At 39.1% G+C, this 72089-nt stretch overlaps 3 protein-coding genes and 2 pseudogenes across 6 annotated transcripts; 3 read left to right on the plus strand and 2 right to left on the minus strand.

Annotated features, from left to right (window-relative positions):
• Positions 1–14071: 14071 nt before the first annotated feature.
• Positions 14072–15001, plus strand: LOC127665970 (olfactory receptor 187-like). Its single transcript, XM_052158602.1, has one exon. It carries the CDS (start codon positions 14072–14074, stop codon positions 14999–15001), a length of 930 nt encoding a protein of 309 aa, XP_052014562.1.
• Positions 15002–17433: 2432 nt separating this feature from the next.
• On the minus strand, positions 17434–18632 carry LOC127666329 (tripartite motif-containing protein 59-like; annotated as a pseudogene).
• Positions 18633–29836: 11204 nt separating this feature from the next.
• On the plus strand, positions 29837–36881 carry LOC127665971 (olfactory receptor 187-like). 3 transcript variants are annotated; one of them, XM_052158605.1, is made up of 2 exons: positions 29837–29845; positions 35967–36881. In XM_052158605.1, the coding sequence occupies exons 1-2, from the start codon at positions 29837–29839 to the stop codon at positions 36879–36881; spliced, it is 924 nt and encodes a 307-aa protein (XP_052014565.1). The 3 variants fall into 3 exon arrangements, with proteins under 3 accessions (XP_052014565.1, XP_052014564.1, XP_052014563.1); XM_052158604.1 differs by lacking the exon at positions 29837–29845 and adding an exon at positions 31307–31318; XM_052158603.1 differs by lacking the exon at positions 29837–29845 and having other exon boundaries at positions 35955–36881.
• A 3021-nt stretch (positions 36882–39902) lies between these two features.
• On the minus strand, positions 39903–41105 carry LOC127666325 (tripartite motif-containing protein 59-like; annotated as a pseudogene).
• Positions 41106–59736: 18631 nt separating this feature from the next.
• LOC127665931 (olfactory receptor 187-like) lies at positions 59737–60892 on the plus strand. 2 transcript variants are annotated; one of them, XM_052158562.1, is made up of 2 exons: positions 59737–59748; positions 59978–60892. In XM_052158562.1, the coding sequence occupies exons 1-2, from the start codon at positions 59737–59739 to the stop codon at positions 60890–60892; spliced, it is 927 nt and encodes a 308-aa protein (XP_052014522.1). The 2 variants fall into 2 exon arrangements, with proteins under 2 accessions (XP_052014522.1, XP_052014521.1); XM_052158561.1 differs by lacking the exon at positions 59737–59748 and having other exon boundaries at positions 59966–60892.
• The last annotated feature ends 11197 nt before the right edge of the window (positions 60893–72089 follow it).

Consider the following 72089-nt stretch of genomic DNA (forward strand, 5'->3'; position numbering starts at 1 on the left):
CAGTCAAGTGGACACAGAAAATTACCTGGTTTTCCTACCACACTGCTACTCCCTGAGGACTCCACAATTTGGCGCACATTTACTTCCCTTAGCTCTTTGCCACAGACCCTCTCAGCTTTTCTTCTTAGACCATCTACATTTTCCCCCTTGGATATTTTATTTATCTACATTTCAAATGTTATCCCCTTGCCTAGTTTTACCTCCAGAAATCGCCTATCCCATTCACTTCCCCCACCTCCACTTCTATGAGGATGCTTGCCCACCAGCCCACACACTGTCTGCATTCTTTTACAACTTTAATTGATGCCAGAAACACTATCTACCTGGGTCAACAATAGTCCCACACTTGCCTAGGACACATGGAGGGCTACAACTGAAGAAGAAGAAAATAGTCACCCAACAAAGACAAGACCAGATATTAATACCAGGAAATCCCTAAAACATCATAGTAGATGCTTAGATACTAGAACAAAAACACAAATGTGAATATTCAAGACAACATGCCTCAATGAGAACCCAGAAGCCCTACTACATAAGCTATGAGAAATACACTAAAGTTGAAGGACTAGATATCAGCTTCAAACTTACAATTACGCTTAAGAACCTCGATGATGTTGTGAATAAATAAATCACTTAATGAAGACCCTGAAAACACAAAGAAGCATGTGAATGAAATAATGAAAAGGGTTAAAGATATGAAAGTACTAATAGACTCACTAAAGAAAACCCAAACTGGAACAAAAACTGGAAATGAAAAATTTTAAAAGTCAATCAACAAGGCTTATCAGCGGCAAGCCTTACCAACCTATACGAGAGGTCAAGTAGAAAATCTCAGGTTTTCAAGAAAAGATAGAAGATCTGGATATTTCAGTCAAAGAAAATATGAAAACAACAAGAACAACAACAAGAACAACAACAACAACAAGAACAACAAAAACCAGACTCAAAACTTCTGGGAAATCAGGTACATCATGAAAAGACCAAATTTACAAAGAAGAATAGGGATAGAGGAAGTTTGCAAGTCAAAGGCACAGAAAATATTAACATAGTTGTTAAAGAAAATATTTTCTAATTTGAAGAAGAAAGTGTCTATTAAGGTAAAAGAAGTAGAACATCAAATAGCCAGAAGAATAGAATTTTCCATGACACACAACAAGGAAAACAGCAAATGTACAGAATAAATAAAGGATATTAAAAACTGCATGGAAAAAACACTAAGTCACATATAAAGGCAAAACTATTAACATAATAGCTGACCTTTCTTTTTTTCTTTCTTTTTTCTTTCTTTTTTTTTTTTTACAATTATTGTTGCTATGTTTCTGTGAGGCATCTGTTGTTTCTTTTCTTTTTTTTAAAATATTTTTATTTTCTATATTCCTTGTTTATATTACAAATGATTTCCCCTTTCCCCGATCCCCCCCTCCCCATATGTCCCATAAACCTTCTCTCCATCCCTTCTCCAATCACCTCCATCCTTTTTCTCTGTCCTTATATTCCCCTCCAATGCTAGATTAATCCTTTCCAGGATCAGGACCCTCTCCATACTTCTTCATGGGAATAATTTGTTATGCGATTTGTGCCTTGGGTATTCAGGGCTTCTGGGCTAATTAATAGCCACTTATCAGAGATTGCATTCCATGTGTATTCTTTTGTGATTGGGTTACCTCACTTAGGATGATATTTTCCAGATCAAACCATTTGCCTAAAAATTTTGTGAATTCATTGTTTCTAATTGCTGAGTAGTATTCCATTGTGTAAATATACCGCATTTTCTGAATCCATTCCTCCGTTGAGGGGCATCTGGGTTCTTTCCAGATTCTGGCTATTATAAATAAGGCTGCTATGAACATAATGGAGCATGTGTCTTTATTGCATGCTGGGGAATCCTTTGGGTATATGCCCAGGAGTGGTATAGCAGGGTCCTCCGGAAGTGTCATGTCCAGTTTTCTGAGGAACCTCCAGACTGATTTCCACAGTGGTTGTACCATCTTACAGCCCCACCAGCAGTGGAGGAGTGTTCCTCTTTCTCCACATCCTCGCCAACACCTGCTGTCTCCTGAGTTTTTGACCTTAGCCATTCTGACTGGTGTGAGGTGAAATCTCAGGGTTGTTTTGATCTGCATTTCCCTAATGACTAATGATGTTGAACACTTCTCTTATTTTATTTTATTTTTTATTTACATTGCAAATGATTTCCCCTTTTCTGGGTCCCCACTCCCCGAAGGTCCCATAAGCCCTCTTCCGTCCCCCTATCCTTTCATCCACCCCTTCCCACTTCCCTGTTCTGGAATTCCCCTATACTCTTGCACTGAGTCTTTCCAGAACCAGGGACCACTCCTCCATTCTTTTTGGACATCATTTAATTTGTGGATTATGTCCTGGGTATTCAAAGTTTCTAGGCTAATATCCACTTATCAGTGAGTACATACCATGATTGATCTTTTGATACTGGGTTACCTGACTTAGTATGATGTTCTCCAGCTCCATCCATTTGTCTAAGAATTTCATGAATTCATTGTTTCTAATGGCTGAATAGTACTCCATTGTGTAAATATACCCCATTTTTTGTATCCATTCCTCCGTTGAAGGACATCTAGGTTCTTTCCAGCTTCTGGCTACTACAAATAGGGTTGCTATGAACACAGTGGAACATGTGTACTTATTGCATGCTGAAGAATCCTCTGGATATATGCCCAGTAGTGGCATAAAAGGGTCCTCAGGAAGTGACATTCCCAGTTTTCTGAGGAACCGCCAGACTGATTTCCAGAGTGGTTGCACCATCTTGCAATCCCATCAGCAGTGGAGGAGTGTTCCTCTTTCTCCACATCCTCACCAACACCTGCTGTCTCCTGAGTTTTTGACCTTAGCCATTCTGACTGGTGTGAGGTGAAATCTCAGGGTTGTTTTGATTTGCATTTCCCTAATGGTTAATGATGTTGAACATTTCTTAAGGTGTTTCTCAGCTCTCCGAAGTTCATGTGAAAATTCTTTGTTTAGCTCCTTACCCCACTTTTTAATGGGGTTATTTGGATCTCTGGGTTCTACTTTCTTGAGTTCTTTGTATATATTAGATATTAGCCCTCGGTCGAATTTAGGGTTGGTGAAGATTCTTTCCCAGTCTGTTGGTTGATGTTTTGTCCTTTTGACAGTATCCTTTGCCTTACAGAAACTTTGTAGTTTTATGAGGTCCCATTTGTCAATTCTTGATTTTAGAGCATAAGCTATTGGTGTTCTATTCAGGAACTTTTCCCCTGTGCCCATGTCCTCCAGGGTCTTCCCCAGTTTTTTTTCAATTAGTTTCAGTGTGTCAGGTTTTATGTGGAGGTCCTTAATCCATTTGGAGTTGAGCTTGGTACAAGGAGATAAGAATGGATCGATGCGCATTCTTCTGCATGCTGACCTCCAATTGAACCAGCACCATTTGTTGAAAAGACTATCTTTTTTCCACTGGATGCTTTCAGCCCCTTTGTCGAAGACCAAGTGACCATAGGTGTGTTGGTTCATTTCTGGGTCTTCAATCCTATTCCATTGATCCGCTTGCCTGATATTGTACCAATACCATGCAGTTTTTTTTATCACTATTGCTCTGTAGTAGAGTTTAAAGTCTGGGATACTGAATCCCCCTGAAGTTCTTTTACTGTTGAGAATAGATTTAGCTATCCTGGGTTTTTTGTTATTCCAGATGAATTTGAAAATTGCTCTTTCTAGCTCCATGAAGAACTGGGTTGGGACTTATATGGAAATAAAAATATATTGAATCTGTAGATTGCCTTTGGCAAGATGGCCATTTTAACTATATTAATCCTGCCAATCCACGAGCATGGAAGGTTTTTCCATTTTCTGAGATCTTCTTCGATTTCCTCCTTCAGAGATCTGAAGTTCTTTTCATATAGGTCTTTCACTTGTTTGGTTAGAGTCACCCAAGATACTTTATGTTGTTTGAGGCTATTGTGAAGGGGGTCATTTCCATAATTTCTTTCTCAGTCTGCTTATCCTTTGAATATATAAAGGCTACTGATTTGCTCGTGTTGATTTTGTAGCCAGCTACTTTGCTGAAGTTGTTTATCAGCTGTAGAAGTTCTCTAGTAGAGTTTTTAGGGTCACTTAAGTATACGATCATATCATCTGCAAATAGTGATAATTTGACTTCTTCCTTTCCAATTTGTATCCCTTTGACTTCCTCCTGTTCTCTAATTGCTCTAGCTAGGACTTCAAGAATTATATTGAAAAGATATGGAGAGAGGGGGCAGCCTTGTCTAGTCCCTGATTTTAGTGGGATTGCTTCAAGTTTCTCTCCATTTAGTTTGATGTTGGCTACCGGTTTGCTGTATATTGCTTTTACTATGTTTAGATATGGGCCTTGAATTCCTGTCCTTTCCAAGACTTTTAGCATGAAAGGATGTTGAATTTTGTCAAATGCTTTTTCAGCATCTAATGAAATGATCATGTGTTTTTTTTTTCTTTGAGTTTGTTTATGTAGTGGATAGCATTTATGGATTTCTGTATATTGAACCATCCCTGCATCCCTAGGATGAAGCCTACTTGATCATGGTGGATGATCGTTTTGATGTGTTCTTGGATTCAGTGGGCAAGAATTTTATTTAGTATTTTTGCATCGATATTCATAAGGGAAATTGGCCTGAAATTCTGTTTCTTAGTTGGATCTTTGTGTGGTTTTGGTATCAGCGTAATAGTGGCTTCGAAGAATGAGTTGGGTAGTGTTCCTTCTGTTTCTATTTGGTGGAAGAGTTTGAAGAGTAGTGGTGTTAAGTCTTCTTTGAAGGTCTGATAGAATTCTGCACTGAAACCATCTGGTCCTGTGCTTTTTTTGGTTGGAAGCCTATCTATGACCCCTTCTATTTCTTTAGCGGTTATGGATCTGTTTAGATGGTCTATTTGATCCTGGTTTAATTTTGGTAATTGGTATCTGTCTAAGAAAATGTCCATTTCCTCCAGATTCTCCAGTTGTGTTGAGTACAAGTTTTTGTAGTAGGATCTGATGATCTTTTGAATTTTCTTGGTTTCTGTTGTGGTATCTCCATATTCCTTTCTAATTTTGTTAATTTGGATACTTTCTCTGTGCCCTTTGCTTAGTCTGGCTAAGGGTTTATCTATCTTTTTGATTTTTTTCAAAGAACCAGCTTTTGGTCTTGTTGATTGTTTGTATGGTTCTCTTGGTTTCTACTTGATTGATTTCAGCCCTGAGTTTGATGATTTCCTGTCTTCTCCTCCTCCTGGGTGAATTAGCTTCTTCTTGTTTCAGGGTTTTCAGTTGTTCTGTTAATCTTCTAGTGTAAGCTCTCTCGAATTTCTTTTTGGAGGCACTCAAAGCTATGAGTTTTCCTCTTAGCACCACTTTCATTGTGTCCCATAGATTTGTGTATGTTGTGTCTTCATTTTCATTTAATTCTATGAAATCTTTGATTTCTTTCTTTATTTCTTCCTTGACCAAGGTATCATTGAGTAGAGTATTATTCAGTTTCCATGTGTATGTGGGCTTTCTGTTGTTTTTACTGTTACTAAAGACCACTTTTACTCCATAGTGATCTGATAGGAGGCATGGGATTATTTCAGTCTTCTTATATTTGTTGAGGTCTGTCTTGTGACCAACTATATGATCTATTTTGGAGAAGGTACCATGAGGTGCTGAGAAAAATGTATATTCTTTTGTTTTGGCATGAAAAGTTCTATATATATCTGTTAAATCCAATTGGTTCAAAGCTTCAATTAGTGTCATTGTCTCCCTGTTTAGTTTCTGTTTTCCTGATCGGTCCATTGGTGAAAGTGGAGTGTTGAAGTCACCCACAATTATTGTGTTAGGTGCAATGTGCACTTTGAGCTTTAGTAAAGTTTCTTTTATGAATGAGGGAGCCCTTGTATTTGGGGCATATATGTTCAGGATTGAGAGTTTTTCTTGTTGGATTTTTCCCTTGACCAGCAAGTAGTGACCTTCCATGTCTCTTTTGATGACATTAGGTTGAAAGTCAATTTTATCTGAAATTAGAATGGCAACTCCGGCTTGTTTCCTGGGACCATTTGCTTGTAGAATTGTCTTCCAGCCTTTTACTCTAAGGTAGTTTTTGTCTTTGACACTGAGGTGTGTTTCCTGTAAGCAGCAAAATGTAGGGTCCTGTTTATGTAACCAGTCTTTTAGTATATGTCTTTTTATTGGGGAATTGAGTCCATTGATGTTAAGAGATATCAATGAGTAGTGGTTATTGCTTCCTAACATTTTTTATTTTAATTTTATAAGTGTGTGGTTATCCTCTTTGGGTTTGATGAAAGAAGCTTAATATCCTGCTCTTGCCAGGGTATAGTTTCCCTTGTTGTATTGGTGCTTTCCCCCTATTAACCTTTCTAGGGCTGGGTTTGTAGAAAGATATTGTGTAAATTTGGTTTTGTCGTGGAATTTCTTGGTTTCTCCATCTATAGTAATTGAGAGTTTCGCTGGGTATAGTAGTCTCGGCTGGCATTTGTTTTCTCTTAGAGTCTGCATGAGCTCCGCCCAGGATCTTCTAGCTTTCATGATCTCTGGTGAGAAATCTGGTGTAATTCTGATAGGTCTTCCTTTATATGTTACTTGCCCTTTTTCTCTTACTGCCCTAAGTATTCTTTCTTTGTTTAGTACATTTGGGGTTTTGATTATTATGTGACGGGAGGTATTTCTGTTCTGGTCCAGTCTGTTTGGAGTTCTGTAGGCTTCTTGTATATTCATGGGCATCTCTCTCTCTTTAGGTTAGGGAAGTTTTCTTCCATAATTTTGTTGAAGATATTTGCTGGCCCTTTAAGTTGTATATCTTCACTCTCATCAATACCTATGATCCTTAGATTTGGCTTTCTCATTGTGTCCTGGATTTCCTGGATATTTTGGGTTACAAGCTTTTTGCATTTTGCATTTTCTTTAACTGTTGAGTCCATGGTTTCTATGGTATCTTCAGCATCTGAGATTCTTTCTTCTATCTCTTGTATTCTGTTGTTGATATTTGCATCTATGGTCCCTGATTTCTTCCCAAGGTTTTCTATCTCCAAAGTTGTCTCCCTTTGTGCTTTCTTAGTTGTTTCTACTTCTGTTTTTAGATCCTGGAAATTTTTGCTCAGTTCTGTCATTTGCTTGCTTGTGTTTTCCTCTAATTCTTTAAGCGATTTTTTGTGTTTCCTCTTTCATGACTTCTGCCTGTTGATCAAGGTTCTCCTGTATTTCTTTAAGTGATTTTTGTGTTTCCTCCTTATTGGCTTTTTTATTCTCCTGAATTTCTTTCAATGATTTTTGTGTTTTCCTTGTAAGGGCTTCTAATTTTTGATCCATTTTCTCCTGAATTTCCTTAAGTATGTCCTTCATGTGTTCCTGTACTAGCATCATGGCCAGTGATTTTAAATCCAAATCTTGTTTTTCTGGTGTGTTGGGGTATCCAGGACTTGCTAATTTTGGAGAATTGGGTTCAGATGCTGCCATAATGCCTTGGTTTCTGTTAGTAACGTTCCTACATTTGCCTTTAGCCATCTGGTTCTCCCAGGAGTTAGATGGTCTTATTGTCACTGGCTAGAGCTTCAACCTACTGTGGATCTTTAAGGTTATTTCTGCAACACTGGATGACTGGGTTTCTTCTGGCACAGATTACTGATATGCTGGCTTCCTCTTTTGTGCCTTTGAAGACCTTCTCAATCTTGCCTCAAGCAATGCTATACTTAGGTTGTCAAGGTCAACCAGGTGTTCTCTGTCTGCTCTATTATGGAGGGAAGAAGTTGTGGTGGGGGTCACTCCCTCTGTTGATTCTCACATAGGACACAGGTCCTATGATGGACTGGCTTGCAGATGAACTGCCTATGTGCTCAGTTCCTGAGTGCAGGCAGACCCCTGGCAGTTTGCACCACCAGAAATCTAAGGCTCAGGGTGTTACAGTACCTAGTGATCCTTTTGTGTCCCTGCAGACAGCAAATATGGCTGCGGGGTTTCTCTCCTTCTACAGCTTCCTAGGCAGGACACGGGCCCTGAGCCTGGTGGGCTGGCAGACAAATGTCGCCTATGTGCTCAGTTCCTGAGTGCAGGCAGACCCCTGGCAGTTTGCACCACCAGAAATCTATTTCTCAGGGTGTTACAGTACCTAGAGATCCTTTTGTGTCCCTGCAGACAGCGAGTTTGGCCGCGGGGCTTCTCTCCTTCTACAGCTTCCGATGTTGAGCACTTCTTAAGGTGCTTCTCGGCCATCCTAATTTCTTCAGATGAAAATTCTTTGTTTAGATCTGTACCGCATTTTTTAATAGGGTTATTTGGTTCCCTGGGGTCTAACTTCTTGAGTTCTTTGTATATATTGGATATTAGCCCTCTATCAGATGTAGAGTTGGTGAATATCCTTTCCCAATTTGATGGTTGCTGTTTTGTCCTTTTAACAGTGTCCTTTACCTTACAGAAACTTTGTAATTTGATGAGGTCCCATTTGTCAATTCTTGATCTTAGAGCATAAGCTATTGGTGATCTGTTCAGGAATTCCCCCCCCCCCCCCCCCCCCGTGCCCATGTCCTCAAGGTTCTTCCCCAGTTTCTTTTCTATTAGTTTCAGTGTGTCTGGTTTTACATGGAGGTCCTTGATCCACTTGGAATGAAGTTTAGTACATGGAGATAAGAATGGATCAATTCCCATTCTTCTGTATGCTGACCTCCAATTGATCCAGCACCATTTGTTGAAAAGGCTATCTTTTTTCCACTGGATGTTTTTGGCTCCTTTGTCGAAGATCAAGTGACCATAGGTGTGTGGATTCATTTCTGGATTTTCAATTCTATTCCATTGGTCCACTTGTCTGTCACTGTGCCAATACCATGCAGTTTTTAACACTATTGCTCTGTAGCATTGCTTGAAGTCAGGGATACTGATTCCCCCAAAAGTTCTTTTGTTGTTGAGAATAGTTTTAGCTATCCTGGGTTTTTTGTTATTCCAGATGAATTTGAGAATTGCTTTTTCTAACTCTGTAAAGAACTGAGTTTGGATTTTGATGGGGATTGCATTGAATCTGTAGATTCCTTTTGGCAAGATGGCCATTTTAACTATATTAATCCTGTTGATCCATGAATAGCTGACCTTTCAGTTGGGGGTTTAAAAGCCAGAAGGGGATGTGTGGATGTTTTAAAACACCAAGAGATCATGGTTGCCCATATAGACTATTATACCCAGAAAAACTATCAGTAACAATCTACAAAGAAAGTAAAAATTTAAAGATAAAATCAAATTTATGCAATATCTAGCTTCTAACCCAGTTCTAAACAAGAAAATAAAAGAAATAATCTCACAAAATAAAAGAAATAACACAAAAAAAGAATGGGGTATTGAAAATAAAACAAATAATCAAAGAGGGGGAGAAGACCCACATCATAACAACGAGGTAGTAGAAATCAATAAACACTGCACATTGATATTAATGGTATCAACCAACTGTCCAATAAAATGACACAAATAGATTAGATTAGAAAAATATCCATATTTCTTCTGCATTCAAAAAACACACCTTACCACAAGGAATGTATGTTTACATCAGGGTAAAAGGATAGAAAAATATTTCAAGAAAATGGACTCAAGTAACAAGCAGGTGTAGAAATTTTAATATTTGATTAAGTAGAGCTTAAACAGAAATTATACAGAGGGGATAGGAAAGGACAATACCTATTCATTAAAAGAAAAAACATGCTGTAAGTGATATTGCAATCATAAACATTTATGCACTAGACACCAGGACATATATATTTATAAATGAAATATTACTAAAACTTAAATCCTATGATAATCATCACACAGAGACAGTGGGTACTGGGAGACTTCAATACCCCATTCTGGGTTTTTTTTTTTTTTGTTTTTTGTTTTTGTTTTTTGTTTTTTGTTTTTCAAGACAGGGTTTCTCTGTATAGTCCTGGCTGTCCTGGAACTCACTCTGTAGACCAGGCTGGCCTCGAACTCAGAAATCTGCCTGCCTCTGCCTCTCAAGTGCTAGGATTATAGGTGTGCGCCACTACACCCGGCTCAATACCCCATTCTTGTCAATAGACTGGTCATTCAGACAAAAATTAAACAGAAATTCCAGTTAAATAATGCCATAGATAAACTAGACCTGGGAGCTATCTATAGAATATTTCACTCAAACATGAAACAACATACTTTCTCCTCAGCATGTCATAAAATGTTATCTAATATTGACAAGAAATTTGGACACCAAGTAAGTCTCAACAGATATAAGAACATTGAAATCCTATTTGAATCCACCTTGTATCTTATCTGACCAACACACATCAAAGCTACATATCAACTTGTGGAAACCATACTCACTACTGAATTAAAAATGGATCAGAAAAGAAATCAAGGAGAATATTAAAAACAATTTTTGTAATTGAATGAAAATGAAGATACAACATGCCCAAACCTATGGGCCCAACAAATGCTATTGTGATCATTTGAATAGGTGGTCCCCATATATTCCTATGTTTGAATATTTGACCAACGAGAGTAGTACTATTAGGCAATGTGGCCTTGTTGGAGGAAGTGTGCTGCAATGGAGGTGGCTTTTAGGTCATATATATTCAAGCTATGACCAGTGGCATACAGCCTCCTTCTGTTGCCTGCACATCAATTTGAAGAACTCTCAGCCTCTCCCATAGCACCATGTCTGCCTGCACATCACCATGTCCCACTATGATGGTAATGGACTAAACCTCTGAAACTGTAAGTCATTCCCAATTAAATCTCTTCCTTTGTAAGAGTTGCTGTTGTCCTGGTGTTTCTTGAAAGCAATAGAAACCCTAAGACAGTGGTTCTAAGAGGCAAGTTTACAGCATTAAGAGCTTATATAAAATAAAGGATCAATCTCATATTAGTAACACAAGGGACCAGAGGATGGTGGCAGGTACAGTGTGACTGGGATAGACATTGGAGAAGGTTATGTAGTCCATGGCTAGATGTAGCTGTTGGATACAGAGAAGTGACCTGATGCCATGGCAGATATACTATGTCAAGTCTTAATACTGGAGAAAGTTGTGAGATTTCTGACTGGATAGAGAGGTGGGATATAGAGAAGAAGAAACTTGTGAGTTGTGGTAAGTAGGTCAGGCCCACAACAGACCCTTTGGGGTGCAGGGCGAGTGGCCAGACTAAGTTGGACCACTGGATGTGGACTCCAGATGGATGTGTGGGCGTGCAAGAAGCATGGAAATGGAGGTAAAGAAGAATCACTCTTACATGCTTAGTCCTTTGAGAGTGAAATTTCAATAGTTAATATTCAAGACACTTAAAACCTTATACATTTATAATATTAAAGTTTGTGATACTCTGTGGGACCAATTTGGACATTTCATTGGGGTCCAAATCCATGGTGCCCAAGCAGAGAACCCTTACTTTCTTCTCTAGAGGACAGTTAAACCAAATGGGAATTTTCATTCTCTAATACATCCTCTTCTGTGAAAAGCAAGGGTACAATTTGATTATTGTGTTGAAGGATGGAGTTCATATAAACAGAATATTATGTTTGTGCTATTTGTGTGGTAGTTACATTTCCAAAATGCCTCACTGTGAAAAGAATTGCTACAAACATGATTGCCTTCCTGTGATGTTGTGTTCTTTTCTGATTTAGAAAGGCCAACACATTTTAATGATCTCAGTGTTTTCCTTCAAGATATGCGTAAGTGAGAAATGAGTTCTATAATATCCATCATGCTTTCTGTAAATATTCAACAATCCTTTTTATTCCATTATAGTTATTTTAGCTTTGGATTCCTACAGCTAGATTTAAATAAAAACAACAAAGCATTATTGGCATATTTTAACATTATTATTAAATTTGAGTCAATTGTATGTAAAATATCTAAAGAATGTCAGTGGAGTAAATATTTATTTACAACTGGCCTTTCCCATTTTAGTTTTTGAAAACATGCGAGACTATGCAGGGACATCATAATAAGTTTGTTAAATTTGAATAATCAAAATAACTTCAATTATTCTCTTTAATGGTGCTTTAATAATGTTTTAAGTTTTAGCATCGTGATGTCTAAGATCTCATACAGTTAGTATTTAATTGATTTCTCCATGGTATGTGACTTAGGTATGTGATTTATGCAAAATAGGATCTTGTTATGAGGTTCTGCAGGGTAGCCAAGAGTAACAGGTATAGGCTTTGATGCTAGGTTAAGGTGGAATGGGAGGGTCTTCTTAGTGGCAAACAAGCAAAAGAGAAGTAACCTTTCACAGTACTATAGTTTTTATTTGCTGGTTTAAGGTGTCTGGTTAGGATTTTGTGCTCTCTTTACTGCAGGGTAATTACATTAAATTTCCTTTTCTATATGTATGTATATATGCATGTATGTATGCATATATATATGCATATATGTGTGTATGTATGTATTCAATTTTGCTTATCTTCCTTGTTCTTATCCTCACCATAGTGTTCTCTTCTTGTAATCTGACTTGTTTATCCTTAGTTGAAAGCTCTCTACAGCCTTGACATATTTGTTATTGACAAATGATAACTGTCCTCCACATTTCTTAGACTATTTTTACCATTCTTTTACCCCATTTTCTTCATATTTTCTCGTATTTCTTCTCTTTTCCAACATCGGTTCTATCATGTGCAGAAAACTTTTCACCAAAGCCATTAAAAATCCTTACATGTCAACATGCAGGGATCTGTAGTCTATTGCACTTAAGCTTTTTACTCCTGTTACCTTTTCTTCCTTAAAGATTAAAACCTTAGCGATCCATTTATGTTCTGCCCAGGGCATATTTGTGTATTTTCACTGGAATAACATAGGTTCTTTCTTACAACAAGAAATATTTCATAAGAAATAAAATTGGTTCTAACATAGAAATTCTGGGGGGAATGGAGTGATTCACTGCACAAGAGGGAGGAACCAGGTCACATGTTATTCTGCTTTTTCTTTTTCTTTTTTTTTAAATATATTTTCTTTATTAACATTTTAAATGTTTTCACCTTTCCTGGCTTCCTCTCAGAACCCCCCACCCATCACATCACTCCTCCCCCTGCTCACCAATCCACCCACTTCTGCTTCCTAGTCCTGGCATTCTCCTACGTTGGGGCATGGAACTTTCTCAGGATCAAGGGCTTCTCCTTCCTTTGATGTCCAACAAGGCCAAACTTTGCATGATATTTTCAAGCTTTAGTAGACCAACTCTACTTTTGATGGTAAAAATGGCAGACTAATGCACCTAATTACTCAAGCTTAAGTTTAAAAGACTCAATACTAAGATCACAGATATTTATTTTTTACTTTTTCAGTGAACATCTAGTTATCATAACATACATCACTGCCTAGTAGTAGGTCTATATTGTGAATATTTTATGATTTACCATTCTTCCGTCTAATTACCAGGAGTGTCCTAACACATATATCTTCAATTTTTTACAATTTAAAGCCATTTGGGGATGTTTTTTAAAGGTAGACTCTTAGGCCCTGTTTATACTAATGCATCAATTTCTAAATTACGTTTCACACAAATATTCCCAGAGATCCTGATATATACTCTGCTTGGATGTCTCTGAGTACAGTATGGATTTCTAATACAGTTGCTTCAAGTTTCCCTTCCCAGAAACCTGTTTTGATGTACTATTGTATAATAACTTTAGAACGAATTTTGAAGCATTTTTCAGGGACTAATTAATCTTAATATTCACCTGCAAGTTAGTCACTATAATTTCAGTTGGTTGAGAATATACATTTCTGTCTACACTATAATTCAGGTAAATAAAACATCTTTTCTTCAGACTGATAACATTCAACTTAGATATGAAATTTTCAATCCAGACAAATGAGACTTCCACATATTTTACACATGTTGGATGACATATTTTCATATGAATCTGTTGGTATATTCACAGTTAGAATTTGGATCATGAACCTATATCATTTATCAATCTCAAGTATAGTTTCCATTGAGAATCATACCACTAGATAAAACAAAAGGACATTCTTATAATTATACGACTACATTTAAATTACACAATTGAGAAATTCACCTTCTAAACACAGAGTGAATGATGTGTGACTTTCACTGCCTTTCATTTCAGGGACATCCAGTGAGGACATGGGAATAGAGAATACAACGCTGCTGACAGAATTTGTTCTCACAGGACTCCGTCATCTGCCCCAGTGGAAAATCCCCCTGTTCCTGTTCTTCCTGCTCATCTATCTCATCACCATTGTGGGCAACCTGGGTCTGATCACTCTCATCTGGAATGACCCCCACCTTCACATCCCTATGTACTTATTTCTTGGGAGTTTAGCTTTTGTGGATACTTGTTTATCATCCACAGTGACACCTAGGATGCTGCTAGACTTTTTTGCCAAGGGTAAACTGATCTCTTTCTCTGAATGCATGATACAGTTTTTTTCATTTGGAATCAGTGCAACCACAGAATGTTTTCTCTTGGCAGCAATGGCCTATGATCGCTATGTAGCCATATGCAAACCTTTACTCTACCCAGTGATCATGACAAATAGACTCTGTGTGCGTCTTTTGACATTGTCCTTTTTAGGTGGATTCATTCATGTTTTGCTCCATGAATGTTTTTTATTCAGACTAACTTTCTGTGATTCTAACATAATAAATCACTTTTATTGTGATATTATGCCATTGTTAAAGATTTCCTGTAATGACACTTCTCTCAATTACTTGATGCTTTTTATTTTCTCTGGCTCCATTCAGGTATTCAGTATTTTGACTATTCTTATCTCTTACACACTTGTTCTACTTTCAATCCTAAAGCAGAAGTCTATCAAAAGCATAAAGAAAGCCTTCTCTACCTGTGGAGCCCATCTCCTCTCTGTGTCTTTGTACTATGGCTCTCTTCTCTTCATGTATGTGCGTCCTGCATCTCCACAAGTAGATGATCAGGATATGATGGACTCTGTATTTTACACTGTCATAATTCCTGTACTCAACCCAATTATCTACAGTTTGAGGAATAAGCAAGTAAAAAATTCACTGGAGAAATTCTTAAAGAGAAACACTTAGGTCTCATATTATTATTAGTTATATTGTTATTGAAATACCACAAAATTTATGTGGCTCTATGTATCTAAATTGTGTGTACTTGCTAAAATAATTGAATTGACTTTTCCTAGAATGTTTTTGTTTCTGGCTTGTGTGTATATGAATGTAAGAAGTATTTGGGCAGAACATTTGTATACTTAGGTACATAGTTACATTTGAGCATGCACACACATGGAAAGCCTCAGACATCCTGCTCTAATACCTTATTTTCTTTAAAGAGACATTTTTCCAGAGATAAGTTCACCTTCTGCTAACCACTGTTATCCTCCCTTCTATATCCTCAACACCAATGATTCTATAGGCATATGTGTGGGCATCATTTTATCAACAGTGAAATCTGAAGTCTTTTTTTCAGTAAAATATCATTTATTAAAATATGTTGTTATGCATTAAGCCCAGAATTTCCAAATATATCTACTTTTAAGTTGTATAAACTCAACTTCCTGGCAAAAAAATAAAACTGTACATCAGAAGACAAAAATATTTGTATACTTAAAATTATCAAGCCTACAAGGTAACACTGGGCATATGTTTTCTTAGATTGAAATAAAAGTTTCAGTTAGTTACATCAATTAGCCTATTTAAGTTTTTTTAAGCATAACAATGAGCTCTCCCACCTGCTGACACTGGCAAGTCATTTGTTTCCTAGTCTCTATAAAGAGGTTAGTAACCCATTGACAAATGTCTTCACTAATGTTCTTCATTTCCTAATATTTATATTAAAACATAGCACTCACAAAATGACATGTATCTCTTAGAAACTGAACATTATTTCACTTCACCTTTGTTAATTACATCTTCAAAATGGCCTCATTTTGTTACTGTGCTAGATAAAATCTGAGCCTGGTAAGTGGACCTAATGACTTAGTGATAATCCTTGTCAGAATTTATCTGACTTTAAACAGAGCTTTTATTTGAAATAAGGTCCCCAGAGGTGGTGATTCAAGAGCACCTTATTTGGGGTTTCTGGAAAACATTGTGTTGGAGGTTTCAATGGCATTGAACCAAAGTTCTACTCCATGCATTATGGTAGTCAATGACAAGGGAGCAAAATTAAAGGTTCTGACTTAATAACCTCTTTCAAAACTTAACAGATACAGAAGCAGCTCATACTTGTAATCCCAGTACTTGTGCTACAGGGTGAGACCATTTTATGAGGAATATAGCTTAGATGATACCAAATCTATTAAATGAATCATATCAATACAATTGTCTTAATGTACATGTTTCATATAGTTTTCCTTTAAAATCAACACTAAAACACTACAAAATCAAAATATGTACTTGGTTTGCTTTGTGCTGCTAGAGTCAGCAGTCCAGGCAGAGACCAGGCACTAGAACCTTTTGATTGGTGGGGTTTTAGACCTCCCTGATATCAAGGCTGAATTAAACTCAGTTTACTAGAAAGAGTTGATTTATCCAAAAGTAGCCTGCAGTACTACTTGGGATGAATGCTTCTAAATCTATTAATAAGATTGACCAAATGTGGTATATCTACACAATGGAGTACTATTCATCCATTAAAAACAATGAATTCATGAAATTCTTAGGCAAATGGATGGAGCTAGAGAACATCATAATAAGTGAGGTAACCCAGACTCAAAAGGTGAATCATGGTATGCACTCACTTATAAGTGGATATTAACCTGGAATACCCAAAACATAATCCACACATCAAATGAGGTACAAGAAGAATGGAGGAGTGGCCCCTTGTTCTGAAAAGACTCAGTGAAGCAGTATAGAGCAAAATCAGAACAGGGAACTGGGAAGGGTTGGGTGGGAAAACAGGGGGAGGGAAGGGGACTGATGGGACTTTCGGGGAGTGGGGGTCCAGAAAAGGGGAAATCATTTGAAATATAAATAAATATATCAATAAATTAAAAAAAAAGATTGACCAAAATGATGTTTTTAAACAATCCTTGCCTGGATTTTTAAATCAACTTATATATTATCTCCATCTATATATTGAAAATCTTCAAGTTATATCAAAATAGGCTCATGGACCTCAAGGATCTTGTCATCTTAAAAAAATCTTATATCTATATATACAAAGAACTGCAAAGTTAACTACTGTAGCATATAACAGCTAAAAAAATGCATGTTAATCAGAATAAAATATTGCCTAACAAGCCAATAAAAATGGGGTAAAGTATTATTAATATTTGACCCAAAAGTTGTCATTTTCTAATTTGATTTTACTCATCTTTCAGATAATGTCTCTTTTATGACAGCATTCTACCCGTCCATGGGAAGTTTATCATACTACTCTGTATCTGTTGTAACAGATGTAAAGTTTATGTGCTCTTATGCCACCCTGACTTTTCCATCTAGCGATCAATGGTTAGCCTTTGCTGTTCAGAATAAGCCGACACAAGCCTGGAAATTTTAGGTTTTCAATGAGAAACTGTTTTCCACATAAATTACTTTAACAAATATAAAGAGTAACACACTGTCTTTTTAAAGTCATATAAGTTCTTAGGTAAACTTTGGTAAAAAGAAAGACTTCAGAGAAACATATTGAAGTGTTTTCATTTAATAAGGTTTTTATATGATGGTTGAAAAAGAGTATCAACATTAGTATCACTGAAATGAGTGAAATTATATCAATGTTTAACATTTTTATATTTTCATGCTTATCAGACCAAGAACATGGTGTTCTTTTTGAAGAAATTCTCCTTTTTGGAATGACAGCTTTCTTAATATGTCCAATTTCTGTTCTGCTCCACTCTTAATACATTGCTTACTTGATAAGTTTCAACAGGCTGGGTCTTAGGAAGTAGTCTCTGTTTCAATAACTGCACAGATGGGTAGACAATCATCAATTTTTCAAGAAATTTAAGTGGAGATTCATTTTGTAAATATGTTGTCATGGTCATTAACTCAAGCTGTTGTTCCCTTATCTCTTTCATTCTTTCAAACTGTGGAGTGCATTCTTGATTAATCATCTTTCCATCTTGATTAATAATCTTTTCCAAAGAGCTGCCACAAAATATTTTTTTCTGTTCTAATCTATCAGTAAGCTCATTACAATACTGAAGAACAACTTCCTTATTCCCTTGAACTATTTTCTCAGAATGACATTTCTGTTCTTCAAGCTTTTCAATAAGGCAAGTGATATCTATCCAGTGTGTGTCAGTTAAGTGTTTAAACAGCTTCTGAGGTATATTCTTTTCTTTAAGATAGGCACTTTGAAGGTCTACTATAGGATGGCCATGATGTTGGCTTACAGAAAGACAATGGCCACAAACCAATTTTTTATGTAGTAGACAATTAACATTTAATGGTTGCCTATAATGTTCAGGGCAGGTGACAACATCTGAGTGGTCTTCTTGCTGGTACTTTTCAATAATTGTTCTTAATGCAAAATTTACAGGTAAGGATTCTATGCCAGTCGAAGCAATTTCAATAATACTTCTGAAGTTAGTACACTTGAGTGGAATTTGCAGAGGTGTGCATATATAAAAGTTTCAGATTCCTGGAGAATATTTTCTAAACAGTTCCTACAAAATGTATGAGAGCATGGTAGTTCACAGGGATCTTCAAAGATACTGGAACAAATGGGACACATTTACTCATCCTCAAAATTGCGCATTTCCTAGTCTGTCAATCTCCTGATCTGGATATTGAATATATCTTCTCCAACTTTTCCAGGATCTTTTGTTATTTGTGAGGCAGGAGACAATGCCCAAGGAGATGGCTCTGGGGCAGCCTAGTGAGGACACTGTGAGGCACTTGCACAAGTCTTCTGGTGCCTGGCAGGGGAGGAGCCTGCAGTGCCACCCTGAAGTCTTTTTCTTTCTTTTTTCTTTCTTTTCTTTAATTTCATTTGATATATATTTTATTTACATTTCAAATGATTTCCCCTTTTCTGGTCCCCTACTCCCTGAAAGTCACATAAGCCCCCTTCCCTCCCCCTATTCTCCCACCCACCCCTTCTCACTTCCTTGTTTTGGTTTTGCCTCATACTGCTACACTGAGTCTTTCCAGAACCAGGGGCCACACCTCCTTTCTTCTTGTACCTCATTTGATGTGTGGATTATGTTTTGGGTATTCCAGTTTTCCAGGCTAATATCCACTTATTAGTGAGTGCATACCATGATTGATCTTTTGAGACTGGGTTACCTCACTTAGTATGATGTTCTCCACTCCATCCATTTGCCTAAGAATTTCGTGAATTCATTGTTTCTAATGGCTGAATAGTACTCCATTGTGTATATATACATTTTTTGCATCCATTCTTCTGTTGAGGGATACCTGGGTTCTTTCCAGCTTCTGGCTATTAAAAATAGGGCTGCTATGAACATAGTGGAGCATATATCCTTATTATATGCTGGGGAATCCTCTGGGTATATGCCCAGGAGTGGTATAGCATGATCTTTTGGAAATGAAGTGCCCAGTTTTCTGAGAAACTGCCAGACTGATTTCCAGAGTGGTTGTACCAATTTCCAACCGCACCAGCAGTGGAGGAGTGTTCCTCTTTCTCCACATCCTCACCAACACCTGCTGTCTCCTGAGTTTTTAATCTTAGCCATTCTGACTGGTGTAAGGTGAAATCTCAGAGTTGTTTTGATTAGCATTTCCCTGATGACTTATGAAGTTGAGCATTTTTTAAGATGTTTCTCTGCCATCCGAAGTTCTTCAGGTGAGAATTCTTTGTTTAACTCTGTACCCCATTTTTTAATAGGGTTATTTGGTTTTCTGGGGGGTCTAACTTCTTGAGTTCTTTGTATATATTGGATATTAGCCCTCTATCTGATGTAGGGTTGGTGAAGATCTTTTCCCAATTTGATGATTGTTGATTTGTCCTTTTGATGGTGTCCTTTGCCTTACAGAAACTTTGTAATTTTATAAGGTCCCATTTGTCAATTCTTGATCTTAGAGCATACGCTATTGGTGTTCTGTTCAGAAACTTTCCCCCTGTACCGATGTCCTCAAGGGTCTTCCCCAGTTTCTTTCTATTAGCTTCAGAGTGTCTGGCTTTATGTGTAGGTCCTTGATCCATTTGGAGTTGAGCTTAGTACAAGGAGACAAGGATGGATAAATTTGCATTCTTCTGCATGCTGACCTCCAGTTGAATCAGCACCATTTGTTGAAAAGGCTATCTTTTTTCCATTGGATATTTTCAGCCCGTTGTCGAGGATCAAGTGGCCATAGGTGTGTGGGTTCATTTCTGGATCTTTAATCCTGTTGCATTGATCTACCTGTCTGTCACTGTACCAATACCATGCAGTTTTTAACACTATTGCTCTGTAGTATTGCTTGAGGTCAGGGATACTGATTCCTCCCAAATTTTTTTGTTGTTGTTGAGAATAGTTTTAGCTATCCTGGGTTTTTAGTTATTCCAGATGAATTTGAGAATTGCTCTTTCTAACTCTATGAAGAATTGAGTTGGGATTTTGATGGGTATTGCGTTGAATTTCTATATTGGTTTTGGCAAAATGGCTATTTTAACTATATTAATCCTGCCGATCCATGAGCATGGGAGGTTTTTCCATTTTTTGAGGTCTTCTTCCATTTCCTTCTTCAGACTCTTGAAGTTCTTGTCATACAGATCTTTCACAGGTTTGGTAAGAGTCACCCCAAGGTACTTTATACTGTTTGTGGCTATTGTGAAGGGTGTCAGTTCCCTAATTTCTTTCTCAGCCTGCTTATCCTTTGAATATAGGAAGGCTACTAATTTGCTTGAGTTGATTATATAACTAGCCACTTTGCTGAAGTTCTTTATCAGCTGTAAAATTTCTCTCGCCGAGTTTTTTGGGTCACTTAGGTAGACTATCATATCATCTGCAAATAATGATAGTTTGACTTCTTCCTTTCCAATTTGCATCCCTTTGACCTCCTTATGTTCTCGAATTGCCCGAGCTAGTACCTCATGTACAATATTGAAAAGATAAGGAGAAAGGGTGCAGCCATGTCTAGTCCCTGATTTTAGTGGGATTGCTTCAAGTTTCTCTCCATTTAGTTTGATGCTGGCTACCGGTTTGCTGTATATTGCTTTTAGTATGTTTATGTATGGGCCTTGAATTCCTGTTCTTTCCAAGACTTTAAGCATAAAAGGATCCTGAATTTTGTCAAATGCCTTTTCAGCATCCAATGAAATGACCATGTGGTTTTTTTCTTTGAGTTTGTTTATGTAGTGGATTGCATTGATGGATTTCCATATATTGAACCAATCCTGCATTCCCAGGATAAAGCCTACTTGATCATGGTGAATGATCGTTTTGATGTGTTCTTGGATTCGGTTGGCAAGAATTTTATTGAATATTTTTGCATCAATGTTCATAAGGGAAACTGGTCTGAAGTTCTCTTTCTTTGTTGTATCTTTGTGTGGTTTTGGTATCAGCATAATTGTGGCTTCATAGAAGGAATTGGGTAGTGTTCCTTCTGTTTCTATTTTGTTGAATAGTTTGAAGAGTATTGGTGTTAGGTCTTCTTTGAAGGTCTGATAGAATTCTGCACTGAAGCCGTCTGGTCCTGTGCTTATTTGGTTGGAAGGTTTTCTATGACCCCTTCTATTTCTTTAGGGGTTATGGGACTGTTTAGATGATCTATTTGGTCCTGATTTAATTTTGGTATTTGGTATCTGTCAAGGAAATTGTCCATTTCCTCCAGATTCTCCAGTTGTGTTGAGTAAAGTCTTTTGTAGTAGGATCTGATGATTTTTTGAATTTCCTCAGTTTTTGTTGTTGTATCTCCCTTTTCATTTCTAATTTTGTTAATTTGGATACTTTCTCTGTGCCCTTTGGTCAGTCTGGCTAAGGGTTTATCTATCTTGTTGATTTTCTCAAATGACCAGCTCCTGGATTCATTGATTCTTTGTATGGTTCTCTTTGTTTCCACTTGACTGATTTCAGCCCTGGGTTTGATGATTCCCTGTTTTCTACTCCTCCTGAGTGAATTGGCTTCTTTTTGTTCCAAGGGCTTTCAGGTATGTTGTTAAGTTGCTAGTGTATGCACTCTCCATTTTCTTTTTGGAGGCACTCAGGGCTATGAGTTTTCCTCTTAGCACTGCTTTCATTGTGTCCCAAAGATTTGGGTATGTTGTGCCTTCATTTTCATTAAATTCTAAAAGTCTCTGATTTCTTTCTTTATTTCTTCTTTGGCCAAGGTGTCATTGAGTAGATTATTGTTCAGCCTCCATGTGTATGTGGGCTTTCTGTCGTTTTTTTGCCATTGAACACCACTCTTACATCATAGTGACCCGATAGGAGGCATGTATTTGTTCGATCTTTTTATATTTGTTGGGGTCTGTCTTGTGCTCAATTACATGGTCGATTTTGGAGAAGGTACCATGAGGTGCTGAGAAAACAGTATATTCTTTTGTTTTAAGGTGAAATGTTGTATAAATATCAGTCAAGTCCAATTGGTCCAAAGCTTCAATTAGTTTTATTGTGTCCCTGTTTAGTTTCTGTTTTCCTGCTCAGTCCATTGAGGAGAGTGGAGTGTTGAAGTCACCAACAATTATTGTGTTAGGTGCAATGTGTGCTTTGAGCTTTAGTAAAGTTTCCTTCACAAATGAGGGTGCCCTTGCATTTGGTGCATAGATTTTCAGACTTGAAAGTTCTTCTTTGTGGATTTTTCCTTTGACGAGCAAGAAGTGTCCTTCTGTATCTCTTTTGATGACTTTAGGTTGAAAGTCAATTTTATCTTATATTAGAATGGCTACTCCAGCTCATTTCCTGAGACCATTGGCTTGTAAAATTGTCTTCCAGACTTTTACTCTAAGGTAGTTTTTGTCTTTGACATTGAGGTGTGTTTCCTGTATGCAGCAAAATGTAGGGTCCTGTTTCCTTATCCAGTCTGTTAGTCTATGTCTTCTTATTGGGGAGTTGAGTCCATTGACGTGAAGAGATATTAAGGAATAGTGATTATTACTTCCTGTCATTTTCAATGTTATTTTTATATTTGAGTAGTTATCTTCTTTCGGGTTTGATGAAAGAAGGTAACTATCTTGCTTTTTCCAGGGTGTTGTTTCCCTCCTTGTATTGGAGTTTTCCTCCTATTATTCTTTGCAGAGCTGGGTTTGTAGAAAGATATTGTGTAAATTTGGTTTTGTCATGGAATATTTTGTTTTCTCCATCTATTGTGATTGAGAGTTTTGCTGGGTATAGTAGTCTTGGCTGACATTTGTGTTCTCTTAGAGTCTGCATGAGATCTGCCCAGGATCTTCTGGCTTTCATGGTCTCTGGTGAGAAGTCTGGTGTGATTCTGATAAGTCTTCCTTTATATGTTACTTGGCTTTTTTCCTTTGCTGCCTTTAATATTCTTTCTTTGTTTAGTACATTTGTGGTTTTGATTATTATGTGATGAGAGGTAAGTCCAGTCTGTTTGGAGTTCTGTAGACTTCTTGTATATTTATGGGCATCTCTCTCTTTAAGTTGGGAATGTTTTCTTCCACAATTGTGTTGAAGATATTTGCTGGCCCTTTCAGTTGTAAATCTTCACTCTCATCTGTACCTATAATCCTTTGGTTTGGTCTTATTGTGTCCTGGATTTCCTGATGTTCTGGGATACAAGCTTTTTGCATTTTGCATTTTCTTTGACTGTTGAGTCAATGGTTTCTATGGTATCTTTGGCATCTGAGATTATTTCTTCCATCTTTTGTATTCTGTTGTTGATATTTGCCTCTATGGCCCCTGATTTCTTCCCAAGGTTTTCTATCTCCAAAGTTATCTCCCTTTGTGATTTCTTAGTTGTTTCTACTTCTGATTTTAGATCCTGGATGGTTTTGCTTAGCTCCTTCACTTGCATGTTTGTGTTTTCCTGTAATTCTTTAAGAGAATTTTTGGTTTCCTCTTTCATTACTTCTGCTGTTTGACTCACTTTCTCCTGCATTTCTTTAAGGTTTGTATGTGTGTGTGTGTGTGTGTGTGTGTGTGTGTGTGTGTTTCTTCTTTCTTGGCTTCTATCTCTTGAGGCTTATTCTCCTGAATTCCTTTAAGTGATTTTTGTGTTTTCATTTTACAGGTTACTAGCTTATTCATGTTCCCCCGTATTTCTTTTTTCTTTTTATTCTTTTTTTTGCCCTTAGTTTTCTTTTTTTTTAATTTATTGATATATTTATTTAAATTTCAAATGATTTCCCCTTTTCTGGACCACCAATCACTGAAAGTCCCATCAGTCCCCTTCCCTCCCCCTGTTTCCCCACCCAACCCTTCCCACTTCCCTGTTCTGATTTTGCTCTATACTGCTTCACTGAGTCTTTCCAGAACAAGGTGCCACTCCTCCTTTCTTCTTGTACCTCATTTGATGTGTGGATTATGTTTTGGGTATTCCAGTTTTCTAGGTTAATATCCACTTATTAGTGAGTGCATACCATGATTCACCTTTTGAGTCTGGGTTACCTCACGTAGTATGATGATCTCCACCTCCATCCATTTGCCTAAGAATTTCATGAATTCATTGTTTCTAATGGCTGAATAGTACTCCGTTGTGTATATATACCACATTTTTTGCATCCACTCTTCTGTTGAGGCATACCTGCGTTCTTTCCAACTTCTGGCAATTATAAATAGGGCTGCTATGAACATAGTGGAACATGTATACTTATTACATGCTGGGGAATCTTTTGAGTATATGCCCAGGAGTGGTATAGCAGGATCTTCTGGAAGTGAAGTGCCCAGTTTTCGGAGGAACCGCCAGACTGATTTCCAGAGTGGTTGTACCAATTTGCAACCCCACCAGCAGTGGAGGAGTGTTCCTCTTTCTCCACATCCTTGTCAACACCTGCTGTCTCCTGAATTTTTAATCTTAGCCATTCTGACTGGTGTAAGGTGAAATCTCAGGGTTGTTTGATTTACATTTCCCTAATGACTAATAAAGTTGAGCATTTTTAAAGATGTTTCTACATCATCCAAAGTTCTTCAGGTGAGAATTCTTTGTTTAACTCTGTACCCCATTTTTTAATAAGGTTGTTTGGTTTTCTGGAGTCTAACTTCTTGAGTTCTTTATATATATTGGATATTAGCTCTCTATCTGATGTAGGCTTGGTGAAGATCTTTTCCCAATTTGTTGGTTGCTGATTTGTCCTTTTGATGGTGTCCTTTGCCTTACAGAAACTTTGTAATTTTATGAGGTCTCATTTGTCAATTCTTGATCTTAGAGCATATGCTATTGGTGTTCTGTTCAGAAACTTTCTCCCTGTACCGATGTCCTCAAGGGTCTTCCCCAGTTTCTTTTCTATTAGCTTCAGAGTGTCTGGCTTTATGTGGAGGTCCTTGATCCATTTGGAGTTGAGCTTAGTACAAGGAGTCAAGGATGGATCAATTCGCATTCTTCTGCATGTTGACCTCCAGTTGAACCAGCACCATTTGTTGAAAAGGCTATCTTTTTTCCATAGGATGTTTTCAGCCCCTTTGTCGAGGATCAAGTGGGCATAGGTGTGTGGGTTCATTTCTGGATCTTCAATCCTGTTCCATTGATCGGCCTGCCTGTCACTGTACCAATACCATGCAGTTTTTACAACTATTGCTCTGTAGTATTGCCTGAGGTCAGGGATACTGATTCCCCCAGAATTTCTTTTGTTGCTGAGAATAGTTTTAGCTATCCTGGGTTTTTTGTTATTCCAGATGAATTTGATAATTGCTCTTTCTAACTCTGGGAAGAATTGAGTTGGGATTTTGATGGGTATTGCATTGAATCTGTATATTGCTTTTGGCAAAATGGCCATTTTAACTATATTGATCCTGCCGATCCATGAGCATGGGACGTTTTTTCATTTTTTGAGGTCTTCTTCCATTTCCTTCTTCAGAGTCTTGAAGTTCTTGTCATACAGATCTTTCACAGGTTTGGTAAGAGCCACCCCAAGGTACTTTATTACTGTTTGTGGCTATTGTGAAGGGTGTCAGTTCCCTAATTTCTTTCTCAGCCTGCTTATCCTTTGAGTATAGGAAGGCCACTGATTTCCTTGAGTTGATTTTATAACCTGCTACTTTGCTGAAGTTGTTTATCAGCTGTAGGAGTGAGTTCTCTAGTGGAGTTTTTTGGGTCACTTAGGTAGATTATCATGTCATCTGCAAATAATGATAGTTTGACTTCTTCCTTTCTAATTTATATCCCTTTGACCTCCTTATGTTCTCGAATTGCCCGAGCTAGGACCTCAAGTACAATATTGAAAAGATAAGGAGAAAGGGGGCAGCCCTGTCTAGTCCCTGATTTTAGTAGGATTGCTTCAAGTTTCTCTCCATTTAGTCTGATGCTGGCTACCGGTTTGCTGTATATTGCTTTTACTATGTTTAGGTATGGGCCTTGAATTCCTGTTCTTTCCAAGACTTTAAGCATGAAAGGATGCTGAATTTTGTCAAATGCTTTTTCAGCATCCAATGAAATGACCATGTGGTTTTTTTCTTTGAGTTTGATTATGTAGTGGATTGCATTGATAAATTTCCGTATATTAAACCTACCCTGCATCCCTGGGATAAAGCCTACTTGATCATGGTGGATTAACATTTTGATGTGTTCTTGGATTCTGTTGGCAAGAATTTTATTGAGTATTTTTGCATCGATGTTCATAAGGGAGATTGGTCTGAAGTTTTCTTTCTTTTTTGGATCTTTGTGTGGTTTTGGTATCAGCGTAATTGTGGCTTCATAGAAGGAATTTGGTAGGGTTCCTTCTGTTTCTGTTTTGTGGAGTAGTTTGAAGAGTATTGGTGTTAACTCTTCTTTGAAGGTCTGATAGAATTCTGCACTGAAACCATCTGGTCCTGTGATTTTTTTGATTGGAATACTTTCTATGACCCCTTCTATTTCTTTAGGGGTTATGGGACTGTTTAGATGATCTATTTGGTCCTGATTTAATTTTGGTATATGATATCTGTCTAGGAAATTGTCCATTTCCTCCAGATTCTCCAGTTGTGTTGAGTATAGGCTTTTGTAGTAGGATCTTATGATTTTTTGGATTTCCTCAGTTTCTGTTGTAATATCTCCCTTTTCATTTCTAATTTTGTTAATTTGGATACTTTCTCTGTGCCCTTTGGTCAGTCTGGCTAAGGGTTTATCTATCTTGTTGATTTTCTCAAAGAACCAGCTCCTGGACTCGTTGATTCTTTGTATGGTTCTCTTTGTTTCCACTTGATTGATTTCAGCCCTGAGTTTGATGATTTCCTGTCTTCTACTCCTCCTGGGTGAAATAGCTTCTTTTTGTTCCAGGGCTTTCAGGTGTGTCGTTAAGCTGCTAGTGTATGCTCTCTCCATTTTCGTTTTGGAGGCACTCAGGGCTATGAGTTTTCCTCTTAGCACTGCTTTCATTGTGTCCCAAAGATTTGGGTATGTTGTGCCTCCATTTTCATTAAATTCTAAAAAGTCTCTGATTTCTTTCTTTATTTCTTCTTTGGCCAAGGTGTCATTGAGTAGAGTATTGTTCAGCCTTCATGTGTGTGTGATTTCTGTTGTTTTTGTTGCTATTGAAAACCACTCTTACACCATAGTGATCTGTTAGGAGGCATGGGATTAGTTCGATCTTGTATTTGTTGAGGTCTGTCTTGTGACCAATTATATGGTCGATTTTGGAGAAGGTACCATGAGGTGCTGAGAAAAAGGTATATTCTTTTGCTTTAGGGTGAAATGTATAAATATCAATCAAATCCAATTGGTCCAAAGCTTCAATTAGATTTACTGTGTCCCTGTTTAGTTTCTGTTTTCCTGATAGGTCCATTGAGGAGAGTGGAGTGTTGAAGTCTCCCACAATTATTGTGTTAAGTGCAATGTGTGCTTTGAGCTTTAGTAAAGTTTCTTTTACGAATGAGGGTGCCCTTGCATTTGGAGCATAGATGTTCAGAATTGAAAGTTCTTCTTGGTGGATTTTTCCTTTGGCCAGCAAGAAGTGTCCCTCAGTGTCTCTTTTGATGACTTTAGGTTGAAAGTCAATTTTATCTGATATTAGAATGGCTACTCCAGCTGGTTTCCCGAGACCATTGGCTTGTAAAATTGTCTTCCAGCCTTTTACTCTAAGGTAGTTTTTGTCTTTGACATTTACGTGTGTTTCCTGTATGCAGCAAAATGTAAGGTCCTGTTTCCTTATCCAGTCTGTTAGTCTATGTCTTTTTATTGGGTAATTGAGTCCATTGATGTTAAGAGATATTAAGGAATAGAGATTATTACTTCCTGTCATTTTTGATGTTATTTTTATATTTTCGTGATTATCTTCTTTTGGGTTTGATGAAGGAAGGTTACTATCTTACTTTTTCCAGGGTGTAGTTTCCCTCCTTGTATTGGAGTTTTCCTCCTATTATTCTTTGCAGAGCTGGGTTTGTAGAAAGATATTGTGTAAATTTGGTTTTGTCATGGAATGTCTTGGTTTCTCCATCTATTGTGATTGAGAGTTTTGCTGGGTATAGTAGTCTTGGCTGACATTTGTGTTCTCTTAGAGTCTGCATGAGATCTGCCCAGGATCTTCTAGCTTTCATGGTCTCTGGTGAGAAGTCTGGTGTGATTCTGATAGGTCTTCCTTTATATGTTACTTGGCTTTTTTCCTTTGCTGCCTTTAATATTCTTTCTTTGTTTAGTGCATTTGGGGTTTTAATTATTATGTGGTGAGTGGTATTTCTGCTCAGATCCAGTCTGTTTGGAGTTCTGTAGGCTTCTTGTATATTCATAGGCATCTCTCTCTTTAAGTTGGGAATGTTTTCTTCCATAATTTTGCTAAAGATATTTGCTGGCCCGTTCAGTTGTAAATCTTCACTCTCATCTATACCTATAATCCTTAGGTTTGGTCTTCTCATTGTATCCTGGATTTCCTGGATGTTCTGGGATACAAGCTTTTTGCATTTTGCATTTTCTTTGACTGTTGATTCAATGGTTTCTATGGTATCTTCGGCATCTGAAATTCTTTCTTCCATCTCTTGTATTCTGTTGTTTATATTTGCATCTAAGGCCCCTGATTTCTTCTCAAGGTTTTCTATCTCCAAAGTTGTCTCCTTTTGTGATTTCTTAGTTGTTTCTACTTCTGTTTTCAGATCCAGGATGGTTTTGCTCAGTTCCATCATTTGTTTGTGTTTTCGTGTAATTCTTTAAGAGATTTTTGTGTTTCCTCTTTCATGACTTCTGCCTCTTGACTCAAGTTCTCCTGCATTTCTTTAAGTTTTTTTTGCGTTTCTTCTTTATTGGCTTCTATTTCTTGAGCCTTATTCTCCTGCATTTCTTTAAGTGATTTTTCTTTTTCCATTATACGGGTTTCTAGCTTATTCGTGTTCCCCTGTATTTCTTTAAGAGATTCATTTATGTCCTTTTTGTGTTCTTCTAGCAGCATCATGATAAGTGATTTTAAATCCAAATCTTGTTTCACTGGTGTGTTGGCATAACCAGGACTTGCTGATGTTGGAGAGTTTGGTTTAGATGCTGCCATATTGCCTAGATTTCTGTTAGTAGTGTTCCTGCATTTGCCCTTTGGCATCTTGTTCTCTGGAGTTAGTTGGTCTTGTCCCTGGCTGGTGTTTGGGCCTCCTGAGGGTCTCTGGGGCTATTACTGCAACACTATATGGCTGGGTTTCCCCTGTAGCAGATTGCTGATGTGCTGTCCTACTCTTGGGTGCCCTTGCAGCTCTAGTGTGCTTTGCCCCAGATTGTGTCTGTGAACCAGATGGAGCCCGTTTGCACCTTCAGGGAGTGCTGATCGTGTATGCTGCTGGGACCTTTTCTGCATGCTGATCACTCTGCTGGGCAGCCAATCTCCCAACCGGGTTGGTGCACACAAGGCTAGCCTTGCTGCTCAGGCCCTCTGGGTAAAAGCCTGGGAGGCCAAGGTCTGAGCAAAGTTCCCCTTGAACTATGACTGTTAATTGGGTCTGTCAGGTGGCCAGGATGGAGGGCGTGTGTGCTCGCGCTCCCTGAAAGTGTCGGGAGAGTCTGCTGGGCTAACAACCTCCTGGGCAGGTTGACATACAGATGGCCCACCAAGCCGCACAGTTCTTGGGGTCAGTCCAGGGCCTGTTGGGGCCTAGACCCCCGCTTTGTTAGCCTCAGGCTATGCCTGTTAGCTGGCTTTGCCTGCTAGAGCTCTCTGGCGTCCTGTAGGCAAAATGGAGGCACGAGAACTGGCCTGGGCAAAAAAACCTCCTGGCTGGGTTGGCACCCCGATGGCCCCCGAACAACCCAGGGCCTGGGTGCAGGCCAAAGCCCCTCGGGCTTAGACCCCCGTGATGTTGGCCTCGGGTTATGTTTGTGTACCTCAGTCTGTCTGATCTCTCTGGAGTCAGAGAACCAAGATGGAGGCGAGTCTCTAGTGACTGGCGGGATGCAGAGTTCTGAAGTGGCTTCTGTGTGGTGAAAGGCATTGTAAATCCGCAGCTGCTTGCAGCCCGGCTGGCCAGCGAAGGTCAGTGGTCGTGGGCGCAGGGCCTAACTGGACCCTGTGTCGCCTTGGTTCCACTGCTAATGGCCCTTCAGCTGGACCAGCCACTGCTGCACGGCCGCCACCTCCGCCGCCACCTTTTCCCCCAGTATTTCTTTAAGAGATTCATTTATGTCCTTTTTGTGTTCTTCTAGCAGCATCATGAATAGTGATTTTAAATCCAAATCTTGTTTTTCTGGTGGGTTTGTAATCAGGACTAGCTGATGTTGGAGAGTTTGGTTCAGATGCTGACATATTGTCTAGATTTCTGTTAGTAGCGTTCCTGTTTTTGCCCTTTGCCATCTTGTTATTTCTGGCATTAGTTGGTCTTGTCTCTGGCTGGTATTTGTCCCTCTTGTGAGGCTATAGGGCTATTTCTGCCACACTGGATGGCTGGGTTTCCCCTGTTACTGATTGATAATGTGCTGCCCTCCTCTTGGGTGCCATTGTAGCCCTAGTGTGCCTTGCCCCAGGTTGTCTGTGTGAACCAGGCAGTGCCCGTTTGCTTCTTCAGTGAGTGCTGATGGTCTATGCTACTGCGGGACCTTTTCTGAGTGCTGGTCACTTTGCTGGGCATCTGAGCTCCCAAGCGGGTTGGTGCACACAAGGCTAGCCTAGCTGCTGAGGCCCTGAGTATAGTCAAAACCTGACACCCTGAATGCAGGTTAAGGGCTGAGCAAAGTTCCCCTCGGGCTATGACTGTTAATTGGCTCTGTCAGGAGGCCAGAATGGAGGAGTGTGCTCAAGCTCCCTGAAAGTGCCAGAGAGTCTGCTAGGCTAATAACCTCCTGGCTGGGTTGGCACACAGATGGCCCACCGAGCAGCCCAGGGCCTGGGGTCTGTCCAAGGCCTATCGGTCTTAGACCCCTGCTATGTTAGCTTCGGGCTATGATTCTTAGCTGAGTTTGCCTGCTAGAACTCTCTGGCGTCCAGTAGTCAAAATGGCACAGGGAGTGTGCTGGACTGGGCAAACAACCTCCTGGCCGGGTTTGCACACCAATGCCCCCCCCAACAGCCCTGGGCCTGGGTGCAGGCCAATGCCCATCATGCGTAGACCCCCATGATGTTGGTCTTGGGTTATATTTGCGTACCTCAGTCTGTCTGATTTCTCTGGTGCCCGAGATCAAAGATGGCGGAGAGACTCTTGTAACTGACTGGCGGGAGGCAAAGTTCTGATGTAGTTTCTGTGGGGGTGAAAGGCACTGTAAATCTGCCACTGCTTGCAGCCTGGCTGGCCAGTGAAGGTCAGTGGTAGCGGGCGCAAGGCCTGCCTGAACCCTGTCACCTTGGTTCCACTGCTGATGGCCCTTCTGCTGGATCAGCTGCCGCTGCTGCTCCTAAAGTCTTTTTCTACTGGGATTTTTATGCTGTGCTGCTGGGGATGTAAACAGTTATTCACATTCATCTTGTGCAGCAAATGCTCTGACCTTCTGAACATATCCCTGTTCTCAAGAGCTGGCATTTAAATGAACTCTTGTCTATGTCCATTATTTTAAAATATTTAAAATAAGCTTTAAATTATACTTTGGTGGTTTGAATATGCTTGCCCGATAGGAAGTAATACTATTAGGAGGTGTTGTCTCATTGGAAGAGGTGTGCCACTCTGTAGGAAGACTTTTATCCGGGGCCAAGGATAATTGAGACTCATGGTCTTCCTATATAGGAAGACCATATCAACACCCTCCTCAGCATCTTTCAGGTTTTCCCTAATTCAACCACAGGGGTCACCAGCTTCTGTCCATTGGTTAGGTGTAAATATCTGCATCTGACTCTTTCAATTGCTTATTGTGTCTTGCTGAGGGCAGTCATGACAGGTCCCTTTTTGTGAGCACACCATAGCCTCAGTAATAGTGTCTGGCTTTAGGGCCTCCCTTTGAGCTGGATCTCAATTTAGGTCTGTCCCTGGGCCTCCTGTTTTGTCCCTCCAGTTCTCTGAGATAGGAATAGCTATGCATCATAGTTTTTGACTGTGGGATGACAACCCCATCCCTGTCTTTCTGCTGGAGCTGGGCTCTACAAGTTCCCTCTCCCTACTGTAGGGCATTTCATCGAAGGTCTCTCCTTTTGAATCCTGGAGAGTCTCATAAACAGGTCTGTAGTATATCCTAGAGGGTCCACCCTACCTTCTACCTCACAAGATGGCCCGTTTCCATTCTTTCTGCTGGCCCTCATGGCTTCAGTCCTGTTCCTTCTACTCAATTCATGAAAAGAAAAATTTGCTGTAAGAGATATTGTAATCCTAAACATTTATGCAACAAACATCAGGGCATACAAATTCATAAAAGGAACAGTACCAAAACTTAAATCACATAATAATAATCACACAGATACAGTGGGTACTGGGAGACTTCAATGCCCTATTCTTGTCAGTAGCCTGGTCATTCAGACAAAAATTAAACAGAAAAGTTAGTTAAATAATATCATAGATAAAATGGACCTGAGAGATATGTCTAGAACATTTCACCCAGACATAAAACAATATAATTTCTCCTTAGCAGGTCATAAAACTTTATCTAATATTGAGTCCAGATTTGTACATGAAGCAAGTGTCAGCAGTTGTAAGAACACTGAAATCCTATTTGAACCCGTCTTGTATCTTATCTGACCAACACACATCAAAGCTACATACCACCAAAAAAATGCAAACTTGTGGAAACCATACTCACTACTGAATTAAAAATTGGCTCAAGAAAGAAATCTAGGAGAATATTAAAAACTATTTTTAGAATTGAATGAAAATGAAAACAGAACATACATAGACCTGTGCACCTAACAAATGTGATTGTGATAATTTGAATAGGTATGGACCCCATACATTCTTATGTTTGAAGATTTGGCCATAGAGAGTAGCACTATTAGGCCCTGTGGCCTTGTTGGAGAAAGTGTGCTACAATGGAGGTGGCTTTTAAGTCATATATAGTCAAGCTATGCTCAGTGGCACACAGTATCCTTCTGTTGCATGCACATCAATATGAAGAACTCTTGAGTTTCTTCCCTAGCTCCATGTCTGCCTACACAGTGCCATGTCCCACTGTGATGATAATGGACTAAACCTCTGAAACTGTAAGTTATTCCTAATGAAATATTTTCCTTTGTAAGTGTTGCTGCTGTCCTCGTGTTTCTTGAAAGTAACAGAAACCCTAAGAAAGTAGACCTAAGAGGCAAGGTTACAGCACTAAGTGCTTACATAAAATAAAGGATCAATCTCATATTAGTAACACAAGGGACCAGAGGATGGTGGTAGGTACAGGGTGTCTGGGATAGACACTGGAGAAGGTTATGGAGTACATGGCTAAATGTAGTTTTTGGATCCAGAGAAGTGACATGTCTCTGGTAGATATACTGCCATGACTGCCAGATGTCATGGCAGATATACTGGGTCAAGTCTAGACACTGGAGAAAGTTGTGAGGTTTATCACTGGATAGAGAGTTGGGATATAGAGAAGAAGAAACCTGTATGTTGTGGTATGAAAGCCAGGTCCTCCCCAGACCTTTTGGGGTGCAGGGGGAGTGGCCAGACTAAGTTGAGCAACTGGACTTGAAATCCAGGATGGATTTGTGGCCTGGTGAGAAGTATGGAAATGAAGGTAAGGAAGAATCACTCCTTTATGCCTAGACTCTTGAGAGGGAAGTGGGATGTCTCTGAAATTTCAATAGTTAATAGTCAAGATTCTTAAAGCATTATAAATTTGTAATACTAAAGTTTGTGATACTCTTGGGGACCAATTTGGACATTTCATTCATTGGAGTCCAAATCAATGGTGCCCATTTCTTCTCCAGAGAACAGTTAAACCAAATGAGAATTTTCATTCTCTAATACATGCTCTTCTATGAAGTTTGCAAGGGTACAATTTTATTCTTGTGTGGAAGGGTAGAGTTCATATAAACAGACTATTATATTTGTGAATCGGTAGTTAAATTTCCAAAATGCCTCACTGTGAAAAGAATTGCTATAAGCATGACTGCCTTCCTGTGATGTGTTCTTCTCTGATTTAGAAAGGCAAACACATATTAATGACTTCAGTGTTTTCCTTCAAGATATGTGTAAGTGAGAATTAACTTCTATAATGTCTATCATGCTTTCTGTAAATATTCAAGAATCCTATTTATTCCATTATAGTTATTTTAGCTCTGGATTTCTACAGCTAGATTTACGTAAAGACAACAACAAAAATTACTGACATATTTTAAGTTTATTATTAAATATGAATAATCAAAATAGTTTGAATTCTTTTTAACAGTGCTTTTAAAAATATTTTAATTTTCAGCATATTGCCTTTAAAGATATGATGATGTTAGACTGTAGTGGATTTCTCCACGGTCTGTGACTTAGGTATGTGATTTATGCAAAATAGGATCTTGTTATGAGGTTCTGCAGGGTAGCCAAGAGTAATAGGCATAGGTTGTGATGCTTGGTGAAGGTGGGATGGGAGTGGCAAACAAGCAAAAGAGAAGTAACCTTTCACAGTACTGTAGTTTTTATATGCTGGCTTAAGGTGTCTGGTTAGGATTTTGTGCTCTCTTTATTGCAGGGTAACTAAATAAGTTTTCTTTTCTATATGTATGTATGTATGTATATATATATATATATATATATATATATATATATATATATATATATATATATATATGTGTGTGTGTGTGTGTGTGTGTGTGTGTGTGTGTGTGTGTGTGTATGTATGTGTGTATATATTCATTTTTGCTTATCTTCCTTGTTTTTATCATCACCATAGTGTCCTCTTCTTGTAATCTCACTCGTTTATGCTCAGTTGAAAGCTCTCTACAGCCTTGACAAATTTTTAATTTACAAATGCTAATTGTCCTTTACATTTTTTAGACGCTTTTCAGCATTTATTTACCCAATTTTCTTCTTATTTTCCTTATTTCTTCTTTTTCAACATTGATTCTATCATGTGCAGAAAATGGCTTTCACCAAAGCCATTAAAAATCCTTTCATGTCAACATGCAGGGATCCATGGTTTATTGTACTTTAGCTTTTTACTCCTGTTACCTTTTCTTCCTTAAAGATTAAAACTTTAGATATCCATGTTCTGGCCCAGGGTACATTTGCATATTTTCAGTGGAGTAACATTGGCTCTTCATCACAATAAGAAATAGTTCATAAGAAATAAAATTGGTTCTAATTTAGAGATCAAGTGGGGAGTGGAGCAACTCACTGTAGAAGAAGGAGGTAGCAGGTCACATGATAGTCTTAAACCTTGGTAGACCAACTCTTCTGTTGATGGTAAAAATGGCAGACTAATGCACCTAATTTCTCAAGCTCAAGTTTAAAAGACTCAATTCAAAGTTCATAACTTATTTTTTTCTTTTACACATGTTGGATGACATATTTTTTCACATGAATCTGTTGGTATATTCACAGTTAGAATTTGGATCATGAACCTATATCATTTATCAATCTCAAGTATAGTTTCCATCAAGTATCATATCATTAGATAAAATAAAAGGGCATTCTTATAATTATAAGGCTACATTTAAATTACACAATTGAGAAATTCACCTTCTAAACACAGAGTGAATGATGTGTGACTTTCACTGCCTTTCATTTCAGGGACATCCAGTAAGGACATGGGAATAGAGAATACAACACTGCTGACAGAATTTGTTCTCACAGGACTCCGTCATCTGCCCCAGTGGAAAATCCCCCTGTTCCTGTTCTTCTTGCTCATCTATCTCATCACCATTGTGGGCAACCTGGGTCTGATCACTCTCATCTGGAATGACCCCCACCTTCACATCCCTATGTACTTATTTCTTGGGAGTTTAGCTTTTGTGGATACTTGTTTATCATCCACAGTGACACCTAGGATGCTGCTAGACTTTTTTGCCAAGAATAAACTGATCTCTTTCTCTGAATGCATGATACAGTTTTTTTCATTTGGAATCAGTGCAACCACAGAATGTTTTCTCTTGGCAGCAATGGCGTATGATCGCTATGTAGCCATATGCAATCCTTTACTCTACCCAGCAATCATGACAAATAGACTCTGTGTGCGTCTTTTGACATTGTCCTTTTTAGGTGGATTCATTCATGTTTCAATTCATGGAGTCTTTTTATTCAGACTAAGTTTCTGTAACCCTAACATAAATCACTTTTATTGTGATATTATGCCATTGTTAAAGATTTCCTGCAATGACACTTCTCTCAATTTCCTGATGATTTTTATTTTCTCTGGCTCTATTCAGGCATTCAGTATTTTGACTATTCTTGTCTCTTACACACTTGTTCTGCTTTCAATCCTAAAGCAGAAATCTATCAAAAGCATAAAGAAAGCCTTCTCCACCTGTGGAGCCCATCTCCTCTCTGTGTCTTTGTACTATGGGTCTCTTCTCTTCATGTATATGCGTCCTGCATCTGCACAAGTAGATGATCAGGATATGATGGACTCTGTATTTTACACTGTCATAATTCCTGTACTCAACCCAATTATCTACAGTTTGAGGAATAAGCAAGTAAAAAATTCACTGGAGAAATTCTTAAAGAGAAACACTTAGGTCTCATATTATTATTAGTTATATTGTTATTGAAATACCACCAAAATTATGTGGCTCTATGTATCTAAATTGTGTGTACTTGATAAAATAATTGAATTGACTTTTCCTAGAATGTTTTTGTTTCTGGCTTGTGTGTATATGAATGTAAGAAGTATTTGTGCAGAACATATGTATACTTAGGTACATAGTTACATTTGAGCATGCACACACATGGAAAGCCTCAGACATCCTGCTCTAATACCTTATTTTCTTTAAAGAGACATTTTTCCAGAGATAAGTTCACCTTCTGCTAACCACCGTTATCCTCCCTTCTATATCCTCAACACCAATGATTCTATAGGCATATGTGTGGGCATCATTTTATCAACAGTGAAATCTGAAGTCTTTTTTTCAGTAAAATATCATTTATTAAAATATGCTGTTATGCATTAAGCCCAGCATTTCCAAATATATCTACTTTTAAGTTGTATAAACTCAACTTCCTGGCAAAAAAATAAAACTGTACATCAGAAGACAAAAATATTTGTATACTTAAAATTATCAAGCCTACATGGTAACACTGGGCATATGCTTTCTTAGATTGAAATAAAAGTTTCAGTTAGTTACATCAATTAGCCTATTTAAGTTTTTTTAAGCATAACAATGAGCTCTCCCACCTGCTGACACTGGCAAGTCATTTGTTTCCTAGTCTCTATAAAGAGGTTAGTAACCCATTGACAAATGTCTTAGCTAATGTTCTTCATTTCCTAATATTTATATTAAAACATAGCACTCACAAAATGACATGTATCTCTTAGAAACTGAACATTATTTCACTTCACCTTCGTTAATTACATCTTCAAAATGGCCTCATTTTGTTACTGTGCTAGATAAAATCTGAGCCTGGTAAGTGGACCTAATGACTTAGTGATAATCCTTGTCAGAATTTATCTGACTTTAAACAGAGCTTTTATTTGAAATAAGGTCCCCAGAGGTGGTGATTCAAGAGCACCTTATTTGGGGTTTCTGGAAAACATTGTGTTGGAGGTTTCAATGGCATTGAACCAAAGTTCTACTCCATGCATATTGGTAGTCAATGACAAGGGAGCAAAATTAAAGGTTCTGACTTAATAACCTCTTTCAAAACTTAACAGATACAGAAGCAGCTCATATTGTAATCCTAGTACTTGTGCTACAGGGTGAGACCATTTTATGAGGAATATAGCTTAGATGATACCAAATCTATTAAATGAATCATATCAATACAATTGTCTTAATGTACATGTTTCATATAGTTTTCCTTTAAAATCAACACTAAAAAACTACAAAATCAAAATATGTACTTGGTTTGCTTTGTGCTGCTAGAGTCAGCAGTCCAGGAAGAGACCAGGCACTAGAACCTTTTGATTGGTGGGGTTTTAGACCTCCCTGATATCAAGGCTGAATTTACAAAGAGTTGATTTATCCAAAAGCAGCCTGCTGTACTACTTGGGATGAATGCTTCTAAATCTATTAATAAGATTGACCAAATGTGGTATATCTACACAATGGAGTACTATTCAGCCATTAGAAACAATGAATTCATGAAATTCTTAGGCAAATGGATGGAGCTAGAGAACATCGTAATAAGTGAGGTAACCCAGACTCAAAAGGTGAATCATGGTATGCACTCACTAATAAGTGGATATTAACCTGGAATACCCAAAACATAATCCACACAACAACTGAGGTACAAGAAGAACGGAGGAGTGGCCCCTTGTTCTGAAAAGACTCAGTGAAGCAGTATAGAGCAAAATCAGAACAGGGAAGTGGGAAGGGTTGGGTGGGAAAACAGGGGGAGGGAAGGGGACTGATGGGACTTTCGGGGAGTGGGGGTCCAGAAAAGGGGAAATCATTTGAAATGTAAATAAATATATCAATAAATTAAAAAAAAAGATTGACCAAAATGATGTTTAAACAATCCTTGCCTGGATTTTTAAATCAACTTATATATTATCTCCATCTATATATTGAAAATCTTCAAATTATATCAAAATAGGCTCATGGACCTCAAGGATCTTGTCATCTTAAAAAAATCTTATATCTATATATACAAAGAACTGCAAAGTTAACATATAACAGCTAAAAAATGCATGTTAATCAGAATAAAATATTGCCTAACAAGCGAATAAAAATGGGGTAAAGTATTAATATTTGACCCAAAAAGTTGTCATTTTCTAATTTGATTTTACTCATCTTTCAGATAATGTCTCCTTTATGACAGCATTCTACCCAACCATGGGAAGTTTATCATATTACTCTGTATCTGTTGTAACAGATGTAAAGTTTATGTGGTCTTATGCCACCCTGACTTTTCCATCTAGCCATCAATGGTTAGCCTTTGCTGTTCAGAATAAGCCTACACAAGCCTGGAAATTTTAGGTTTTCAATGAGAAACTGTTTTCCACATAAATTACTTTAAGGGGACTGATGGGACTTTCGGGGAGTGGGGGTCCAGAAAAGGGGAAATCATTTGAAATGTAAATAAATATATCAATAAATTAAAAAAAAAGATTGACCAAAATGATGTTTAAACAATCCTTGCCTGGATTTTTAAATCAACTTATATATTATCTCCATCTATATATTGAAAATCTTCAAATTATATCAAAATAGGCTCATGGACCTCAAGGATCTTGTCATCTTAAAAAAATCTTATATCTATATATACAAAGAACTGCAAAGTTAACATATAACAGCTAAAAAATGCATGTTAATCAGAATAAAATATTGCCTAACAAGCGAATAAAAATGGGGTAAAGTATTAATATTTGACCCAAAAAGTTGTCATTTTCTAATTTGATTTTACTCATCTTTCAGATAATGTCTCCTTTATGACAGCATTCTACCCAACCATGGGAAGTTTATCATATTACTCTGTATCTGTTGTAACAGATGTAAAGTTTATGTGGTCTTATGCCACCCTGACTTTTCCATCTAGCCATCAATGGTTAGCCTTTGCTGTTCAGAATAAGCCTACACAAGCCTGGAAATTTTAGGTTTTCAATGAGAAACTGTTTTCCACATAAATTACTTTAACAAATATAAAGAGTAACACACTGTCTTTTTTAAGTCATATAAGTTCTTAGATAAACTTTAGTAAAAAAAAAGACTTCAGAGAAACATATTGAAGTGTTTTCATTTAATAAGTTTATTATATGATGGTTGAAAAAGAGTATCAACATTAGTATCACTGAAATGAGTGAAATTATAGCAATGTTTAACATTTTTATATTTTCATTTATTTTTCATGCTTATCAGACCAAGAACATGGTGTTCTTTTTGAATAAATTCTCATTTTTGGAATGACAGCTTTCTTTATATATCCAATTTCTGTTCTGCTCCACTCTTAATACATTGCTTACTTAATAAATTTCAACAGGCTGGGTCTTAAGAAGTGGTCTCTGTTTCAATAACTGCACAGATGGTTAGACAATCATCAATTTTTCAAGAAATTTAAGTGGAGATTCATTTTGTAAATATGTTGTCATGGTCATTAACTCAAGCTGTTGTTCCCTTATCTCTTTCATTCTTTCAGTCTGTGGAGTGCATTTTTGATTAATCCATCTTTATTAATAATCTTTTCCAAAGAGCTGCCACAAAATATTTTTTTCTGTTCTAATCTATCAGTAAGCTCATTACAATACTGGAGAACAACTTCCTTATTACCTTGAACTATTTTCTCAGAATGACATTTCTGTTCTTCAACTTTTCAATAAGGTAAGTGATGTCTGTCCAGTGTGCGTCAGTTAAGTGTTTAAACAACTTCTGAGGTATATTCTTTTCTTTAAGATAGGCACTTTGAAGGTCTACTATAGGATGGCCATGATGTTGGCTTACAGAAAGACAATGGCCACAAACCAATTTTTTTATGTAGTAGACAATTAACATTTAATGGTTGCCTATAATGTTCAGGGCAGGTGACAACATCTGAGTGGTCTTCTTCCTGGTACTTTTCAATAATTGTTCTTAATGCAAAATTTACAGGTAAGGATTCTATGCCAGTCAAAGCAATTTCAATAATACTTCTGAAGTTAGTACACTTGAGTGGAATTTGCAGAGGTGTGCATATATAAAAGTTTCAGATTCCTGAAGAATATTTTCTAAACAGTTCCTACAAAATGTATGAGAGCATGGTAGTTCACAGGGATCTTCAAAGATACTGGAACAAATGGGACACATTCACTCATCCTCAAAATCGCGCATTTCCTAGTCTGTAAATCTCCTGATCTGGATATTGAATATAACTTCTCCAAATTTTCTAGGATCTTTTGTTATTTGTGAGGCGGGAGACAATGCCCAAGGAGATGGCTCTGGGGCAGCCAAGTGAGGACACTGTGAGGCACTTGCCCAAGTCTTCTGGAGCCTGGCAGGGGCTGAGCCTGCAGTGCCACCTTGAAGTCTTTCTCTTTCTTTCTTCTTTCTTTCTTTCTTTCTTTCTTTCTTTCTTTCTTTCTTTCTTTCTTTCTTTCTTTCTTTCTTTCTTTCTTTCTTTCTTTCTTTTTTTTGTTTTTTTTGTTTTTTTGTTTTTATTTCTTTCGATATATTTTTTATTTACATTTCAAATGATTTCCCCTTTTCTGGTCCCCCACTCCCCGAAAGTCACATAAGCCCCCTTCCCTCCCCCTATTCTCCCACCCACCCCTTCTCACTTCCCTGTTCTGGTTTTGCCTTATACTGCTACACTGAGTCTTTCCAGAACCAGGAGCTTCTCCTCTGTTCTTCTTGTACCTCATTTGATGTGTGGATTATGTTTTGGGTATTCCAGTTTTCCAGGCTAATATCCACTTATTAGTGAGTGCATACCGTGATTGATCTTTTGAGACTAGGTTACCTCACTTAGTATGATGTTCTCTAGCTCCATCCATTTGCCTAAGAATTTCATGAATTCATTGTTTCTAATGGCTGAAAAGTAGTACTCCATTGTGTATATGTACCTCATTTTTTGCATCCATTCTTCTGTTGAAGGATACCTAGGTTCTTTCCAGCTTCTGGCTATTATAAATAGGGCGGCTATGAACATAGTGGAGCATATATCCTTATTACATGCTGGGAAATCCTCAGGGTATATGCCCAGGTGTGGTATAGCAGGATCTTCTGGAAGTGACATGCCCAGTTTTCTGAGGAACTGCCAGACTGATTTCCAGAGTGGTTGTACCAATTTTCAACCCCCACCAGCAGTGGAGGAGTGTTCCTCTTTCTCCACATCCTCACCAACACCTGCTGTCTCCTGAGTTTTTAATCTTAGCCATTCTGACTGGTGTGGGGTGAAATCTCAGGGTTGTTTTGATTTGCATTTCCCTGATTAATGAAGTTGAGCATTTTTAAAGATGTTTCTCCGCCATCCAAAGTTCTTCAGGTGAGAATTCTTTGTTTAATTCTGTACCCCATTTTTTAATAGGGTTATTTGGTTTTCTGGGATCTAACTTCTTGAGTTCTTTGTATATATTGGATATTAGCCCTCTATCTGATGTAGGGTTGGTGAAGATCTTTTCCCAATTTGTTGGTTGCTGATTTGTCCTTTTGATGGTGTCCTTTGCCTTACAGAATCTTTGTAATTTTATAAGGTCTCATTTGTCAATTCTTGATCTTAGAGCATACGCTATTGGTGTTCTGTTCAGGAACTTTCCCCCTGTACTGATGTCCTCAAGGGTCTTCCCCAGTTACTTTTCTTTTAGCTTCAGAGTGTCTGACTTTATGTGGAGGTCCTTGATCCATTTGGAGTTGAGCTTAGTACAAGGAGACAAGGATGGATCAATTTGCATTCTTCTGCATGCTGACCTCCAGTTGAACCAGCACCATTTGCTTGAAAAGGCTATCTTTTTTCCATTGGATGTTTTCAGCCCCTTTGTTGAGGATCAAGTGGCCATAGGTGTGTGGGTTCATTTCTGGATCTTCAATCCTGTTCCATTGATCTGCCTGACTGTCACTGTACCAATACCATGCAGTTTTTAACACTATTGCTCTGTAGTATTGCTTGAGGTCAGGGATACTGATTCCTCCAGAAGTTTTTTTGTTGTTGAGAATAGTTTTAGCTATCCTGTTTTTTTTTTTTTTTTATTCCAGATGAATATAAGAATTGCTCTTTCTGGAAATCCTTGAGATCGGTGGCGGCGGCGGCGGCGGCAGCGGCAGCAGTGGCTGCTCCAGCTGAAGGGCCATCAGCAGTGGAACCAAGGCGTCACAGGGACCAGTTAGGCCCTGCGCCCACGACCACTGACCTTTGCTGACCAGCCGGGCAGCAAGCAGCTGCAGTTGTGCGGTGCCTTTCCTGCATGGAGGCCACTTCAGAACTCGGCCTCCCACCAGTCAGGAGAGGAGCATCCATCTTGGTTCCGTACTCCAGGAATCGGACAGACTGAGGTACACAAACATAATCCGAGGCCAACACCGCGGTGGTCTGAGCCCGACGGGCGTTGGCCTGCACCCAGGCCCTGGGCGGGTCGGGGGGCCATCGGGGTGCCAACCCAACCAGGAGGTTTTTTGCCCAGGCCTGCGAGCGCGCCGCCGCCATTTTGCCTGCAGGACGACAGAGAGCTCAGGCGGGCAGACCTGTAACAGGCATAGCCTAAGGCTAACAAAGCGGGGGTCCAGGCCCCAAAAGGCACAGGACTGACCCCAAGAACTGGGCGGCTTGGTGGGCCATCTGTGAGTCAACCCGCCCAGGTGATTGTTAGCAAAGCAGACTCTCCCGGCGCTTTCAGGGAGCGCGGGCGCGCACGCCCTCCATCCTAGTCACCTGGCAAACCCAATTAACAGTCATAGCCCTAGGGGAACTTTGCTCGGACCCCAGGCTTTTGCCTGGACTCAGGGACTGGGCGGCCAGGCTAACCTTGTGTGCAACAGCCCGGTTGGCAGATCGGCTGCCCAGCGGAGTGAGCGGAACACAGGGGAGGTCACAGTAGCATACACCTTCGGCACTCCCTGGGAGTGCACATGGGCTCCATCTGCTCCACAGACACAATCTGGGGCAAGGCCTCAGGCAGAAGCCCTTAGCTCTACTCTCTCCGCTTCCGGATCCAGATCAGTCTGGGCGGCAGCATTACATCTCCAAGTCCTGCAAGTGGCTAGCTGGGCTTCCGGGCGGCCACCTGGGAGAAGTCAGTGTGCTCCAGTGAATCCAGCGGGCCCCAGCGGGAGCCTTCGGGTGCCTGCTTTGGGATCTGAACAGCCTGGGCAGCAGCACACTGTCTACAAGCAGTGCAGGAGGTAAGCTGTGCACCAGAGGCCAACTGGGAAGGGGCAGCTTGCACTGGTGAGTCCAGCACTGACAAGATAAACTAACACCAGTGAGATCTAGATGGCAAAAGGCAAACGCAGGAACATCACTAACAGAAATCAAGGCAATATGGCAACATCTGAACCCAATTCTCCTCTACCAACATGTCCTGGATACCCCATCACACCAGTAAAACAAGATTTGGATTTAAAATCACTGGTCATGATGCTGGTACAGGAACACATGAAGGTCATACATAAAGAAATTCAGGAGAAAATGGATCAAAGGTTAGAAGCCCTTGCAAGGGAAACACAAAAATCATTGAAAGAAATCCAGGAGAATACAAAAGCCAACAAGGAGGAAATGCAAAAAACACTTAAAGAAATACAGGAGAACTTTGCTCAACAGGCTGAGGTCATGAAAGACGAAACACAAAAATCTCTTAAAGAAATACAGGAGAACTTTGGTCAACAGGCTGAGCTCATGAAAGAGGAAACACAAAAATCTCTTAAAGAATTACAGGAAAACACAAACATGCAAGTGAAGGAGCTAAGCAAAACCATCCAGGATCTAAAATCAGAAGTAGAAACAACTAAGAAAACTCAAAGGGAGACAACTTTGGAGATAGAAAGCCTTGGGAAGAAATCAGGGGACAGAGATACAAATATCAACAACAGAATACAAGAGATAGAAGAAAGAATCTCAGATGCTGAAGATTCCATAGAAACCATGGACTCAACAGTTAAAGAAAATGCAAAATGCAAAAAGCTTGTAACCCAAAATATCCAGGAAATCCAGGACACAATGAGAAGACCAAACCTAAGGATTATAGGCCTAGAGGAGAGTGAAGATTTACAACTTAAAGGGCCAGCAAATATCTTCAATAAAATTATGGAAGAAAACTTCCCTAACCTAAAGGGAGAGATGCCCATGAATATACAAGAAGCCTACAGAACTCCAAACAGACTGGACCAGAACAGAAATACTTCCCGTCACATAATAATCAAAACACCAAATGTTCTAAACAAAGAAAGAATACTAAAGGCAGTAAGAGAAAAAGGCCAAGTAACATATAAAGGAAGACCTATCAGAATCACAGCAGACTTTTCACCTGAGACTATGAAGGCTAGAAGGTCCTGGGCAGATCTCATGCAGACTCTAAGAGAACACAAATGCCAACCAAAACTACTATATCCAGCAAAACTCTCAATCACCATAGATGGAGAAACTAAGATATTTCATGACAAAACCAAGTTTACCCAATATCTATCCACAAACCCGGCCCTAAAAAGGATAATAGGAGGACAACACCAATACAAAGAGGGAAACTTCACCCTGGAAAAAGCAAGATAGTAACCTTTCATCAAACCCAAAAGAAGTTAAGCATTCAAATTTAAAAAATAACGTCAAAAATGATAGGAAGTAACAATCACTATTCCTTAATATCTCTTAACATCAATGGACTTAATGCCCCAATAAAAAGACACAGACTAACTGAATGGATACGTAAGCAGGACCCTACATTTTGCTGCTTACAGGAAACACACCTCAGGGTCAAAGACAAACACTACCTTAGAGTAAAAGGCTGGAAGACAATTTTACAAGCAAATGGTCTCAGGAAACAAGCTGGAGTAGCCATTTTAATATCAGATAAAATTGACTTTCAACCCAAAGTCATCAAAAGAGACCCTGAGGGACACTTCTTGCTGGTCAAAGGAAAAATACAAAAAGAAGAACTGTCAATCCTGAACATCTATGCCCCAAATGCAAGGGCACCCTCTTTCGTAAAAGAAACTTTATTAAAACTAAAAGCACACATTGCACCTAACACAATAATTGTGGGTGACTTCAACACTGCACTTTCCTCAATGGACCGATCAGGAAAACAGAAACTAAACAGGGACACAATGAAACTAATTGAAGCTTTGGACCAATTAGATTTAACAGATATATATAGAACATTCTATCCTAAAACAAAAGAATATACCTTTTTCTCAGCACCTCATGGTACCTTCTCCAAAATCGACCATATAATTGGTCACAAGACAGACCTCAACAAATATAAGAAGATCGAACTAATCCCATGCCTCCTATCTGATCACTATGGAGTAAAAGTGGTCTTCAATAGCAACAGAAACAACAGAAAGCCCACATACACGTGGAAACTGAACAATACTCTACTCAATGATACCTTGGTCAAGGAAGAAATAAAGAAAGAAATTAAAGACTTTTTAGAACACAATGAAAATGAAAACACAACATACCCAAATCTATGGGACACAATGCAAGCAGTGCTAAGAGGAAAACTCATAGCCCTGAGTGCCTCCAAAAAGAAAATGGAGAGAGCATACATTACCAGCTTAATGACACACCTGAAAGCCCTGGAACAAAAAGAAGCTATTTCGCCCAGGAGGAGTAGAAGGCAGGAAATCATCAAACTCAGGGCCGAAATCAATCAAGTAGAAACAAAGAGAACCATACAAAAAATCAACAATACCAGGAGCTGGTTCTTTGAGAAAATCAACAAGATAGATAAACCCTTAGCCAGAATGACCAAAGGGCACAGAGAAAGTATCCAAATTAACAAACTTAGAAATGAAAAGGGAGATATAACAACGGAAACTGAGGAAATCCAAAAAATCATCAGATCCTACTACAAGAGCCTATACTCAACACAACTGGAGAATCTGGAGGAAATGGACAATTTCCTTGACAGATACCAAATACCAAAATTAAATCAGGACCAACTAGACCATCTAAACAGTCCCATAATGCCTAAAGAAATAGAAGGAGTCATAGAAAGTCTTCCAACCAAAAAAAGCACAGGACCAGATGGCTTCAGTGCAGAATTCTACCAGACCTTCAAAGAAGAGTTAACACCAATACTCTTCAAACTATTCCACAAAATAGAAACAGAAGGAACACTACCCAATTCCTTCTACGAAGCCACAATTACGCTGATACCAAAGCCACACAAAGATCCAACAAAGAAAGAGAACTTCAGACCAATTTCCCTTATGAACATCGATGCAAAAATACTCAATAAAATTCTTGCCAACCGAATCCAAGAACACATCAAAACGATCATCCACCATGATCAAGTAGGCTTTATCCCGGGAATGCAGGGTTGGTTCAATATACGGAAATCCATCAATACAATCCACTACATAAACAAACTCAAAGAACAAAACCACATGGTCATTTCATTGGATGCTGAAAAAGCATTTGACAAAATTCAGCATCCCTTCATGCTTAAAGTCTTGGAGAGAACAGGAATTCAAGGCCCATACCTAAACATAGTAAAAGCAATATACAGCAAACCGGTAGCCAGCATCAAACTAAATGGAGAGAAACTGGAAGCAATCCCACTGAAATCAGGGACCAGACAAGGCTGCCCCCTTTCTCCTTATCTTTTCAATATTGTACTTGAGGTACTAGCTCGGGCAATTCGACAACATAAGGAGGTCAAAGGGATACAAATTGGAAAGGAAGAAGTCAAACTATCATTATTTGCAGACGACATGATCGTCTACCTAAGTGACCCAAAGAACTCCACTAGAGAGCTCCTACAGCTGATAAACAGCTTCAGCAAAGTGGCAGGTTATAAAGTCAACTCAAGCAAATCAGTGGCCTTCCTATACTCAAAGGATAAGCAGGCTGAGAAAGAAATTAGGGAAATGACCCCCTTCACAATAGCCACAAACAGTATAAAGTATCTTGGGGTGACTCTTACCAAACATGTGAAAGATCTGTATGACAAGAACTTCAAGACTCTGAAGAAGGAAATGGAAGAAGACCTCAAAAAATGGGAAAACCTCCCATGCTCATGGATCGGTAGAATCAATATAGTTAAAATGGCCATATTGCCTAAAGCACTATACAGATTCAATGCAATACCCATCAAAATCCCAACTCAATTCTTCACAGAGTTAGAAAGAGCAATTATCAAATTCATCTGGAACAACAAAAAACCCAGGATAGCTAAAACTATTCTCAGCAACAAAAGGAAATCTGGGGGAATCAGTATCCCTGACCTCAAGCAATACTACAGAGCAATAGTGTTAAAAACTGCATGGTATTGGTACAGTGACAGGCAGGAGGATCAATGGAACAGGATTGAAGATCCAGAAATGAACCCACACACCTATGGCCACTTGATCCTCGACAAAGAGGCTGAAAACATCCAATGGAAAAAAGATAGCCTTTTCAACAAATGGTGCTAGTTCAACTGGAGGTCAGCATGCAGAAGAATGCGAATTGATCCATCCTTGTCTCCTTGTACTAAGCTCAACTCCAAATGGATCAAGGACCTCCACATAAAGCCAGACACTCTGAAGCTAATAGAAAAAAAACTGGGGAAGACCCTTGAGGACATCGGTACAGGGAGAAAGTTTCTGAACAGAACACCAATAGCGTATGCTCTAAGAGCAAGAATTGACAAATGGGACCTCATAAAATTACAAAGTTTCTGTAAGGCAAAGGACACCATCAAGAGGACAAATCGGCAACCAACAAATTGGGAAAAGATCTTCACCAATCCTACATCAGATAGAGGGCTAATATCCAATATATATAAAGAACTCAAGAAGTTAGACTCCAGAAAAGCAAACAACCCTATTAAAAAATGGGGTACAGAGTTAAACAAAGAATTCTCACCTGAAGAACTTCGGATGGCGGAGAAGCATCTTAAAAAATGCTCAACTTCATTAGTCATTAGGGAAATGCAAATCAAAACAACCCTAAGATTTCATCTTACACCAGTCAGAATGGCTAAGATTAAAAATTCAGGAGACAGCAGGTGTTGGAGAGGGTGTGGAGAAAGAGGAACACTCCTCCACTGCTGGTGGGGTTGCAAATTGGTACAACCACTCTGGAAATCAGTCTGGCGGTTCCTCCGAAAACTGGGCACCTTACTTCCAGAAGATCCTGCTATACCACTTCTGGGCATATACCCAGAAGACTCCCCACCATGTAATAAGGATACATGTTCTACTATGTTCATAGCAGCCCTATTTGTAATTGCCAGATGCTGGAAAGAACCCAGGTATCCCTCAACAGAAGAGTGGATGCAAAAAATGTGGTATATCTACACAATGGAGTACTATTCAGCCATTAGAAACAATGAATTCATGAAATTCTTAGGCAAATGGATGGAGCTAGAGAATATCATACTAAGTGAGGTAACCCAGACTCAAAAGGTGAATCATGGTATGCACTCACTAATAAGTGGATATTAAACTAGAAAACTGGAATACCCAAAACATAATCCACACATCAAATGAGGTACAAGAAGAAAGGAGGAGTGGTCCCTGGTTCTGGAAAGACTCAGTGAAACAGTATTCAGCAAAACCAGAACGGGGAAGTGGGAAGGGGTGGGTGGGAGGACAGGGGAAGAGAAGGGGGCTTGCGGGACTTTCGGGGAGTGGGGGGGCTAGAAGAGGGGAAATCATTTGAAATGTAAATAAATTATATCGAATAATAATAAAAAAAAGAATTGCTCTTTCTAACTCTATGAAGAATTGAGTTGGGATTTTGATGGTTATTGCATTGAATTTGTATATTCCTTTTGGCAAAATGGCGATTTTAACTATATTAATTCTGCCAATCCATGAGCATGGGAGGTTTTTCCATTTTTTTGAGGTCTTCTTCCATTTCCTTCTTCAGAGTCTTGAAGTTCTTCTCATACAGATCTTTCACAGGTTTGGTAAGAGTCACCCCAAGGTACTTTATACTGTTTGTGGCTATTGAGAAGGGAGTCATTTCCCTTATTTCTTTTTCAGCCTGCTTATCCTTTGAGTATAGGAAGGCCACTGATTTGCTTGAGTTGATTTTATAACCTGCTACTTTGTTGAAGTTGTTTATCAGCTATAGGAGTTCTCTAGTGGAGTTTTTTGGGTCACTTAGGTAGACTATCATGTCATCTGCAAATAATGATAGTTTGACTTCTTCCTTTCCAATTTGTATCCCTTTGACCTCCTTATGTTCTCGAATTGCCCGAGCTAGTACCTCATGTACAATATTGAAAAGATAAGGAGAAAGGGGGCAGCCCTGTCTAGTCCCTGATTTTAGTGGGATTGCTTCAAGTTTCTCTCCATTTAGTTTGATTCTGGCTACCGGTTTGCTATATATTGCTTTTACTATGTTTAGGTATGGGCCTTGAATTCCTGTTCTTTCCAAGACTTTAAGCATGAAAGGATGCTGAATTTTGTCAAATGCTTTTTCAGCATCCAATGAAATGACCATGTGGTTTTTTTCTTTGAGTTTGATTATGTAGTGGATTGTATTGATGGATTTCCATATATTGAGCCTACCCTGCATCCCTGGGATAAAGCCTACTTGATCATGGTGGATGATTGTTTTGATGTGTTCTTGGATTCTGTTGGCAAGAATTTTATTGAGTATTTTTGCATCGATGTTCATAAGGGAGATTGGTCTGAAGTTTTCTTTCTTTTTTGGATCTTTGTGTGGTTTTGGTATCAGCGTAATTGTGGCTTCATAGAATGAATTGGGTAGGGTTCCTTCTGTTTCTATTTTGTGGAATAGTTTGAAGAGTATTGGTGTTAGGTCTTCCTTGAAGGTCTGATAGAATTCTGCACTGAAACCATCTGGTCCTGTGCTTTTTTTGATTGGATGACTTTCTATGACCCCTTCTATTTCTTTAGGGGTTATGGGACTGTTTAAATGATCTATTTGGTCCTGATTTAATTTTGGTATTTGGTATCTGTCTAGGAAATTGTCCATTTCCTCCAGATTCTGCAGTTGTGTTGAGTATAGGTTTTTGTAGTAGGATCTTATGATTTTTTGGATTTCTTCAGTTTCTATTGTAATATCTCCCTTTTCATTTCTAATTTTGTTAATTTGGATACTTTCTCTGTGCCCTTTGGTCAGTCTGGCTAAGGGTTTATCTATCTTGTTGATTTTCTCAAAGAACCAGCTCCTGGACTCATTGATTCTTTGTATGGTTCTCTTTGTTTCCACTTGATTGATTTCAGCCCTGAGTTTGATGATTTCCTGTCTTCTACTCCTCCTGGGTGAAATAGCTTCTTGTTATTCCAGGGCTTTCAGGTGTGTCGTTAAGCTGCTAGTGTATGCTCTCTCCATTTTCTTTTTGGAGGCACTCAGGGCTATGAGTTTTCCTCTTAGCACTGCTTTCATTGTGTCCCAAAGATATGGGTATGTTGTGCCTTCATTTTCATTAAATTCTAAAAAGTCTCTGATTTCTTTCTTTATTTCTTCTTTGGCCAAGGTGTCATTGAGTAGAGTATTGTTCAGCCTCCATGTGTGTGTGGGATTTCTGTTGTTTTTGTTGCTATTGAAAACCACTATTACACTATAGTGATCTGTTAGGAGGCATGGGATTAGTTCGATCTTCTTGTATTTGTTGAGGTCTGTCTTGTGACCAATTATATGGTCGATTTTGGAGAAGGTACCATGAGGTGCTGAGAAAAAGGTATATTCTTTTGCTTTAGGGTAAAATGTTGTATAAATATCAGTCAAATCCAATTGGTCCAAAGCTTCAATTAGATTTACTGTGTCCCTGTTTAGTTTCTGTTTTCCTGATTGGTCCATTGAGGAGCGTGGAGTGATGAAGTCCCCCACAATTATTGTGTTAAGTGCAATGTGTGCTTTGAGCTTTAGGAAAGTTTCTTTTACAAATGAGGGTGCCCTTGCATTTGGAGCATAGATGTTCAGAATTGAAAGTTCTTCTTGGTGGATTTTTCCTTTGGCCAGCAAGAAGTGTCCCTCAGTGTCTCTTTTGATGACTTTAGGTTGAAAGTCAATTTTATCTGATATTAGAATGGCTACTCCAGCTGGTTTCCCGAGACCATTGGCTTGTAAAATTGTCTTCAAGCCTTTTACTCTAAGGTAGTTTTTGTCTTTGACATTTAGGTGTGTTTCCTGTATGCAGCAAAATGTAGGGTCCTGTTTCCTTATCCAGTCTGTTAGTCTATGTCTTTTTATTGGGGAATTGAGTCCATTGATGTTAAGAGATATTAAGGAATAGAGATTATTACTTCCTGTCATTTTTGATGTTATTTTTATATTTGAGTGATTATCTTCTTTTGGGTTTGATGAAGGAAGGTTACTATCTTACTTTTTCCAGGGTGTAGTTTCCCTCCTTGTATTGGAGTTTTCCTCCTATTATTCTTTGTAGAGCTGGGTTTGTGGAAAGATATTGTGTAAATTTGGTTTTGTCATGGAATGTCTTGGTTTCTCCATCTATTGTGATTGAGAGTTTTGCTGGGTATAGTAGTCTTGGCTGACATTTGTGTTCTCTTAGAGTCTGCATGAGATCTTCCCAGGATCTTCTAGCTTTCATGGTCTCTGGTGAGAAGTCTGATGTGATTCTGATAGGTCTTCCTTTATATGTTACTTGGCCTTTTTCTCTTACTGCCTTTAATATTCTTTCTTTGTTTAGTGCATTTGGGGTTTTAATTATTATGTGGTGAGTGTTATTTCTGCTCAGATCCAGTCTGTGTGGAGTTCTGTAGGCTTCTTGTATATTCATAGGCATCTCTCTCTTTACTTTAGGAATGTTTTCTTCCATAATTTTGCTAAAGATATTTGCTGGCCCCTTCAGTTGTAAATCTTCACTCTCATCTATACCTATAATCCTTAGGTTTGGTCTTCTCATTGTATCCTGGATTTCCTGGATGTTCTGGGATACAAGCTTTTTGCATTTTGCATTTTCTTTGACTGTTGATTCAATGGTTTCCATGGTATCTTCGGCATCTGAAATTCTTTCTTCCATCTCTTGTATTCTGTTGTTTATATTTGCATCTATGGCCCCTGATTTCTTCTCAAGGTTTTCTATCTCCAAAGTTGTCTCCCTTTGTGATTTCTTAGTTGTTTCTACTTCTGTTTTTAGATCCAGGATGGTTTTGCTCAGTTCCATCATTTGTTTGTTTGTGTTTTCGTGTAATTCTTTAAGAGATTTTTGTGTTTCCTCTTTCATGACTTCTGCCTCTTGACTCAAGTTCTCCTGCATTTCTTTAAGTTTTTTTTTTTTTTTTTTTTTTTTTTTTTTTTGTGTGTGTGTGTTTCTTCTTTATTGGCTTCTATCTCTTGAGCCTTATTCTCCTGCATTTCTTTAAGTGATTTTTCTGTTTCCATTATACGGCTTTCTAGCTTATTCATGTTCCCCTGTATTTCTTTAAGAGATTCATTTATGTCCTTTTTGTGTTCTTCTAGCAGCATCATGATTAGTGATTTTAAATCCAAATCTTGTTTCACTGGTGTGTTGGCATAACCAGGACTTGCTGATGTTGGAGAGTTTGGTTCAGATGCTGCCATATTGCCTAGATTTCTGTTAGTAGCGTTCCTGCATTTGCCCTTTGGCATCTTGTTCTCTAGAGTTAGTTGGTCTTGTCCCTGGCTGGTGTTTGGGCCTCCTGAGGGTCTCTGGGGCTATTACTGCAACACTATATGGCTGGGTTTCCCCTGTAGCAGATTGCTGATGTGCTGTCCTCCTCTTGGGTGCCCTTGCAGCTCTAGTGTGCTTTGCCCCAGATTGTGTCTGTGAATCAGATGGAGCCCGTTTGCACCTTCAGGGAGTGCTGATGGTGTATGCTGCTAGGACCTTTTCTGCTTGCTCATCACTCTGCTGGGCAGCCAATCTCCCAACCGGGTTGGTGCACACAAGGCTAGCCTGGCTGCTCAGGCCCTCTGGGTAAAAGCCTGGGAGGCCAAGGTCTGAGCAAAGTTCCCCTTGAACTATGACTGTTAATTGGGTCTGTCGGGTGGCCAGGATGGCGGGCGTGTGTGCTTGCGCTCCCTGAAAGTGTCGGGAGAGTCTGCTGGGCTAACAACCTCCTGGGCGGGTTGACACACAGATAGCCCACCAAGCCGCACAGTTCTTGGGGTCAGTCCAGGGCCTGTTGGGGCCTAGACCCCCGCTTTGTTAGCCTCAGGCTATGCCTGTTAGCTGGCTTTGCCTGCTAGAGCTCTCTGGCGTCCTGTAGGCGAAATGGAGGTGAGCGAACTGGCCTGGGCAAAAAAACCTCCTGGCTGGGTTGGCACCCTGATGGGCCCCCGAACAGCCCAGGGCCTGGGTGCAGGCCAACGCCTGTTGGGCTTAGACCCCCGCGATGTTGGTCTTGGGTTATGTTTGTGTACCTCAGTCTGTCTGATCTCTCTGGAGTCAGAGAACCAAGATGGAGGCGAGTCTCTAGTGACTGGCGGGAGGCAGAGTTCTGAAGTGGCTTCTGTGCGGTTAAAGGCACTGTAAATCCGCAGCTGCTTGCAGCCCGGCTGGCCAGCGAAGGTCAGTGGTCGTGGGCGCAGGGCCTAACTGGACCCTGTGTCGCCTTGGTTCCACTGCTGATGGGCCTTCAGCTGGACCAGCCACTGCTGCACGGCCGCCACCACCGCTGCCACCTCCCCCCCCCCCCCCCCCCGTATTTCTTTAAGAGATTCATTTATGTCCTTTTTGTGTTCTTCTAGCAGCATCATGAATAGTGATTTTAAATCCAAATCTTGTTTTTCTGGTGGGTTTGTAATCAGGACTAGCTGATGTTGGAGAGTTTGGTTCAGACGCTGCCATATTGTCTAGATTTCTGTTAGTAGCATTCCTGTTTTTGCCCTTTGCCATCTTGTTATTTCTGGAGTTAGTTGGTCTTGTCTCTGGCTGGTATTTGTCCCTCCTGTGAGGCTATAGGGCTATTTCTGCCACACTGGATGGCTGGGTTTCCCCTGTTACTGATTGCTAATGTGCTGCCCTCCTCTTGGGTGCCCTTGCAGCCCTAGTGTGCCTTGCCCCAGGTTGTCTGTGTGAACCAGGCAGTGCCCGTTTGCTCCTTCAGTGAGTGCTGATGGTCTATGCTACTGCGGGACATTTTCTGAGTGCTGGTCACTCTGCTGGGCAGCTGATCTCCCAAGCGGGTTGGTGCACACAAGGCTAGCCTAGCTGCTGAGGCCCTGAGTATAGTCAAAATCCTGATGCCCTGAATGCAGGCTAAGGCCTGAGCAAAGTTCCCCTCGGGCTATGACTGTTAATTGGCTCTGTCAGGAGGCCAGAATGGAGAAGTGTACGTAAGCTCCCTGAAAGTGCCAGAGAGTCTGCTGGGCTAATAACCTCCTGGCTGGGTTGGCACACAGATGGCCCACCGAGCAGCCCAGGGCCTGGGGTCTGTCCAAGGCCTATCGGTCTTAGACCCCTGCTATGTTAGCCTTGTGCTATGATTCTTAGCTGACTTTGCCTGCTAGAACTCTCTGGCGTCCAGTAGTCAAAATGGTACAGGGAGTGCGCTGGGCTGGGCAAACAACCTCCTGGCCAGGTTTGCACACCAATGCCCCCCCCCCCCAACAGCCCTGGGCCTGGGTGCAGGCCAATGCCCATAGTGCTTAGACCCCCATGATGTTGGCCTTGGGTTCTATTTGCGTACCTCAGTCTGTCTGATTTCTCTGGTGCCCGAGATCAAAGATGGTGGAGAGATTCTCGTAACTGACTGGCAGGAGGCAAAGTTCTGATGTAGTTTCTGTGGGGGTGAAAGGCACTGTAAATCTGCCACCGCTTGCAGCCTGGCGGGCCAGTGAAGGTCAGTGGTAGCGGGCGCAAGGCCTGCCTGAACCCTGTCACCTTGGTTCCACTGCTGATGGCCCTTCTGCTGGATCAGCTGCCGCTGCTGCTCCTAAAGTCTTTTTCTACTGGGATTTTTATGCTGTGCTGCTGGGGATGTAAACAGTTATTCACATTCATCTTGTGCAGCAAATGCTCTGACCTTCTGAACATATCCCTGTTCTCAAGAGCTGGCATTTAAATGAACTCTTGTCTATGTCCATTATTTTAAAATATTTAAAATAAGCTTTAAATTATACTGTGGTGGTTTGAATATGCTTGCCCGATAGGAAGTAATACTATTAGGAGGTGTTGTCTCATTGGAAGAGGTGTGCCACTCTGTAGGAAAACTTTTATCCGGGGCCAAGGATAATTGAGACTCATGGTCTTCCTATATAGGAAGACCATATCAACACCCTCCTCAGCATCTTTCAGGTTTTCCCTAATTCAACCACAGGGGTCACCAGCTTCTGTCCATTGGTTAGGTGTAAATATCTGCATCTGACTCTTTCAATTGCTTATTGTGTCTTGCTGAGGGCAGTCATGACAGGTCCCTTTTTGTGAGCACACCATAGCCTCAGTAATAGTGTCTGGCTTTAGGGCCTCCCTTTGAGCTGGATCTCAATTTAGGTCTGTCCCTGGGCCTCCTGTTTTGTCCCTCCAGTTCTCTGAGATAGGAATAGCTATGCATCATAGTTTTTGGCTGTGGGATGACAACCCCATACCTCATTTGATGCCCTGTCTTTCTGCTGGAGCTGGGCTCTACAAGTTCCCTCTCCCTACTGTAGGGCATTTCATCGAAGGTCTCTCCTTTTGAATCCTGGAGAGTCTCATAAACAGGTCTGTAGTATATCCAGAGGGTCCACCCAACCTTCTACCTTGCAGGATGGCCTGTTTCCATTCTTTCTGCTGGCCCTCATGGCTTCAGTCCTGTTCCTTCTACTCAATTCATGAAAAGAAAAATTTGCTGTAAGAGATATTGTAATCCAAAAACATTTATGCAACATTGATGCAAACATCAGGGCATACAAATTCATAAAAGGAACAGTACCAAAACTTAAATCACATAATAATCATCACACAGATACAGTGGGTACTGGGAGACTTCAACGGCCTATTCTTGTCAGTAGCCTGGTCATTCAGACAAAAATTAAACAGAAAAGTTAGTTAAATAATATCATAGATAAAATGGACCTGAGAGATATGTCTAGAACATTTCACCCAGACATAAAACAATATAATTTCTCCTTAGCAGGTCATAAAACTTTATCTAATATTGAGTACACATTTGTACATGAAGCAAGTGTCAACCGTTGTAAGAACACTGAAATCTTATTTGAACCCGTCTTGTATCTTATCTGACCAACACACATCAAAGCTACATACCACCAAAAAAAATGCAAACTTGTGGAAACCATACTCACTACTGAATTAAAAATTGGCTCAAGAAAGAAATCTATGAGAATATTAAAAACTATTTTTAGAATTGAATGAAAATGAAAGCAGAACATACATAGACCCGTGGACCTAACAAATGTGATTGTGATAATTTGAATAGGTCTGGACCCCATACATTCTTATGTTTGAAGATTTGGCCATAGAGAGTAGCACTATTAGGCCATGTGGCCTTGTTGGAGAAAGTGTGCTACAATGGAGGTGGCTTTTAAGTCATATATAGTCAAGCTATGCTCAGTGGCACACAGTATCCTTCTGTTGCATGCAAATCAATATGAAGAAATCTTGAGTTTCTCCCCTAGCACCATGTCTGCCTACATATTGCCATGTCCCACTATGATGATAATGGACTAAACCTCTGAAACTGTAAGTCATTCCCAATTAAATCTTTTCCTTTGTAAGTGTTGCTGCTGTCCTCGTGCTTCTTGAAAGTAACAGAAACCCTAAGAAAGTAGACCTAAGAGGCAAGGTTACAGCACTAAGTGCTTATATAAAATAAAGGATCAATCTCATATTAGTAACACAAGGTACCAGAGGATGGTGGCAGGTACAGGGTGTCTTGGGTAGACACTGGAGAAGGTTATGGAGTACATGGCTAAATGTAGTTTTTGGATCCAGAGAAGTGACATGTCTCTGGCAGATATACTGCCATGACTGCCAGATGTCATGGCAGATATACTGGGTCAAGTCTAGACACTGGAGAAAGTTGTGAGGTTTATCACTGGATAGAGAGTTGGGATATAGAGAAGAAGAAACCTGTGTGTTGTGGTATGAAAGCCAGGTCCTCCCCAGATCCTTTGGGGTGCAGGGGGAGTGGCCAGACTAAGTTGGGCAACCAGACTTGGAATCCAGGATGGATTTGTGGCCTGGTGAGAAGTATGGAAATGAAGGTAAGGAAGAATCACTCCTTTATGCCTAGGCTCTTGAGAGGGAAGTGGGATGTCTCTGAAATTTCAATAGTTAATATTCAAGACTCTTAAAGCATTATAAATTTGTAATACTAAAGTTTGTGATACTCTTGGGGACCAATTTGGACATTTCATTCATTGGAGTCCAAATCAATGGTGCCCAGTAGAGCACCCTTACTTTCTTCTCCAGAGAACAGTTAAACCAAATGGGAATTTTCATTCTCTAATACATGCTCTTCTATGAAGTTTGCAAGGGTACAATTTTATTCTTGTGTGGAAGGGTAGAGTTCATATAAACAGACTATTATATTTGTGCATTGGTAGTTAAATTTCCAAAATGCCTCACTGTGAAAAGAATTGCTATAAACATGACTGCCTTCCTGTGATGTGTTCTTCTCTGATTTAGAAAGGCCAACACATATTAACGACCTCAGTAGTTTCCTTCATGATATGTGTAAGTGAGAATTGACTTCTATAATGTCTATCATGCTTTCTGTAAATATTCAAGAATCCTATTTATTCCATTATAGTTATTTTAGCTCTGGATTTCTACAGCTAGATTTACATAAAGACAGCAACAAAAATTACTGACATATTTTAAGTTTATTATTAAATATGAATAATCAAAATAGTTTGAATTCTTTTTACAGTGCTTTTAAAAATATTTTAATTTTCTGCATAATGACTTTAAAGATATGATGATGTTAGTCTGTAGTGGATTTCTCTGGTCTGTGACTTAGGTATGTGATTTATGCAAAATAGGATCTTGTTATGAGGTTCTGCAGGGTAGCCAAGTGTAATAGGCATAGGCTGTGATGCTTGGTGAAGGTGGGATGGGACGGTCTTCTTAGTGGCAAACAAGCAAAAGAGAAGTAACCTTTCACAGTACTGTAGTTTTTATTTGCTGGCTTAAGGTGTCTGGTTAGGGTTTTGTGCTCTTTACTGCAGGGTAACTAAAATAATTTTTCTTTTCTATATGTATGTATATATGTGTATATGTATGTATGTATATATTCATTTTTGCTTATCTTCCTTGTGTTTATCCTTACCATAGTGTCCTCTTTTTGTACTCTCACTCATTTATCCTTAGTTGAAAGCTCTCTACAGCCTTGACAAATTTGTAATTTACAAATGCTAACTGTCCTTTACATTTCTTAGACTGTTTTCAGCATTCATTTACCCAATTTTCTTCTTATTTTCCCTATTTCTTCTCTTTTTCAACATTGGTTCTATCACGTGCAGAAAACATGCAGAAAATGGCTTTCACCAAAACCATTAAAAATCCTTACATGTCAACATGCAGGCATCCATGGTTTATTGTACTCCAGCTTTTTACTCCTGTTACCTTTTCTTCCTTAAAAATTAAAATGTTAGATATCCATGTTCTTGCCCAGGGTACATTTGCATATTTTCAGTGGAGTAACATAGGCACTTCATCACAATAAGAAATATTTCATAAGAAATAAAATTGGTTCTAAAATAGAGATCAGGTGAGGAGTGGAGCAACTCACTCTACAGGAGGGAGGGACCAGGTCACATGATATTCTTAAGCTTTTGTAGACCAACTCTTCTGTTGATGGTAAAAATGGCAGACTAATGCACCTAATTTCTCAAGCTCAGGTTTAAAAGTCTCAATTCAAAGTTCACAGATAGGTTATTTTTTTCTTTTACACATGTTGGATGACATATTTTTTTCACATGAATCCGTTGGTATATTCACAGTTAGAATTTGGATCATGAACCTAAATCATTTATCAATCTCAAGTATAGTTTCCATCAAGTATCATATCATTAGATAAAATAAAAGGGCATTCTTATAATTATATGGCTACATTTAAATTATACAATTAAGAAATTCACCTTCTAAACACAGAGTGAATGATGTGTGACTTTCACTGCCTTTCATTTCAGGGACATCCAGTAGGACATGGGAATAGAGAATACAACACTGCTGACAGAATTTGTTCTCACAGGACTCCGTCATCTGCCCCAGTGGAAAATCCCCCTGTTCCTGTTCTTCTTGCTCATCTATCTCATCACCATTGTGGGCAACCTGGGTCTGATCACTCTCATCTGGAATGACCCCCACCTTCACATCCCTATGTACTTATTTCTTGGGAGTTTAGCTTTTGTGGATACTTGTTTATCATCCACAGTGACACCTAGGATGTTGCTAGACTTTTTTGCCAAGAATAAACTGATCTCTTTCTCTGAATGCATGATACAGTTTTTTTCATTTGGAATCAGTGCAACCACAGAATGTTTTCTCTTGGCAGCAATGGCGTATGATCGCTATGTAGCCATATGCAAACCTTTACTCTATCCAGTGATCATGACAAATAGACTCTGTGTGCGTCTTTTGACATTGTCCTTTTTAGGTGGATTCATTCATGTTTTGATTCATGGAGTCTTTTTATTCCAACTAAGTTTCTGTAACACTAACATAAATCACTTTTATTGTGATATTATGCCATTGTTAAAGATTTCCTGCAATGACACTTCTCTCAATTTCCTGATGATTTTTATTTTCTCTGGCTCTATTCAGGCATTCAGTATTTTGACTATTCTTATCTCTTACACACTTGTTCTGCTTTCAATCCTAAAGCAGAAATCTATCAAAAGCATAAAGAAAGCCTTCTCCACCTGTGGAGCCCATCTCCTCTCTGTGTCTTTGTACTATGGCTCTCTTCTCTTCATGTATGTGCGTCCTGCATCTCCACAAGTAGATGATCAGGATATGATGGACTCTGTATTTTACACTGTCATAATTCCTGTACTCAACCCAATTATCTACAGTTTGAGGAATAAGCAAGTAAAAAATTCACTGGAGAAATTCTTAAAGAGAAACACTTAGGTCTCGTATCATTATCACTTATATTATTATTAAAACAACACAAAAATCATTTGCCTGCATATTGCTATATTTTGTGTACTTGCTAAAATATTTGCATTGACTTACCCTAGAATGTTTTTGTTTCTTGCTTGTGTGTATACGAATGTATGGAGTATTTGTTCTGAACATATGTACAGTTATGCACATAGTTACATTTGGACATGCACACATATGGAAAGGCTAATGTAATTTACCAGGCATCCTGCTCAATCAGTTTATTTTCTTAATAGTGACTTTTCTCCACAGATAAGTTCTCCTTCTGCCATCCCCTGTTATCCTCCCTCCTATATCCTCAACACCAATGATTCTATAGGCATATGTGTGGCCATCATCTTATCAACAGTGAAATCTGAAGTCTTTTTTTCAGTAAAGTATCATTTATTAAAATATACTGTTATACATAAAGCCCAGAATTTCCAAATATATCTACTATTAAGTTATACAAACTCAACTTCCTGGCAAAAATGTAAAACAGTACATGAGAACACAAAAATATTTGTATCTTCAAAATCATCAAGCTTATAATGTAGTAATGGGCATGAAAGCCCCCCGAAGAGGGGAGACCCTCACTCAAATCTCGGGATAAAGCAACACCCAAGGAATTCATGGGAGACCGTTCTTGATGCAAACCCATGAGGTTTATTCAGGAAAAACCAGTGCACTGGGACTGTCTCGTAACCGCACAGGGTCAGAGGAGATCAACCCCGAGTAACTGGAGTCAGGGGTATTTAAAGAAAAAAATCACAAACAAGGAGGGGGAGATAGGGGTAATGTAAAATTGTAGAACATTGTAAAGATAGTCACAAGGCAGTCATGCAGACATTCTTTTTGGTCAGCCAGTTCCTGAAACAGTGCGTCTCAGGATGAGTTAAGGAAATGTCGGCTATTTCCGAGATGAGGGCATACGTGACCTCAGGGGCCCTTTCTCAGAGTCAGGCAGCTGTTGAGTGAACATGTTGAGGCTTGTTTGCTAGGGATCTAAAAACTTACATTTTTGAGTTGGGGTCTCTCAGGCATAAGTTTTCTTACATTGAAATAGAAGTTTCAGTTAATTTCACCAATTAGCCTACTAATTTACTAAGCATAACAATGAGCCCTCCCACCTGGTAACACTGGCAAGTCAGTTGGTTCCTCATCAGAAATTTTCAAACTAGTTGTATTAAAAATCAAAATAATTTTTATGGAGCATAAAAAGAAAAATTTACATTCATACAAAATGACTGTTTTTAAATTTTTGTTTTCACCAGTGCCTATGTTTTTTTAAACACATTTTTTTGGCTTTAAGCAAGAGATCTTGTTTCATCTACTAGTCAAGATCTTTAAATGAATCTCATGAAGAGTAAGGTAGTCAGATAAACTGTACTTCCTGTCATGAACCCCATGAAATCTACAGCATTGGTAAGAAATATTCTTGCCATGATTACTTATAATTTCTCAGCCAGCTGGAAAAATAAGAGAAAGAGATAATTAAGCTGAGCTGTATCAGCTGCAAAAACTAGTCTACTATATTTGAGAACATGATTGTACTATTTACTCAAACTTCTGAAGGGAAAAGGAGCAAAACTGTTGTAGTGAATGTGAAATGGTCCCATAGGCTTTGAAACTGGACACTTATTCCTAGCTGGTGGCACTGTTTGGGAACATTGTAAAACTTCTGAGGTTCATTCCAGTTGGAAGACATGATTTCATGTAAGCAGGCCTTGAGACTGAATTGCTACACTCCACTTACTATCTGCTCTCTGTGTATGTGTGCATATGCTGTACTGATTCAAGTTCCTGCCACACTCACCTCCTTGTCCCAGGGACTGTATCCTCTAGGAACTATCAGCTCCAATCTCTATTTTATCTTTTTTTGACAAGTATTCAGTCAGAATATTGGTACCAGGAGGTGTGCTTTCTGTAATCTGACCTTGTGTTTCTTGGGCCTTTGGAATTTACTTGTAGTAGAAATAAGGAATAGTTTGAAACTTTGGGCAAGAGAAGCCCTCAAGTGCTATAAGCAGAGTATACTGGGCCATTCTAATGGGAGTTTACAATCTCAGGAGGTAGAGAAAATATACTAAGCTATTAAGTCTGCCTTATGATGTTTCAGAGTTGACTAAGGATGACCTAAAGGACTTTTAGGGCAAAAAATTCTAGTAGTATCTCTGAAAACAGAATTGAGACTAAGTTATAAACTAATGACCTAATATGTTCCATAATAGAAAATGTAACTTAAGACAATGTTCACAATGTGTTGTGGTTATTTCTAGTTGTTCACATTTATCTAATTATCTCAATATGTAATTGATATATATATATATATATATGATATATGTATCTATCTATAAATCTCTCTATATAATTATTTCTAATTGTTCTCATTCATATATATAGCTAAATAGTTACATCTATTTATCTATATTTTTATCATCTATTATCTTTCTTTTGTCAGGTTGTACAGTGTTTTATTTAGTGTCTACTATAAAGTACTTTTCTCCAAGCGATAACACATTGTAGAGTTTTCTCTGAGAAGTTCATGTGAAAATACAATATAGTAATAACAGTGTTGCAAACTAAAGAAAATCACATATGAGTAAGAATTTGCTAATCGCATTTAGAACATGACATCTCTTGTGTGACTCATTCTTGTTTTCTACTGAACAACACACCTTTACAGCTCATAAGTATGTATGAGAAAAACAAAAAGAAGACTTCTAGTTTTTTTATGCATTATGTATCTCACTTTATTTCTTTATTACATTGTGACATTTAATAACATTGATAATTCAACTTAAATTCTTTAAGTTGAAAATACAAAAAGAATTGTAAGCACATATAAATAGAATATCAAACTACCTGAAAAAATCATGCTTAAATTTATAAAACCAAAAACTGATTTAGAAGTTATTCCTTTTTAAAAAATTTTATTAGATATTTGCTTTATTTACATTTCAAATAGTATCTCCTTTCTTTGTTACCCCTCTGTAAACCTCCTATCCTATCCTACCTCCCCCTGCTTACTAACTGCCCCCCCCCCCACTTTCCTGACCTGGCATTCTCTTACACTGGGGCATCAATCCTTCATAGGACCAATGGCCTCTCTTCTCATTGATGTCTGAAATGGCCATCCTCTGCTACATACGTAGCTGGAGCCATGGGTTTTTCCATGTAGACTCGTTTGTTGGTGGTTTAGTCCCTGGGAGCTCTGGGGGGTACTGGTTGGTACATATTATTGTTCCACCTATGGGGCTGCAAACCTCTTCAGCTTAATGGGTCTTTTCTCTAGCTCTCCCATTGGGGATTCTATGCTTAGTCTATTGGTTAGATATGAGCTATGGGTATTTTGATCCCCCTTCTAAGAAGGATCAAAGTATCCAAACTTTGGTCCTCCTTCTTCTTGAGCTTCATGTGGTCTGTGAGCTGTATCTTGGGTATTCCAAATTTTGGGACTGATATCCATTTATCAGCGAGTGCATACCATGTGTGTTATTTTGTGATTGGTTTACATCACTCAGGATTATATTTACTAGTTCCATCCATGTGCCTAAGAATTTCATGAATTCCTTTTTTTTTAATACCAGAGTAGTACTCTATTGCATAAATGTACCACATTTTCTGCATCCACTCCTCACTTGAGGGACATCTGGAGTCTTTCCAGCTTCTGGCTATTATAAATAAGGCTGCTATGAACATGGTGGGGCATGTGTCCTTGTTATTTGTTGGAACATCTTCTGGGTATATGCTCAGGAGTGGTATAGCTGGGTCCTCAGGAAGTACTATGTCCAATTTTCTGAGGAATTATCAAACTGGTTTTACCAGCTTGCAATCCCACCAGCAATGGAGTGTTCTTCTTTCTTTACATCCTTGCCACCGTCTGCTGTCCCCTGAGTTTTTGATCTTAGGTATTCTGATTGGGGTGAGGTGGAATCTCAGTATTGTTTTGATTTGCATTTCCCTGAAGATTAATGACTGCTTCAATTTCTTTATGGGTTATGGTATGATTTAGATGATTTATTCAATCCTGATTTAACTTTGGTACCTGGCATGTGTTGAGTATAGGTTTTTGTATTAGGATCTGATTTTTTTTTTTTTATTTTCTCAGTATCTGTTGTTATGCCTCCCTCTTCATTTCTGATTTAGTTGCTTTGGATACTGTCTCTTTGCTCTCTCGTTATGTTGGCTAAGGGTTTATCTATCTTGTTGGTTTTTTCAAAGAACCAGCTCCTGGTTTGGTTGATTCTTTGTACAGTTCTTTTTGTTTCTACTTGGCTGATTTCAACCCTGAATTTGATTATTTCCTGCCATCTACTCCTCTTGGGTATATTTGCTTCTCATTGTTCTAGAGTCTTCATATGTGCTGTCAAGCTGTTAGTGTATGTTCTTTCCAGTTTCTTTTTGGAGGCACTCAGATATGTATGCATTTTCCTCTTAGCACTGCTTTCATTGTCTCTCATAAGTTTGGGTATGTTGTCCCTTAATTTTCATTATATCATTAAAAGTCTTTAGTTTTTTCTTTATTTCTTCCTTGGGCAAGTTATTGTTGAGTAGGATGTTGTTCAGTTTCCATATGTTTGTTAGATTTCTGTTGTTTTTGTTGTTTTTGAAGACCAGCCTTAATCCGTGGTAATCAGATAGGGTGCATGGGATTATTTCAATCTATTTATATCTGTTGAGGTCTTTTTTGTCACTGAGTATATGGTCAATTTTGGATAAGTTACCATAAGGTGCTAAGAAGTAGGTATATTCTTTGGTTTTAGGATAAAATATTTTATAGATATCTGTTAAATCCATTTGTTTCATAACTTCTGTTAGTTTCACTGTGTCTCTGTTTAGTTTCTGTTTCCATGATTTTTCCATTGATGAGAGTGGGGCATTGAAGTCTCCCACTATTATTGTGTGAAGTACAATGTGTGCTTTGAGATTTAGTAAAGTTTGTTTTATGAATGTGGGTGCCTTTGCATTTATAGAATAGATATTCAGAATTGAAAGTTCTTCTTGTAGATTATTTCTTTAATGAGTATGAAGCTTCCTTCCTTATCTTTTTTGAGTACTTTAGGTTGAAAGTCGATTTTATTTGATATTAGAATGGCTACACCACCTTTTGGTGTTTCTTGGGAATCACCTTGTTTCTTGGGAATCTTTGCTTGGAGATTTTTTTTCAGCCTTTAACTCTGAGATAGTGCTTGTCTTTGTTTCTGAAGTGAGTTTCCTGTATGCAGCAAAATGTTGAGTCCTATTTATGTATCCAGTCTGTTAGTCTATGTCTTTTTATTTGAGAATTGAGTCCATTGATATTAAGAGATATTAAGGAAAAGTCATTGTTGCTTCTTGTTTTTGTTTTTTGTTTTTTTTTTTGTCATTAGAGTTGGAGTTGTATTTGTGTGGTTCTTTTCTTTTTGGTTTGTTAAAAAAAGATTATATTCTTGCTTTTTCTAGGGTGTAGTTTCCCTTCTTTTGTCGGTGTTTTCCATTCATTATCCTTTGAAGGGCTAGATTTGTGGAAAGATATTGTGCGAATTTGTTTTTGTCATGGAATACTTTGGTTTCTCCATCTATGGTAATTGAGAGATTTGCTGGGAATAGTAGTCTGGGTTGCCATTTGTGTTCCCTTAGGGTCTGTATGACATCTGCCCAGTATTTTCTGGCTTTCATGGTCTCATGGTGAGAAGTTTGGTGTAATTCTGATAGATCTACCTTTATATGTCACTTGACATTTTTCCCATACTGCTTTTACTATTCTTTCTTTGTTTAGTGCATTTGGTATTTTGATTATTATGGGATGAGAGAAATTTCTTTTCAGGTCCAATCTATTTGGAGTTTTGTAGGTTTTTGCATGTTCATGGACATCTGTTGTTTTTAGGTTAGGGAAGTTTTCTTCTATAATTTTGTTGCTGGACATCTTTGCTCTCCTCCTCCTCCTCCTCTTCCTCTTCCTCTTCCTCCTCCTCCTCCTTCTTCTTCTTCTTTTTCTTTTTCTTTTTCTTTTTCTTTTTCTTTTTCTTTTTCTTTTTCTTTTTCTTTTTCTTTTTCTTTTTCTTTTTCTTTTTCTTCTTTTTCTGAGACAGGGTTTCTCTGTATAGCCCTGGCTGTCTGGAACTCACTCTGTAGACCAGGCCAGCCTCAAACTCAGAAATCCATCTGCCTCTGCCCCCCAATTGCTGGGATTAAAGGCATGAGACACCACCGGCCAGCTTATTGCTCTCTTCTATACCTGTAATCCTTAGGTTTGATCTTCTCATTGTGTCCTGGATTTCCTGGATGTTTTGGGCTAGTAGCATTTTGCATTTTACATTTTCTTTCACTGTATCTCAACCTTTTTTATGGTATCATCTGCATCTGAGATTCTCTCTTCTATATCTTGTGTTCTGTTGGTGATACTTAGATCCATGACTCCTGACTTTTTCCCCTAGGTTTTCTATCTCCAGAGTTGTTTTCTTTTGTGATTTCTTTATTGTTGCTATTTTCATTTTTAGATCCTAATGGTTTTGTTCAATTCCTGTTTGGTTGAGTTTTCCTTTATTTCTTAAGGGAGTTATTTATGTCCTTCTTGAAGTCCTCTATCAACATCATGAGCTGTGATTTTAAATCCAAATCTTCCTTTTTCAGTGTGTTGGCGTATCCAGTACTTGCTATTGTGAAAGAACAGGGTTCAGATGGTATCACATTGTCTTGGTTTCTGTTGGTTTCTTGGTTTCTCTTGGTTTCTTGTGCTTACCTTTTATCATCTAGTTATCTCTGGTGTTAGTTGGTCCTGCTGTCTTTGGATGGAGCTTGTCCCTACTGTGGGCCTGCAAGACAGTCTCAGCAACCCTGTGAGACTATCTCTCCCCTGGCACAGAGGACTGTGGCTCAGACTAGTTCCTGGGTGCAGATGGAGTCAGCAAGGTCCCTTTCCCAGCTGCTCTGCCACTCCTGTGTTCCCTGTGCTCCTCTCTGTCCCCACCTTTTCCAGTCACTGGAGAGAAAAGGGAGGTCTCACCTTCAAACCTGGGAGTCAAAAGACTCTATGGAGACCAGTTCTCCTCTGGCAGGACCTGCACACAGACATCTGTGGAGCACCACAGCTCTTGTGCGCAGGTGGAGCCTAGAAGGACCCTGTTCCTGCTACTCTGCCACTCTTGTGTTCCCTTCACTCCTGGCCCTACCTGCCTTGCCCAATCACTGAAGAGAAAAAGAGCTATCATCTTTCTATAGACACAGCAGTAACTGAGCAAAAAGTGATGCGAAATGTAACTATGGTAAAGAGAATGTGTGAATAAGACTGATATTTTGAACAAGGAGAAATTATATCTGTATCACTGCCTGACAGAACCAGATAATTTGTTCTTTTGATTTCATTAGGGAGTGTCAGAAGTAAGAAGTAATTTTGCCTCCATCATTAGTTGAGAATTTGTCTTGAGATTTTGTAATTTCAAACAGTGCTGGCCCTGATTTAGACAATGGGATCATTGAAATAAGAGTGTGTCCCCTCTGCAGTAAGAGGAGGACCTCTTCATTCATACAGGGAGACCAGGGGTGGAAGGCTTTGGTTTAAAGAGGAAACGTTGAGAATAGTTTTTGCTATCCTGGGTTTTTTGTTATTCCTGATGAATTTGCAAATTGCTCTTTTTAACTCTATGAAGAATTGAGTTGGAATTTTGATGGTGATTGCATTGAATCTGTAGATTGCTTTTGGCAAGATTGCCATTTTTACTAGGTTAATCTTGCCAAACCACAATCATGGGGGATCTTTCCATCTTCTGAGATCTTCTTCGATTTTTTTCTTTAGAGACGTGACTTTCTTTTCATACAGATCTTTTCCTTGCTTTATTAGAGTCACACTAAGGTATTCTATATTATGTGTGACTATTGTGAAGGCTGTCATTTCCATAATTTCTTTCTCAGCCTCTTCATCCTTTGAATAGAGCAAGGCAACTGATTTGTTTGAGCACAGCCAAATTGGCTAAGATCAGAAACTCAGGTGGCAGCAGATATTGGTGAGGATATCGAGAAAGAGGAACACTTCTCTATTGCCAGTGGGATTACAAGATGGTAAAATCCCTTTGGAAATCAGACTGGTATAGCTTCAAAAGATTAGACATAGTACTACCTGAGGACCCAGATTTGCCAATCCTGGGCATATACCCACAGGATTCTCCAGCATGTAATAAGGACACATGCTCCACTATGTTCATAGCAGACATATTTATAATATCTAGAAGCTACAAAGAACCTAGATGTCCTTCAACAGAGGAATAGATACAGAAAACATGTTACATTTATACAATAGAGTACTACTCAGCTATTAAAACAATGACTTCAAGAAATTCTTAGGCAAATGGATAGAACTAGAAAATATCATCCTGAGTGAGGTAACCCAATCACAAAAGAATACACATGGTATGTACTCACTGATAAGTAGATAAATTAGCCCCAAAGTTTGGAATACTGATGATACAATTCACAGACCACATGAAGCTCAAGAAGAAGAAAGACCAAAGTGTGGTTACTTCAGTCCTTCTTAGAATGTGGGAAAAAATAGCCATGAGAGGATATATAAAGACAACATGTGGAGCAGAGACTGAAGGAAAGGCCATCCAGAGACTGCCCCACCTGGGCATCCATCGAAATACAGTAACCATACCCAGACATTATTATGGATGCCAACAAGTGCTTGCTGACAGGAGCCTGATATAGCTGTCTACCGAGAGTCTCTGTCAGTGCTTGACAAATACAGAGGTGAATGCTTGCAGCCAACCATTGGACTGAGTACAAGGTCTCTAATAGAGAAGCTAGAGAAAGGACTGAAGGAGCTGAAAGGGGTTTGTAGACCATAGGAGGAAAAAATATGAATTAGCCAGAACCCACAGAGCTCCCATCAACCACATGAATGGACTCATGGCTCCAGCCACATATGTAGCAGAGGATGGCCTTGTTGGACATCAATGAGAGGAGAGGCTCTTGCTCCTGTGAAACCCCGATGCTGCAGTGTAGGGGGATGCCATTACATGGAAGCAGGATTGGGTCATTGGTAAGCATTGGCAGGGTGGATGGCACGGGGTTTTCTGGAGGGGAAACCAGGAAAGGAGATAACATTTGAAATGCAATGAAATAAAAAATAAATGGGGAACGTTCACCCTGGGCTCATAGATTTGAACATTTGGGCCTGGTTACTGTTACTTTTATGAAATGTTGCAGAACTGGCTAGAAGTGTCGACTTTTTTGGATTAAGTCAATCACTGGGGACAGGTATTTGTGCCATTCATCTTGTCCTAACTTCTCTTGTTGTATTTCATGACTGTGGATGTAATGTGCCTGCTGGAACACTCCCACTGCTTTGACCTACCTGCCATCAAGAACTGTCTCCCTGTAGAACTATGCATCCCAAACAGTTCTTCCTCTTATCTTGGTAGACTGAGGGTATTCTTTTATAGCAATAGGAATGTAACTAAGACCCTCTTCACAGTAAAAAAAACGAGACTTTTTAAAAAGAAAGTTCTGACTTTTTGATCCATTCTGACTGTTAAAAATCTCAGGGTAAAATCTCAGGGTTGTTTTGATTTGCATTTCCCTGGTGATGTTTCTTAGCCATTCAATATTCCTCAGTTGAAAATAATTTGTTTAGCTCTGTACCCCATTTTTAATAGGGTTATTTGGTTCCCTGTAGTCTAACTTCTTGTTTTCTTTGTATATATTGGATATTCACTCTCTGTTGGTTGTAGGGTTGGTAAAGATCTTTGCTCAATTTGTTGGTTGCCCATTTGCCCTAACTGACAGTGTCCTTTGACTTACAGAAACTTTGTAATTTTATGAGGTCCCATTTGTCAATTCACGATCTTAGAACATAAACTATTGGTGTTCTGTTCAGGAAATTTTCCCTGTGCTCATGTGCTTGAGGATCTTCTCCACTTTCTTTTCTATTAGTTTCAGTGTGTCTGGTTTTATGTGGAGGTCCTTGATCTACTTGGACTTGAGCTTTGTACAAGGAGATAAGAATGGATCAATTTGCATCCTTTTGCAAGCTAACCACCAGTTGAACCAGCACCTTTTGTTGAAAAACTCAGGAGAAAGCAGGTTTTGGTAATTATGTGAAGAAGGGGGAACACTCCTCCACTGCTGGTGGGATTGCAAGCTGGTATAGTCACTCTGGAAATCAGTTTGGTGATACTCAGAAAACTGGGTATAATACTACCCAAGGACCCTGCTATACCACTTTTGGGCATATACCCAGAGGATTCTCCAGCAAATAATAAGGTCATATGCTCCACTATGTTCATAGCAGCCTTATTTATAATACCCAGATGCTGGAAATGACCATAGATGTCCCTCAAGAGAGGAATGGATACAGAAAATGTGGTACATTTATACAATGGATTATTACTCAGCTCTTAAAACAATGAATTCGTGAAATTTTTAGGCACATGGATGGAACTAGAAAATATCATCCTGAGTGAGGTAACCCAACCACAAAAGAACACTCATGGTATACACTCACTGATAAGTGGATATTAGCCCAGAAGCTTGGAATTACCAAGATACAATTCACAGACCAAATGAAGCTCAGGAAGAAGGAAGAACAAAGTATGGATACTCTGGTCCTTCTTAGAAGGGGGAACAAAATACCCACAGGAGGAGATACAGAGACAAGTGTGGAGCAAAGACTGAAGGAAAGGCCATCCAGAGACTGCCCCTCCTAATGATCCATCCCAAAACCCAGTTACACTAACCCAGGCACTATTGTGCCTGGCACAATACCCAGGCACTATTGTGGATGCCAACAAGTGCTTGCTGACAGGAACCTGATACAGCTGTCACCTGGGAGGCTCTGTCAGTGTATGACAAATACAGATGGGGACACTCTCAGGCAACACATTGAACAGAGCACAGGATCCATAATGGAGGGACTTGAGAAAGAACCCAAGGAGTTGAAGGGGTTTGCAGTGCCTTAGGAGGAACAGCAACATGAATCACCTAGTATCCCCAGAACTCCCAGGGGCTAAACCACCAACCAAAGGTTACACATGGAGGGACCCATGGTTTCAGATGAATATGGAGCAGAGGATGGCCTTGTTGGACATCAAATGGAGGAGAAGCCCTTGGTCCTGAGAAGGTATATATGCCTCAGTATAGGGGAAGGCCAGGACAGGGAAGCAAGAGTGGGTAGATTGGTGAGCAGAGGGAGTGGGGATGGGTTAGG

The sequence above is a fragment of the Apodemus sylvaticus genome, chromosome 15 (genome assembly GCF_947179515.1).
Source record: "Apodemus sylvaticus chromosome 15, mApoSyl1.1, whole genome shotgun sequence".
Classification (NCBI taxonomy): domain Eukaryota; kingdom Metazoa; phylum Chordata; class Mammalia; order Rodentia; family Muridae; genus Apodemus; species Apodemus sylvaticus.

Bases quoted from the DNA above. Each gene is read 5' to 3' on its own strand.
- LOC127665970 (XM_052158602.1), top strand. From the start codon at position 14,072: ATGGGAATAGAGAATACAACGCTGCTGACAGAATTTGTTCTCACAGGA.